At 38.1% G+C, this 72,089-nt stretch overlaps 1 protein-coding gene across 1 annotated transcript; it reads left to right on the top strand.

Moving 5' to 3' along the window:
- Positions 1–53,477: 53,477 nt before the first annotated feature.
- LOC113312175 lies at positions 53,478–57,362 on the top strand. Its single transcript, XM_026560927.1, has 6 exons — positions 53,478–54,044; positions 54,170–54,365; positions 54,495–54,632; positions 54,767–55,746; positions 55,878–56,376; positions 56,716–57,362. Exons 1-6 carry the CDS (start codon positions 53,478–53,480, stop codon positions 57,360–57,362), a joined length of 3,027 nt encoding a protein of 1,008 aa, XP_026416712.1.
- Positions 57,363–72,089: the final 14,727 nt, after the last annotated feature.

The raw sequence follows: 72,089 nt of genomic DNA, 5'->3' as shown, positions 1-72,089 counted from the left end.
ATGCCTTGGCCGATCGGGTGTGGAGATAGATGGGCCCACGGTGATCATGTTGATGCGCACCGGACCTGCCTAGTCTATTCCTGGACCCTTCATAAACGCTCGTGATGTTCAAACCCTAAGTTGGGTTTCACCGGCCGTGCGTCATGCCTTGTTTGGGCGCACGAACTGGAATGACCAACTATAGTTGGTCCTGACCGATTGGTCATGTGTGTAGGCGGGCCCACGGTGATTGTGTTGACATGCTCTGTGCCCTTTGAATCTACATCTACACCCTCCATCTATGCCTGCGAAGATGGATGGTTGAGACTGCTTTGCGACACATGTAATGTGCCGCAGACCCTAAATTAGGATTTCACGTCCGCGCTGCTTTGGCTGGACGATTTGGCAAGCCATGCTACCCTTTTTGGGAGGCCGACCATGCGGGGCCCACATTGGGTCGGTGGTGAATACTCCAATACCTGCCTGAGGGTTATGGATTTGATCTAAGCCATCCAATCATGCTGGTGAAGTTGGATGGTCGTGATCGTTTCTGAGACTGATATGGACAGTCCAGATGCTCAATCGGGCTAGTATAACACTCCGAGAGTTATAGCCTGTACGGGTATTTCGTACATGCTTCATTATTAATGCTTGGAGATTCGTGTTGCTCTGCTGAGAGCAACACTCAGTCGTCATGCCGCACCAATGATAAGAGTGGAGTAGTACAGGAAATACAAGGCTGGTCATACATTAATAATGTTATAAATTCACAAGGTATATGGGATTGTTGCTACATGCTCCATTTTAGGTGAATTAGTAAAGTGGAGAAGTATTCATCACTTATCAGTGGCTCTATCCTTTGCAGGATGTCAGCGCATAATTTTGGCTTTTACAATTTTATCCCTGAACTAAAATCCACCATCAACAAATGGCTATTCCAAACTCTAGTTGTTCTTCCTAAAATTACAAGAATAAAATTCTCATAAGAAGATTTACTAGACAAAATAAAATCAAAAAGCTAAAGAACAAGGACAGACTCTCAAACCATCAAAACCGAACACGAACTAAAATCACATAGACGTTTTGGAATCCTCAAGAGCCTTAAGGTCTTTGAGCTTGTGATTGGAAGCATCTACTGCTTCTTCAGAGAAGATATCCTCATTGAGAAGATCTTTAACATGTGTCTTTATGAGACCAAGGTCAGAAGTAAACTTTTTCAACTCAGTTCTTAACACATCAAGACTCTTGAAAGTATCAACGAGCTGCAGTTTTGCTTCCTCAAAATATTTAAGAAAATCATGAACCACTTCAGCAGAAACCATATCCTCATTCTCAACATCCTGATGTGTATAAGCATAGTAACATGAGGCATTAAGATGATCATCTTCTACTAGGGTTCTTTTCTTTCTTCCCTTGGACTCGAAACCAATACCTTTGTCAAGAAACCCTTTTGCAAAACCGCTAGAGTTAGAAGAAGACATTCTTGAATGACCACAAAAAAATCCCAGAGTATGCGTACGAGACTCAAGGGTTTTGGTATTTAAATGGTTTCTTAGGGAAGGCAACTTTTAGGGTTTCTAAAAATTGATTCGTGAGAGTAACATGGGTACTCCTACGATCAATCTTGACCCAACAACAAAGGTACGCAACGGGTCGTAATTTTACGACAAGACAGAATTTCTGTTATGTGAAAAATATCACAAATTTTTGTCTCAATAAATTTTATATCTCAGTAGAAAAAAAATATTAGAGCACCAAAGTAGCAGGCAACATAGTTGCAAAGAAAAAATTTCGTCGAAAAAAAGAAGGCAAAACGAAAAACCTCATTAGACATAGCCAATACTTTACGTAAAGTTGTCTGCAGAAAATAATTGAGTCATAAGCGATAAGAAGATAACTCAACTAAACAGAAAACAATTTAGACAGAAGTATACCCGATTATTAACACAGCTTACCTAACGGGATTTTTATGAGTAACTTCTCAACCCTTGTGATTAATTAGCACAAGAATGAGCTTTCAGCTCATTAGATGAACGAAGTTCATGGTTGAGTTTCTTTTTCCTTTCAATTCTAGGAAAAAAACTCTTTTGATGTGAAAAATTATCATAAAACTTATTGTCATCAAAATATGAGACATAGTTCGAGTTCTTACCAGAAGAATTTTGACTTGAGGAGGTTGACAACCTGTTGACAATTTCTTTATTGCCTTCAATTATCTCCTTCAGGTTATTTATCATATCATTATTTTTTCTCCTTTCTCCTGGTATTTTGTTCAAATCAAAGGTAATGTTATCTCTAGAGGAAACGACTTGATCTTTCCTTAAACGATGAGGGAAGTGAATTCGTGTAACCGTCAGTCATTACGCTTCCATGATGAAGGTAATGAATTGTTTACACCGTTACTTTTCACTACCACTAATTGTCCTACTTCATGACACTTTCTTGTAACAGGCGCATTGCACGCCGCACGTTGTAAACCGCCAGACCAATACCCTGATGAGTATCCCCCAGTTTGTGACATGTTTGATATCTCGAGTGTTTTCATGGAAAATGTGTAGCAGGTTGCTATGTGTGGCAAGTCAAAGTCAAGAGACTTTGCCATAGGAAAATAGCATGTGATGCTATTAGGCTTGCCTTGGTCGGCCGCATAAAACTTGCCACAAGTCCGTCAGTTTGGTGGCGAACTTAAATGGCTGAGATTATATCTCATGAGGAAGGGTAGCCGTTGATTATGGACACATCTTTGTTGTGTAGCAAAGTGGCGCCATTAGCATAGTGGTGCCTGGCGTAGCCGTAGCGGGTTGCCGGGGGCTTGCCGCAAGTCCGTAAGTTCAGTGGCGAACTTGGATGGCTGAGATTGCATCTCATGAGGAAGAGTGGCCATTGATTATGGCCGCATCTTGTTGTATATCCAAGTGACGCCATTGGCATAGTAGCGCCTGGTGGAGCCATGGCATGGCGGCATGCTAGTGGCATGCCAGTGGCGTATCCATGGCATAGTGGAATGCCAATGGCGTAGCCGCGGCATAGAGGCATGCTAGTAGCCATGGCATCGCAGCATGCTAGTAGCCGTGGCATGGCGGCATGGTGGTGGCGTTGTAGCATGGCCAAAGCTAAGATTTGGCTTCGTGGCCAAATTAAGGCTTGGCAGCATGGCCAAGGCTAGGATTCGGCGCCGTGGTAAAATTAGGGCTTGGCGGCGTGGCCAAGGCTAGGATTTGGCGTCGTGGTAAGAATTAGGGCTTGGCGGCGTGACCAAGGCTAGGATTTTGCGACGTGGTAAGAATTAGGGCTTGATGACGTGGCCAAGGCTAGGATTTGGCGCCATGGTAAGAATTAGGGCTTGGCGGTGTGGCCAAGGCTAGGATTTGGCGTCGTGGTAAGAATTAGGGCTTGGCGGCGTGGCCAAGGATAAGATTTGGCGCCGTGGTAAGAATTAGGGCTTGGAGGCGTGGTAAGAATTAGGGCTTGGCGGCATGGCCAGGGCTAGGATTTGGCGTCGTGGTAAGAATTAGGGCTTGGCGGTGTGGACAAGGCTAGAATTTGGCGCCGTGGTAAGAATTAGGGTTTGGCGGCATGGCCAAGGCTAAAGTGCATGCTACCGCGGCAGAGTGGCATGTTGGCATGCCGATCAATATGTTTTTGGTAAGGCGTGTTTGGATTGCCAGTATGGTGGCGCGGCAAGGTGCGTTTGGCCTTTAATGTATGGTGGCAATTTCAGAGTGACTTGATTGGTCAAGGAAAGGGGCCGACCAAACATAAGGCGCGGATACACTTCTGGTGAAAGTGTGGCGGCTTTAGAGCGACGTGATTGGTCGATTAAAAGAGTGCCGGCCAAGCATGGGCGTGGCTACACTTCTGGTGAGAGTGTGACGGCTTTAGAGCGACCTGAGTGGTCGATAGGAAGTGGGGCCGACAAGTATGGGCTCAACCACAACGTATGTGCGCGTGGCTAATTTGAGGCGACACGATTGGTCGAGAGAAATAGGGTCTGTTTAGGAAGGGGCGTGGCCAATGGCAAGTGGCGCCAGTTGGCCTAAGGCATGGCCACGCCTCCCTTTGCTGCTGCGGCTCCCTGTTTTCTGATTCTGAGCAAGGTTTTGCACCTGCTAATCCATGGCGGATTAATTACCTAGTTTGCCTAGGTTTAATTTCGACGAGCAAGGTATGATATACTGCGCGATGCACAAAACCCTAACTTATGCAAGTTAGTCAGGGCAATTGATTGAATTATATGTGTTGACACAGAGTTCTTTTAAGTTCATTGTCAAAGAGCAGCATGATTTTTCTGATTGAATACCTTATGCAAAGACCTTATCCTTGATATTTGGAAATTCGTGCTACTCTGTTGTGAGTGAACACAAATTTTCATGCCATATCAACATTAAGGGTTCATCCGGAGAACATAGCATGGAAGGAATTCAAAGGAACTTATATTAAGTGAATATAGGCGAGGCGCCGAAATTTACAGAACATCTGGGATGGTTGCTACATTCGCCAGTCTGGATAAATTTCATGTAAGTATATTGAACGTCTTAATAAATATGTCGGTGGAGAGGTTATCACTCACGGTACCGTTTCCTTACAGAGTTACGTCACATCAGATGCAAGGTTTTACGATTTCAACCCTAAGCTAAAAACCACCATAAAGAGATGGTGACAAATAAGAGTAAAATCGAAAGGACAAGACGTGAAGAGATTGTCGAGGAAATTCAACTAACCTTTAGAGGAAGGCATGAGGAATCCATGATCCCTGTATTGGTGGTTTTGCATAAATTCGGTTTGGCCATGGGGTATTGGCATCAGCGCTGCAGCTTTGGCTATTGATCGGCAGAGGTGACATTGCAACTTGGTCCGTGGAACGGGCGATGGTTGGCTATAAAAGGTAGATGACGCTGTTGGCTTTGAATGATGGATGAATGATGGACGATGCTGCTTGCTTGGCTACATCCATGGAATGATGCTGCTGGCTAGATCCGCGGAGCAGCGCTGTTGGCTAGGTTCGTGGAGCGGTGCTATTGGCTAGGTCCGTGAATAGGTGGATGGCACTTGGCTGGCTTGATCACGGAGAAGCAGAGATGGCACGGCTGGATCCTGATTCGTGGAACGGTGGATAGCGCTGCTTTGAACGACCAAGATAGCGCTTCCTTGGCTGGTGGAGATGGCGCTGCTTTGAACGGCTAAGATGGCGCTAGCTAGGTCATGGAATGGTGGAAACTGGCTTCAATACATGATATGGTGGAAACTGGCTTCAGTCCATGAAATGGTGGAAACTGGCTTTAGTACATGGAATGGTGGAAACTGGCTTCAGTCCATGGAATGGTGGAAACTGGCTTCAGTCCATGGAATGGTGAAACTACGATGCTGGAACTTTGGCTACCAAACGGTGATGATAGCGCTGGAACTTTGGCTATCAAGCGGTGATGATAGCACTGGAACTTTGGCTTCAAATGGTGATGGTGGCGCTGATGGCTTCAGTCCGTGGAACAGTGGAAATGGCACTTGGAAGGCTTGCTGGATGGATCACGGAATGCTGGAGCGCTGGCGCTAACTTAACCATAGATTGATGGAGTCATGGAGAGTTGGATTGACCACGGAGTGCTGGAGCCATGGAGAGTTGGCTTGACCAACGAGTGCTGGATCCATGAAGCTAGGTTGAGCGACTGGTGTTCCTCGTGCTGGCGCGCTGCTGGTTCAGTCATGGAGCGGATATATTGGCACACTACTTGTTCGACTATGGAGCATGAGTGTGGTGCGCCTAGTCATTTATTCCCGTTCATGGAGCAATAAGGAATCCTTATTCTGTTCAAACTCTAGAAACTGCGTTCGTATGAAAAGGGGTATCGACCCTCTTCTGTTTCTGTTGTTCGTCCGGCTCCGTGCTTTCATCTGCAGCATCTGGCTCCTCTTCGTCATTTGTCTGCGGTGGTAGAGCGAGCATTAATGGCAACCAAGCAATCTTCAATAGTTATAATCAACGGCAGGGCAAGCCAGTAGAACTAAAAGGTAGGTGCTCTCGCATGTATCCACCCAACAATACCATCGAACTTCTCCAGAATGTGTAATAAGGCTCTGACTCCAGAAGAATGAGTATCTAATCTCTCCAATGGATTTCAAAATTTACCAAACTCCATTGCAATCTTGGGATAAATGGATGAAATATATGCTCGGCAATGATCATGTCAGGGCTAATCTTTGAGATTGTGGTTGCGTTGTTGGTCCTTCCTTGATTTTAGGTTATTTGGTGCCTGGACTTTCTGATTGTGATGATGATATGATGTGGATGCTTGCATGATCTAAATATTCTAGAGCCATTGGGTGAAGTAGACAAGCTGAGAGCGTTCCGTTGCCGATGTGTTGCTATCAAGTCTTTAAGGACTTCGTTCCAAGCGACATCCTTTGAACCATCTTCTGAATCTTGGACAATTGCATGGAACGGGATGCGGTGAGCAGTCCCCATTTATATTTCTATTAGATCTGATGGCGTGGCCGGATATGTGAATGTGTCTCTGTGGCGTACTTTTGGGGTCTTTGATGCGCGTGTACGGCTTCATGTTGAGAAATTCTTGCGGCTCGTAAAACTTCGACAGTGATGATGTTGAAATCGGAAATAATCTGGTTGAGGGCTGTGAAGGCATCCCATTTTGGTAGTCCCCATGTGTAATTATCCTGAACCTATTTTCTCGTGGAAGATGTGCTTCTGCTGCATTCACTGTTAAGGTGGTGACTGCGTTTAAGCTTCTAAACATGAAGGAGGCTTCATTCCCCAAATATAGCCTACTTTAATTGCATCGCTTGAATCCACGCCTATGGTATTTGATATAATATTATCATACTCTCCTGGATGTGATGCTGTGATGCTTGGAATATCACATGGACAAAACATTCTGGATAACGAAGAGGTAGAAGTGAGGCAGTTATGTCGTTAATCGTGGCTCCCTCTGTCTCTTCAAGAAAAATGTTTCAACCGCGTCTCTGGAGTTATCTCATGAATGCTTGATTGTTGTTGTGGATGGACCGTGATGAGCAGTCCCCAGTCGCACTTCTCTTTGGTTACTGAAGTTGTTTTCTCTGAGTAGGCTTGGGATCCGCCGCGGCCTCGTAAAGTGTTGCAGACGCCTTCTAGATAGAGAGGTGATGATTCTCACGCTACACCTTTGAAGGGTGGATGACCTTGTCGTGGCTATGATTTTTGGTTGGCCGTGTCTTCTGAGCTTTGACAGTGAAGGGATCCCGTGTAGAGCCTCAGTCCCCAAGTGTGGTTTACGTGTTTCTATCTTTGTAGTGGTTGTTGCTATGGTAAAGCTCTGACAAACGAGAAGCAACAGTTCTTGGAAGCAGATGTGATCGGAAGAGACTACATCGTCGTGGGAACCAAAATAAGTTGGCTGAAATTGCATGGGCGTCCATGGAAGCAAAGGGATTGGATGGATGCGTAAGCGAGTAAACTGCCCACGACCACGAGGTTTAGTGGGATGGATCAAAAAGTGGCCACAACTACGAACCTTGGCTGGCTGTGATCACGATCCTTGACAGGGAGGAGTGTCGACTTCTGGACAAAATGTTGAAGCAGCGCGGCTCTTGGAGAGAAACGTTGAAGTGGCTTCTGGATCGAAACATTGAAGAGGAGCGGATTCTGGAGGTGAGATGTTGAAGCGGCTCTTGGAGCGAAACGTTGAAGCGGAGCGGCTTCTGGAGAGAACGTTGAAGCGGCTCCTGGAGCGAAACGTTGAAGCGGAGCGGCTTCTGGAGAGAACGTTGAAGCGGCTCCTGGAGCGAAACGTTGAAGTGGAACAGCTTCTGGAGCGAAACGTTGAAGATGAACAGCTTCTGGAGCAAAACGTTGAAGAGGAGCGGCTTCTGGAGGTGAGACGTCGAAGCGGCTCCTGGAGCGAAACGTTGAAGCGGAGCGGCTTCTGGAGAGAACGTTGAAGCGGAACGGCTTCTGAGCGAAAAGTAGAAGCGACACATGGAGCAAAGTTTGAAGTGCCAACGCAATATCTCGGCGCTGCACCTTGGTATAGATGGGGAAAAACGAGTTGCTGGTTTTTACGGAATTGAGGAGACGACCGTGCGGAGGAAACTCCTTGAACCGAGCGAACTGTTAAACCTCACAAAAATGCACTGCAAGAAGGGAGTGCTTTGAATTCGAGAGATCAATCTGTAGTACTCCGGCCTAAACCAAGACAATGGCCGTTCCAGAGTAAATTCGGTCACAAGAGAGGATGGGACGATCTGTAGGAGGGAAGCTGAAAAATGTGTGAGATCAATGGTAATCAAAGATTGTAGGTGTGTCGTGTATTCTGAAAATAAGATAAGTTCTGAATGATTGAATTTTGCTCTGTTGGGAGTAATTGCTCAGACGTTGAGTTGTTGATCTCGTGTTGTCTGTTTGACGTAAGATTGTCTTGTTTTCAATCATGATTCAAAGACTTATTTATATTGATAGAATTGTATACACCATGATCCCATGAAGTGTGACAGTTGATGGAATCAAAGAGTGGAGAAATAGAAATCGTGTAAAAACCAGTTGCTCAACGTGCGGAGACTTGGTCGATTTTCCATCCACTACTTTGTTAACTCCTTCAACTGATTGCACGACTTGCTCACATTCTCATCGTGTGTATGAACACATGTTCCGTAGACCGCCAGACCAAAACCCTAGTTAGTATCCCCCATGTGACATGATTGATGTCTCGTGATTAATTAGTCAGTTGCTGACTCCATGACTTCATGGGACGATGAGTCCTTGTACTGTTGAGTCGAACATGATTTGAAAATGTTCTGAGACTCATGAATTGAACATGTTTGTTGAGACAGAGGTATAATGTATGAATAAACGTTGATAGTTAACGTGAGCAAATATTGCTCATCTGAGCGAATGTTTCTCATTTGACGAATTAGTGGTAGCATGACCAAATAAAATATTAATTTAAATACTGGCAACTGAACCAAGTATGATTAATAAAATGTTGACCATGGGATCATTGTAAAATTATTATCATTTGAACATGGAATTACGAACCTTGGACTCAAAACCCTAATTCGATTAATTGATGATCAATTTATGGTTTATTGAAAATTAACCATGGAATGATGGAGGGACCGACTACATGGGATCATGGGTCGACCATGTAGCGCCCAGATGTTCAAGTGAGCGAATACCAAGGTCTCTTGAAGACTTGTTGATTTGTTGATGAAAGGATGATTAAATGTCGGTTTAATCATTTATTAAAATAATGCTCGTCTGAGCCTTAGGTGATAAAACCTAATTAATTATGAAGAGATGAAGGACCGACCAAGGGGTCATGAAACCGGCCCTGGGTGGTCATGGGATCGACTGACGATCATTTATGGAAATTCCAAGTTGTTGGAAGAGTTTGAACCTAATATGAACAAATTAGGTCAAATAGTGAAAAAACATGGGACCGACCTCTTGCAAGCCAAAGAGCCAACCTTGGTCGGTCAAGGTAATATGCTCGCGTCACCAAAGTGTTCGTGTCTCAGTCCTGAGAATTTTGATATTTTCTGATGTGCGTTTGAGCAATCATTTGGGAAAATATGAAGAAATCAGGGATTTTTTGCTGAAACTGAGGAAACTTCATGAGATGAAGGAAAATAATAATAAAATGAAGGAATCATGAAATGTGGGACCGGATATGGCCAAGGAATGTCCGGCCGGATAATAAGCCCGTCCCATAGCATTTTTCCTAATTTTATTATATTTTTCATGATTTTATGAAAATACCATGAAATCAAGGAGTTTGTTGAAACTAAGGAGTTTCGTTGAGATCAAGGAGTTTCCTTGAAGTGAAGGAGTTTCCATGAGATGAGGGGAACAAATAATAATAAAATAAGGGTGTGTGACCGGCTTGGGAATGGTCGGCCGGCTAGGGCCTAGTCCCGTGAGTTTTCCCTAATTTTATGTATTATTTCCATGATTTGAAGGAAATATCATGAAATCAAGGAATTCCATGGGACCAAGGAAACATAAAAATAATAATAATAAAATAAGGGGCGTGTGGGACCGGCTAGGGCATGACAGGCCGGCTGGGGCCCGGTCCCACGAGTTTCCCTAATTTTTATTATTTTTCATGGTTTGAAGGAAATACCATGAAATTAAGGAGTTTTCATGAGATTAGGGAAATAATAATAAAATAATGAGGAATCATGAGGTGTGGGACCGGACAGGATCAAGGCATAGCCGGTTGGCTAGTAAACATGGTCCCATGATATTTTTCCCAATTTTATATTATTTCCTTGATGCGAAGGAAACACCATGAAACTGAGGAATTTCCTTAAAACGAAGGACATTTGTTCAAATGAAAGGATTTTCATAAGATCAAGGAGAATAATAAAATATAAAACTGGGCGTGGGACTGGTCACGGTACGACCGGCCGGCTGGTGGGCCCAGTCCCCAGCGCCTTGGTTAATATTTTATTATTTATTATTTTCTTTCCTGTTTTGCATAGGTTCATCGTCTCGTCGTATTTTGAAATACTCATTCATGTGTTCAGGTGCTCATTATTGTTGAATACACTTGCTCAATTTTGGTCGGGGCTTATTCGATAGTGCTTAGATTCCCGTGTGTTGAATATTTATTACTAACCCATGGAGTTCTGCTGAGAAGAACCATAAATTGAAGTAACGAAATATTATGAAAACATTGAATATTTTTCAGGGATTCAGTTAACGAATCTAATGATTTAAAAATAATTAATTGATGGCTCTATACCATTACGATCGTCTAGGAGCATTAATTATTCAGGAATCGAGTGATATGAGCTTCTTGAAGCGTCATATATCTTTTATATAGTCAGGGAACACATTGTTACATACTGAAGACGTTATTGATCTATACTAGCAGGAAAGCTGTCTAGGAGCCGTCTAATCTTGCAATTCTATATAAAAGTGATCACTGAAATTCCTCAGTATTCATGAGATATGTCGTTTCCTCAGTTGAGAGAATACACATCTACATATACTCTGAGAGACAGTATTCTCAGTCAGAGATTCTCGTGGCGTGAGCTTTCACGCTTTCGATAAGAGACATGAGCCTCAATACTCGTCTGATTGCTGAATCAGGAACATATACAGTTATGGGTTTACGATTTTATCCCTTGTCGAAAATCCACCATCTACACTTGGAGAAATAAAAAGTCTCACACACATGCTCTGTTATAGATTACATGGTTTTGTGAATAGAGTCCCCAGAAAGCATTGATGCATAACTCCATCAATTGATGCTCGGTCACATTTGGTTTATGACAATCTAACGCCCGAATCCTGAATCCCTTGACTAATCGTTTGGATGTTCATTTTTTCGCTCCTTTTGAGTTGTGGCCATGTCTGTCTGAGCCTTAGCAAAAAATTCTTGTATTTCCATCAAATCAGCAATGGTAATAAAGGATCGGATCCCCCAGTCTCTCGTCCTGATGGTGGAGTAGCAGCGGCTCTGGTGACTATTGGAGGTGTCACACTTGAAGAAACGTTGGGGGTGGCGACAGTGGCTCTGGCTCTGTTGACTGGAGGTGTAACGCATGAAAGAACGTTTTTCGCGCCACTGGTGTTGGAAGGTGGCATATTAATGCCACTGGAAGAAATGTTAATACCAAGAGTAATCTCAATGCTAGTGTTTTCAGGGTTTGTTGCTGATCCGGACCTGAGTTCTACCATCTTGAGATCAGGATTGAAAAAATGAAATTGGAAATTAGAAATTGGTATTGCAACCGAGAGATTAATCTCCTACTGTGGTCGCCAATTGTTTGTCGGTGAAAACCGTTTCTGCTGATTTTGGTAATTTCGGGTGTGTGGATGAGAAACGAATCTAAATCCTAAACAATGCACTGCACGGGAGTACTTTTGATTCGAGAGATCAATCTGTACAATCCTGGCCTAAATCAAGAAATGGACGTTCCAGGCTTGCTTCGGTCACAAAGTGAAGGAGAAGGGTTGGTCTTAGGGAGGGAAGCGAAGAGAGTGTTGAGACCAGAATCGTTGATTCTGAAGGTGTGGTTGTTTATGACTTGTATCTGAAAGTAGAACTGGCTAGCAGAATGGAAATCTACCAGGTGATTTCTAGATACTGTATTGTTGCCGACCAATAACCATGTCTTTTGGTGTAAATAGGTGAAGCCTATTTATACAAGTCATATTGAAACGTACCCTGGTCTCGTAGGAAGTGGAAACGATTGAGTGGTGGTAGAATAGAGTAATGTGTAACTGTCAGACGTTATGCTTCCATGATGAGGGAATTGAATTCGTGTAACCGTCAGTCATTACGCTTCCATGATGAAGGTAATGAATTGTTTACACCGTTACTTTTCATCACCACTAATTGTCACACTTCATGACACTTTCTTGTAACGGGCGCATTGCACGCCACACGTTGTAAACCGCAATACCAATACCCTGATGAGTATCCCCCAGTTTGTGACATGTTTGATGTCTCGAGTGTTTTCGTGGGAAACGTGTAGCAGGTTGCTATGTGTGGCAAGACAAAGTCAAGAGACTTTTCCATAGGAAAATAACATGTGATGCTATTAGGCTTGCCTTGGTCGGCCGCCTAAAACTTGCCACAAGTCCGTCAGTTTGCTGGCGAACTTGAATAGCTGAGATTACATCTCATGAGGAAGGGTAGCCGTTGATTATGGCCACATCTTTGTTATGTAACAAAGTGACGCCATTAGCATAGTGGCGTCGGCGTCGGCGTAGCCGTAGCGTAGCGGGTGGCCAAGGGCTTGCTGCAAGTCCGTCAGTTCAGTGGCGAACTTGGATGGCTGAGATTGCATCTCATGAGGAAGAGTGGGCATTGATTATGGATGCATCTTGTTGTATAGCGAAGTGACGCCATTGGCATATAGCGCCTGGTGGATCCATGACATGCCAAGGGCGTAGCCATGGCATAGCGGCATGCTAGTAGCCGTGGCATAGCGGCATACTAGTATCCGTGGCATGGCGGCATGCCGGTGGCGTTGTGGCATGGCCACACCTGTGGCGTTGTAGCATGGCCAAAACTAAGATTAGGCTCCGTGGCCAAAATTAAGGCTTGGCGGTGTGGCCAAGGATAGGATTCGGCGCCGTGGTAAAATTAGGGCTTCACGGCGTGGCCAAGGCTAGGATTTGGCGTCGTGGTAAGAATTAGGGATTGACGGCGTGGCCAAAGCTAGGATTTGGCTTCGTGGTAAGAATTAGGGCTTGGCGGCGTGGCCAAGGCTAGGATTTGGCGCCGTGGTAATAATTAGGGCTTGGCGGCGTGGCCAAGGCTAGGATTTGGCGCCATGGTAAGAATTAGGTCTTGGCGGCGTGGCCAAGGCTAGGATTTGGCGTCGTCGTAAGAATTAGGGCTTGGCGGCGTGGCCAAGGCTAGGATTCGGCGCTGTGGTAAGAATAAGGGCTTGGCGGCGTGTCCAAGGCTAGGATTTGGCGTCGTGGTAAGAATTAGGGCTTGGCGGCGTGTACAAGGCTAGGATTTGGCGCCGTTGTAAGAATTAGGGATTTGCGGCATGGCCAAGGCTAAAGTGGCATGGTACCACGACAGAGTGGCATGTTGGCATGCCGATCAATATGTTGTTGTGGTAAGGCGCGTTTGGCTTGCCAGTATCGTGGCGCGGCAGGGTGCGTTTGGCCTTTAATGTGCCGTGGAAAGTTCAGAGTGACTTGATTGGCCAAGGAAAGGGGCCGGCCAAACATAAGGTGCGGCTACACTTCTGGTGAAAGTGTGGCGGCTTTAGAGCGACCTGATTGGTCGATTAAAAGAGGGCCGGCAGAGCATGGGCATGGCTACACTTCTGGTGAGAGTGTGGCGGCTTTAGAGCGACCTGATTGGTCGATGGGAAGTGGGTCCGGCATGTATGGGCCTAGCCACAACTTATGTGGACGTGGCTAATTTGAGGCGACACGATTGGTCGAGAGAAATAGGGCCGGTTTAGGAAGAGGCGTGGCCAATGGAAAGTGGCTCCAGTTGGCCTAAGGCATGGCCACGCCTCCCTTTGTTGCTGCGGTTCCCTGTTTTCTGATTCTGAGCAAGGTTTTGCACCTGCTAATCCATGGCGGATTAATTACCTAGTTTTCCTAGGTTTAATTTCGACGGAAAGGTCTGATATACTGTGTGAGGCGCAAAACCCTAACTTCTGCAAGTTAGTCAGGGGAATTGATTGAATTCTATGTGTTGACATAGAGTTCTTTTAAGTTCATTGCCAGAGAGCAACATGCTTTTTCTGATTGAATACCTTATGCAAAGACCTTATCCTTGATATTTGGAAATTCGTGCTACTCTGTTGCGAGTGATCACAAATTGTCATGCCATATCAACATTAAGGGTTCATCCGGAGAACATAGCATCGAAGGCATTCAAAGGAACTTATATTAAGTGAATATAGGCGAGGCGCCGAAATTTACATAACATCTGGGATGGTTGCTACATTCGCCAGTCTGGATAAATTTCATGTAAGTATATTGAACGGCTCAATAAATATGACGGTGGAGAGATTAGCACTCACGGCACCGTTTCCTTACAGAGTGACGTCACATCTGATGCAAGGTTTTACGATATCAACCCTAAGCTAAAAACCACCATCAACACCTACTACAAACTAACTTCGGTCTGGATTGTAGTTGAACCCCAATCAATCTCACACTGATCCAAGGTACAGTTGCGCTCCTACGTCTTTGATCCCAGCATGATACTACGCACTCGATTCCCTTAGCTGATCTCACCCACAACTAAGAGTTGCTACGACCCAAAGTCGAAGACTTTAATAAAAAAATCTGTATCACACAGAAAAGTCTACGGTAATAGATAAATCTGTATCCTATAGAAATACCTACGAATTTCTGTTCTGTCTTTTGATAAATCAAGGTGAACATGAACCAATTGATAAATCAGACTTATATTCCCGAAGAACAGCTTCGTATTATCAATCACCTCACAATAATCTAAATCGTATGATGGAGAAACTAGATATTGTGGAATCACAAACGATGAGACGAAGATGTTTGTGACTACTTTTATATCTTTCCTAACGGAGAAATCAATCTCAAGTCAATCCTTATGATTGTACTTAGTACGATAGAAACAACAAGATCAGATCACACAACTATAAGAAAGTAGTATCGGGCTGGCTTCACAATCCCAATGAAGTCTTCAAGTCGTTAACCTACAGGGTCTCGGTAGAAATGATGTAGTTTTGAAAGTGATAGTAAAGTTCGTTCAACTCGGATTGTGTAAAGGTTTGTTTTAAGATCTAAGAATAAAAATACTAAAAATATATTCACAAGGTTGTCATGAATATTGAGAGGTACTGAGACTCAGGATTCCACCAAATTCCATTCATGCGACTCAAATAATAATTCCAATCAATTATAGTTCAAATAATAAAAATATGGACTCTTGTTCTTTGCCAAAAATATATTTTTGAAAAGCAATGACTGTAAATCAAAAGCACGATGTATCAAAAATACATAGACCAAGCATACACCATCAAACGAAATCACACCCATTCAATAAGAATCATAAATCGATTAAAAATCAATGCAAATAGTCATAAAAGAATTATTAGAATTACCACATGCGTGAAATAGGGCTTCCTCCGTCGTCCCAATGATGGGGTTTAGCTCCTCATATTAATCACTTGCTCAAAATACATGTTTATAGCCCAATAGTTGATTAAAAGAATGAAAAAGTAATAAGCAGACAGTTTGCAACGTTTATAAGCGTTACAGACTGACTGTTTCTGTTACAAGTGGAACTGTTACAGAACGATAAAAGCTTAGTGCTGTAGAAAGACGACAGTTTTCTGCGACAGTTAGGTGAGGGTCGATGTTCCTCGTGTTCTTCCTTCTACACCAGCAGAAACGAATGTCTGTAACTATGATTTTTGTCTCCTGTGGTTCTCTAAATTACCCCAATCTCTCGACATCCCTTCTACATGACCCAAACAATCTATTTATACACCACATGACGATTAAATCTCTCCCAAATCGCTTCGAAATCTCTTCTTTCCTTCCTTGGCAGTCACGACAATAATTCCTTCCAGAAATTGTTTTACGCGTTTCTGAGCTCTCCCACTTATATCAAACTCTTCCTTAGATAGAATATGTACCTTTGGAAATAATTTCTTGCCTTTAATCTCTCTGAATATCCAAAAACAAACCCAACAGGACCGTGTTTCCTTATTCACCTCTGTTTCCCTTTTCCGGCCATTCCAGCCCAATTCGATCGATCCAATTGCTTCTAGTAAACTTGTCTAGCCATGAGAAGTCCATCCCAATCAATTTCCGGTGTTGAATCTCTTTAAAACTTCCCAAAGCTTCACGTCCAAAATCTGCAGACGTGAAGTTTCTTTTCCCGCCAAATCTTTTTGATTCAAATCGTGAAGAAGGTGGGTGTCCCCCTATCCTGTGTTGTTCTCCCTTTAGCAGTTGTCTGGAAATAGGTCACCCCTTAGTAATTAGGTTACCCCTTATCCAAAATGAGAGTCCGTATAGTAATTTTCTCCCACGAGCACAAAAACCGCTTTTCGAGCCAATTTCGCCGCAAAAGCTTATTTCTCCAAAATACCTTCAGGGACATAAAAAGCATAATAAATATAAAATCGAGCACTAATAATATATACAATTGAGATTATATAAGACACAAAAATGTGCCTATAAAATACCCCCAAACTTATTATTTGCTAGTCCTCGAGCAAATTAAATAGAAAATAAAATCCTAACTCACTGTCGCAGGCATCGTCGATTGCATTTAGCGTATGTAATAAGCCTTTAAACCCATAGGTGTCCCTAGTGGCCGAGTTATAGTCTCGGGAGGGCTTACTAGAGATATACCCACAAAACCTTTACTCCAGACCTTAGCTATCTACGCAGAACCTTGGAAGGCACTAAAGAATCTCCTTGGTTGGCATACTTATTAACTACATGAAGAAGTACCCTGATGCGAAATTCCAATTGTTGTACACGAGTTTGCACTCAAGCATACTAAAATTCATATAAAGTGACAGAGCTTTACTCAAATAGTTGCACTATGGACATCAATATCCGGAGTCAAAACTAATCACATGGATAGATCAAGAAGATGGATATAGAAAACATAGATGGTTTTGATGTTTACTAAGTGAACGACGTTTCCCATAACTGTCTGAAGGCCTCCGCCAAAATGAACCTATCCTAATGGATTGAGATATTAGTCTGACTAATATCAACACACTGGCATATACAAGGGAACCAGTGGTCGATAACCTGACTCTAGGTCAACACAACTGGCATATACAAGGGTACCAGTGGTCGACTTTATTGAATTTATTCCTTTTGGTCAAATGGTCTGGTCTCAATATTTTTATTTATTTTTTTTTTCATCTTTTTTTTCATCTTTTTTTTTCTTTTTCAACTTTTTTTTTTCTCTTTCATGGTATCTCAATCACTCTAATTCACCCTAGCATTGGTAACAACTTGAGTCGTGGGCCCCACCTATCACTTAGAGAAACATAGTTTAAAAACAAAATAAAATAAAAATATAAGTGAAAAGGACTCAACGAGATATGGTGAAACTATCATGTTATTTCTAACACCTGAGCTCTGTGCTTTTATGAATAGACTCTTTAGATGTTTCCATCTAATCAGATTGGTTCCTCAACTCCTACAACCAAAATGCTTCCATCCACTTAGATTAGTTAGTGCAATCCTCAATAAGCATAAATTTCTAGGTTCTGGAGTTTATTTATTCATACTGCAACTAAAAAGTTTATCCCATACCCCCAAACTTAAATCTAACGTTGTCCTCAATGTTCTAAAGATAAATTAAAAGCACGAATAAGGAGAAACTGTTACCATTTGAAGCAAAAGAGATAAGGAAAGATATTACCGTGTCGCATGAATGTTGGGTTACCTCCCAAGAAGTGCTAAGTTTAAAGTCTTCAGCCAGACTAAGAAAGGATTAGTCACCTCATAGAATCATACAGTAATAGCCGAAATTTTTGTGGGTCATCAAAACCAAATAGAGCTATCACAAATAAAAGGAATCTGCAACCTGTCAAGAAAATAAACAAATAAAGCACACCCTTGTCTAGTTTCCTGTTTAAGACAACTACATCTAGCTGTGGTTTAGGTTCACGTTCTATAACTGGGTCCAAATAAAATATTTTCATGGGTTGGAATTCCTCAAAGCTAAGATCCGGTTCAGGTATTAGAGTCTGGAGAAACTCAAGTAAAAATTTTAAATCACATAATAATAACCTGAATAATTGAGGATCCTTAAAGTCAATCAGTTTTGACTCACACAATCGACCACGATGAAACTGGTGGTCAATCTTAAGCAAATGTATCGACCCTAATCTCTTAAAGTAATTAGGTTTAGTCTCAAAACTAAATAATTGACATATCTGAAATTTATACGTTCCCACAATTGGTTGAAAAATATTTGGTGGGAAAACAAAGTCGATCTTGGTATCATAGCCTGGTCTAACCTCATCAACCAGAGGATGGGTGTTTAACAACTGAACTTCCTTATGGACATCACTAGGTTCAGGAAAACGTGTGTGAAGATAATCTTGTAAAATGGTTGAGGCACATGGAGAATGATAATCACCCCCAAACTTGGAGTTTTGGGTGTCTCTAGATAGACTAGCTACAATTTCCCTAATTTCTAGATCATCAGAATCATGAAAATGGTCAATTGCTTCTTCTAGGTTATACTCAGGTGATGCATCCTCACACATGTTTAAATGCTCTACGAGTTCACTTTCTTTTTCTAAGACTAATGTTTCTAAATCGCTAGACTCTAAAACAATATTCTCAGAAAAAACTCGTTCCTCCAAACCATTATCGGCTTCGTAATCAAAAGGAAATACTACATCGTCTAAAACGGGGTTATCTCTAGTCAAATCCTCGTCCTTTTGAATAGGTGAATAATCATTAAAATTATCGGGATCTGAACCAGAAATAACACTATCATCATAAAGTTCATTTGGAGTAACAAATTCCTGATCACTATGCCTACATATTTCAAATTCTTCCTCAACATTATCCTCGTCATAATCATCATAATAGCATGAAAATGGTTGAACCTCATCTAAAAAAGTAGTGTTACCAATTCTAACCTCGGCATCTTGATTATGCAAATAACTATCCTCATTTTCAAGGGTACTATTGGAAACACTATATTGGAAATTAAGACTATCTTGAGCAGTTCTGTTTTGGGCCTCTAACAACATTTTCTGAGTCGACTCACATGACTTCCTTATGGTATCGTGTATAGAAGGTTCACTCATGGGTGCATTTTGTTTATTCATTTCTAACACAAACCTATTTGTATTCTCAGTTAATTGTTTGAGAGACTCTTCTAGAGGAAGAACAGGTTCAGAAGGATCATAATAGGGACTAGTTTTCAACATTTTCATTATATTGTCCAAAGACGAGGAACTAGTACTATAATAATCCTTATTTTCTTGCTCGTATGACCGGTGTGTGTGTGTATAGTAATTGGGCTCACCATAGTATGAGCCGTAACCTTGAAAAGGTTGACATTCCCAATCACTATTCACACTATGGTTAAAATTGTAACGTCCATTTTGAAACTCAGTCGGATATTCATTGTATTGGCTATTGTGATACCAGTTCGACATTCTATTGCAGGGGTGTGAGTTATCACACAAAATAAAACCCACTGACAGGGGATTCGTGGGTGGATAGAGTCTTACCTCCCGTACCAGACGGGCGATGAACCGTTGAAGTCGACTCAGGACACCGACTCCGATGTCAGTGTACGAACCCGAGGGTCCGAGACAGTATCGTAACTGTCGTCCTTCCCTGCAAACAGTTGATATTTAATTTTGACCCTTCCTTAGGGTTTAAAAATAATGTCCAAGAATGTCCAAAAAGTCCAAAAATAAAAATGTCCAAAAAGGAAAAGAAAAATTACAAAAATAATACCCTATTTAGAGTTTCTAAAAATAAAACAAAATAACTATATACAAAATCTTCCTATTCACTCCTTTCGGATTCCTCTTTTCTTTCCTTCTTTGGCGATGCTTTCCTTTTATAGCACTTTTTCTTTCCTTGTAGCTTCGCTCGAAATCTGAAAAGAATCAAAAAATACCAAAGGCGTAAAAGAGAACAAAAATTCTAAAAGAAATAAAATAAATCTAAAACCTAAAATCTAATACAAATCCGCGTCGGCGGCGCCAAAAATTGATGTAGTTTTGAAAGTGGTAGTAAAGTTCGTTCAACTCGGATTTTGTAAAGGTTTGTTTTAAGAACTAAGAATAAAAATACTAAAACTATATTTACAAGGTTGTCACGAATATCGAGAGGTACTGAGACTCAGGATTCCACCAAATTCCATTCATGCGACTCAAATAATCTTTCCAATCAATTATAGTTCAAATAATAAAAATATGGACTCTTGTTCTTTGCCAAAAATAGATTTTTGAAAAGCAATGACTGTAAATCAAAAGCATGATGTATCAAAAATACATAGACCAAGCATACACCATCAAACGAAATCACACCCATTCAATAAAAATCATAAATCGATTAAAAATCAATGCAAATAGTCATAAAAGAATTATTAGAATTACCACATGCGTGAAATAGGGCTTCCTCCGTCGTCCCAATGATGGGGTTTAGCTCCTCATATTAATCACTTACTCAACATACATGTTTATAGCCCAAAAGTTGATTAAAAGAATGAAAAAGTAATAAGCAGACAATTTGCAACGTTTATAAGCGTTAGAGACTGATTGTTTCTGTTACAAGCGGAACTATTACAGAACGATAGAAGCTTAGTGCTGTAGAAAGACGACAGTTTTCTGCGACAGTTAGGTGAGGGTCGATGTTCCTCGTGTTCTTCCTTCTACACCAGCAGAAACGAATGTCTGTAACTCTGATTTTCGTTTCCTGTGGTTCTCTAAATTACCCCAAACTCTCGACACCCCTTCTACATGACCCAAACAATCTATTTATACACCACATGACGATTAAATCTCTCCCAAATCGCTTCGAAATCTCTTCTTTCCTTCCTTGGCAGTCACGGCAATAATTCCTTCCAGAAATTGTTTTACGCGTTTCTGAGATTTCCCACTTATATCAAACTCTTCCTTAGATATAATATGTACCTTTGGAAAGAATTTCTTGCCTTTAATCTCTCTGAATATCCAAAAACAAACCCAACAGGACCGTGTTTCCTTATTCACCTTTGTTTCCCTTTTCCGGCCATTCCAGCCCAATTAGATCGATCCAATTGCTTCTAGTAAACTTGTCTAGCCATGAGAAGTCCATCCCAATCAATTTACGGTGTTGAATCTCTTTAAAATTGCCCAAAGCTTCACGTCCAAAATCTGCAGACGTGAAGTTTCTTTTCCCGCCAAATCTTTTTGATTCAAATCGTGAAGAAGGTGGGTGTCCCCTTATCCTGTGCTGTTCTCCCTTTAGAAGTTGTCTGGAAATAGGTCACCCCTTAGTAATTAGGTTACCCCTTATCCAAAATGAGAGTCCGTATAGTAATTTTCTCCCACGAGCACAAAAACCGCTTTTCGAGCCAATTTCGCCGCAAAAGCTTATTTCTCCAAAATACCTACAGGGACATAAAAAGCCATAATAAATATAAAATCGAGCACTAATAATATATACAATTGAGATTATATAAGACATAAAAATGTGCCTATCAAGAAACCTAAGGTTAAAGGAGAATCGACTCTAGCTAATACAACTAGTATCACACAGGAGGTGTGGGGATTAGGTTTCCCAGTTGCTAGAGTCTCCCTTATATAGTCTTTCAAATCAGGGTTTGCAATCAATGTTAGCTTAGTAACAAAGCATTCAATATTCACCGTTACTGTTAGAGCATTGCTCGGTCGAACTCGCATGCTTTGCTATCTCAAGCATGTTTGTCAATATTAGTGATCAAAACTATAAGTCTTGATTACTAGCCTATTAGAGCTAAGGTCTTGGATTAGGATAGAAAGTGTAGTTGAGCTCAAGACTCCATGGAAATCATCATACAAGACGAAGGACTACTCAAGAAACTGGTGGATCTTCATCGACTAAAAGGTATGTGGAGAATTGAACTTATCTGTCATTCAAAAATCTATTTACTCTATCTCCTACTCTTGATACAAAAGTCGTTTGATATATAGACTTTCATTATACACATTTTCTACTTCGAGCCGAGTTTATTCGCCTATCTATTTCTCGAAATGTGTGTTGGTAAGCTTTCACTTTAGCCGAATTCATCTTTACCAAGTGACAAAAGTCATGTTATGTTTCAATCACCTTGAAAATTGCTCTGACGAAAAATGGTCTGTGAATAACGGCTACATAACGTTCTCTGAGAATGTTTTAATGATTGAAATGAGAGTTTAGATTACATAACCATTGGTAGGATATAATCATTGTTGTGGAAACACATATATGTATAAGTCCTTATTCCTTGAACCAAAGTTTGCGAACTTTGTTGATCAAGAGAAATGGAAGTGGTGTGATCCAAGGCCGCGAACTTGCGGAACTTCTCGGCCCGAGATTTTCTGCTGGAGTTTGTGTACTCCTTCCATGAGCTTAAGTCTGCGAACCCAGTCCGCGAACTTGAGCAGGTTATATCTAAAGTCGGTTTTTCTTGAACTAATGTTTAAATAAACTAAGGAATGCTTTTGCAAACCGTAGCTATAAAGTTCATGAACCGATTCGAGTGAATCAAACCGATTTTGCTTCAATTGTGTCTTGTGTAGTTACATAAGATTTCCTTGCAATTGAACAACTCTCTAACTAGTTCATTTGAGTCATTTGAACTAGTTATGGTGAAGAAGAATAAGGTTGATATGAGAGTAATCATATGGCTAACCTTTTGGTTGACTTGTTGAACCAACAAATGTTAATGTTTGGTTACGGTTCATAAAACCAAAATTGGACATTCATTTGTGTGTGAAAAGCTAAGTTTTCGATCTAACGGTTGAGAAATATTAGCTTGAATCTAATCAGGTTTTCATCTAACGGTGAATATTGAATGCTTTGTGACTAAGCTAACATTGATTGCAAACCCTGATTTGAAAGTGTATATAAGGGAGAACTATAGCAACTGGGAAACCTAATCCCCACACATTCTGTGTGATACTAGTTGTGCTAAGCTAGAGTCGATTCTCCTTTAACCTTTGGTTTTTCTTCTAAACCAGGTTAACGACTTAAAGACTTCATTGGGATTGTGAAGCCAGAACGATACTACTTTTCTTGTAGTTGTGTGATCTGATCTTGCTGTTTCTATCATTTTGAATACAATTGTAATAATTGGCTTGAGATTTATATCTCCGATAGGCAAGATAGAAAATTAATCACAAACACTTCGTCTCATCGTTTGTGATTCCATAATATCTTTTTTCGCTGCATCAATTAAGATTATTGTTAGGTGATTGATAATACTAGGTTGTTCTTCGGGAATATAAGTCCGGTTTATCAATTGGTTCCTGTTCACCTTGATTTATCAAAAGACGGAACAAAACTCGTAGGTATATTCGTGGGAGACGGATTTATCTATTACCATAGACTTTTCTGCGTGATACAGATTTGTTTATTAAAGTCTTCGACTTTGGGTCGTAACAACTCTTAGTTGTGAGTGAGATCAGCTAAGGGAATCAAGTACGTAGCATACTGCTGGGATCAGAGGCGGAGGAGCATAACTGTACCTTGGATCAGTGTGAGATTGATTTGGATTCAACTACAGTCCAGACCGAAGTTAGTTTGGAGTAGGCTAGTGTCTGTAGCGGCTTAATACAGTGTGTGTTCAATCTGGACTAGGTCCCGGGGTTTTTCTGCATTTGATGAAAAAGCGGGGGTCTAACAACACCATCCAATATTTCGTTTAGCAATCTGTATGGACTAACTCCGAAATACTTTGCTAGAGAATCGACTAGACAGTCAGACTCAATCTAGATAAAAGTATATCAAGGAGTTAATATCTCTCTCTTGATTTGATTTTTACTCAAGCTAAAGTCAATAGCGAGTCTTTATCAAATACAAGGAATAACTTGGACGATACCAAAGACCAATGTCCAAGGATCAATAAGTATCAATCAACAACCAAAGGTTGGATTTCCAATTGTATTATTTCAATTATATAAAATATAATGCGGAAAAGAAATAACACAGACACCGGAAGTTTTGTTAACGAGGAAACCGCAAATGCAGAAAAACCCCGGGACCTAGTCCAGATTGAACAACGTAGAAATAAAGCAATTCTCACTTTTCTCGTTTGTCAATTTAGGGCGACAGGTCGTACAATCAAGAGAAGTGACATGATTGCTAGAAAACTGATGGTCATTTCTTGACATGTATTCGCGATCGAAAATCCTAAGTTTTCCGAAAAATGTGTTTCGCGAAAGAGTATTAAGGTTATTTCCCTCAACGATGGCATGTATTTTGGATTCGTATCTGGATGGCAGCGATCTGAGGATTTTCATCACAATTTCCTTTTCAGGAATGGTCTTACCCAATGCACATGATGCATTAACAATTTCAGACAATTTGTGATAAAGATTGTCAAACGATTCTTGTTCTGCCATATAAAGGTATTCCCGTTCGGAATTAAGGTTTTGAAGTCTAGCTTCCTTTACACTGGGGTTACCTTCAAATACGCTTTCCAAAGTATCACAAGCTTCTTTAGATATGGTGCATGAGGACACATGATGTCGAAGATTTGGGGTAATAGCATGCAAGATGACGTTCAGCCCGTCGGAGTTTTGCCTTGCAGCAATTAACTCGGTAGCATCATACATAGAAAAATCTTTAGGTACAATACATCTCTTTACATAACAACGGGAGTTTCATAGCCATTCAAAACATAGATCCATGATTGGAAGTCACACGACTGAAGAAATGTGCGCATAACAACTTTCCACCATAGGTAGTTTGAGCAATCGAAGACTGGTGGTACGTTTACAGAGATATCACCTTTGTCCATAGAGTCAGATCGCTACAAGCACGGACTTCTTAGGTCTTAAACGTGTTGGCCTGCTCTGATACCAATTGAAAAAGCGGGAGTCTAACAACACCACCCAATATTTCGCTTAGCAATATGTATGGACTAACTCCGAAATACTTTGCTAGAGAATCAACTAGACAATCAGACTCAATCTAGATAAAAGTATCTCAAGGAATTAATATCTCTCTCTTGATTTGATTTTTACTCAAGCTAAAGTCAATAGCGAGTCTTTATCAAATACAAGGAATAACTTGGACGGTACCAAAGACCAATGTCCAAGGATCAATCAATATCAATCAACAACCAAAGGTTGGATTTCCAATTGATGACCACGAACGCACAACCTATATTATTTCAATTATATAAAATATAATACGGAAAAGAAATAACACAGACACCAGAAGTTTTGTTAACGAGGAAACCGCAAATGCAGAAAAACCCCGGGACCTAGTCCAGATTGAATACACACAGTATTAAGCCGCTACAGACACTAGCCTACTCCAAGCTAACTTCGGACTGGACTATAGTTGAACCCCAATCAGTCTCCCACCGATCCAAGGTACAGTTGTACTCCTACGCCTCTGATCCCTGCAGGATACTGCGCACTTGATTCCCTTAGATGATCTCACCCACAACCAAGAGTTGCTACCAACCCAAAATCGCAGACTTGATAATAAACAAATCTGTCTCACACAGAAAAGTCTATCAAAGGATAAATCTGTCTCCCACAGATAAACCCTAGGTTTTGTTCCGTCTTAAGATATGAAATCAAGGTGAACATGAACCAATTGATAATCCGGTCTTATATTCCCGAAGAACAGCCTAGATTAATCAATCACCTCTCTACAATCCTTCCTGACTACACAGGCGGTTTGTCGAGGAATCACAAACAGTGAGACGAAGATGTTTGTGACTTCTTTATCTTGCCTATCGTAGAACTCTCACGATCTCAAGTCAATCAAAGATTGTACTCGTACGATAGAAGATGCAAGATCAGATCACACAACTACGATAAAAATAGTATGGGTCTGGCTTCATAATCCCAATGAAGTCTTTAAGTCGTTAACCTGGTTTTAGAGAAGAAAACCAAAGGTTAAAGGAGAATCGACTCTAGCGAGCGCACTAGTATCACACAGGCGTGTGGGGATTAGTTTTGCAAAATGTGATCGATGTCGTAGGCGTCAAAAATAATTACACTTTCTTACTAATCAAAATATATTATGAAGCAAGGGAAAGAAAGGATCGTTCCCACAGAGAGGACTAGGTTGTCAATATGTTATGGTTTCCTATATAAAACAATTGGGGTTTTCTGATTTTTATATAAACTAAAAGTAAAATAAAAGCAAACAAAACAATAAAGCACGTAAATCAAGGATGAGAAAATATTGGATAAAGGTTTCATCTTCATTAGCAAACAAGTTTTGAATGTATGATTAGAATTCGTATTTAATCTCGTTATCATCAAAAGCCAACGAATACCTTATTGCAAGAATACTCCGTAAATTTCATAAGTCATCAACACACACATTAGAGCCGCGTATGTGAATTCTACCTAATGAATAAGCTAACGCCTTGCGCTAATTAAGTTCAATTCCTAGAGCATTAAGTTTAAGAAATAGGTTAGTCAATGCAATTGTCATACATTGCGCATGACAATTCGGACAAAGATCAATTTCTACATATGATTACAAGAGTGTATCACTACAAACCGTGATCATATCATGCTACTCATATTCAAGGTTATCGCTCGATGATGAACCCTAAATTAGCTATAGATATGGATGTGAGTTCAATCAATTCTAGACTTAACTAAACAAACATTCAATCATATTGCAATGCATCAATCATGCAATTATTATACGCAGTAGAAATCAAACTATAATATTGAGAGAAAACTAATTCATAAAAATCATAACTTGGTTGCAAAATCCAACTACATCTTCAACCAATAAAAATAAATCAACTACTTGGGTTTTTGGAAATCATCACAAAGAGTTTAGAAAAATCTATCATGTGAAACCCTAGAAAGCAAGTAGAAGTCTCCCTAATGGAGATATCTAGGTTTAAAGAAAGATCTTTCTATTTATATGTTTCTTCAATTCCCAAAAGGATACTCTTTCCAAAAGTAGGTCAAGTCTTCTCAAAACCCATCTCCACGTGGCCCAAAAGTGAGAAAAACCCATGTAGAAATTATACCAAAAATATGTCACCGGAAAACTGGGTTCACCGCCGCCGACAAAGTGGTCGGAATAGTAGTTCAGGTGACCGGAGAAGTCCGCCCGCTTGCTCCAAATGAACGCTCATTTCTTTCTTTCGAGTTCCTCCACCAACAGCAGTCGTCTCTTACTCATATCCACTTCTTCTCTACAAATATAGAAGCAAATAATGAGAAATAATCCGCCACCAACAGCAGTTGCACATGAGATGACACTTTTGCGCCGTTTCTTCTTTTTTTGTTCCAAATGACTCCAAAGTACCTAAATACTCAAAAACAAACATAAGATACATAATTTACAAGAAAACTTAGCAAAGAAAGCATAAATAATAGATAAATATTTAGGTGTTTTAGACACCTATCAAATTCCCCCACACTTTGCTAGTCCTCGAGCAAATCAAACAATAGTAATTCTGAATCATACATACAACTCCTTCTCGTCGAGGCTACGGTTACTCTTAGCATGAATAAGAGGCCTTTAAACCCCTAGGTGTCCCTAGTGGACGAGTTATAGTCTCGTGAAGGTTTACAAGAGGTGTACCTACAAAACCTTTATTCCCAAAATCCAGCTACCTGTGAGAAATTTATGACACTAAACATTTTTTATTCGATGGCATACAATCAATGATTACAAGAGGAAGTACCCACTTTCGAATCCAATTCATTCACAAATTAGTAATATAGCTTTATCAGAAAGTTGAACACAACCACAATACTCGGAACCTAAACAACCATAATCACATGAAAACATTAAGAAGATGGATATAGAAAGTAGATGGTGGCGAACTGTTGACTAAGGTGAACGGTGTTTCCCATATCTGTCTGAAGGTCACTGCCAAAATAATCCTAAAAATCCTATTGGATTAAGCTACGTGTCCGAATACTAATATCAACACAGCTGGCATATACAAGGGAACCAACGGTCGACAAACTTAATTCTAGATCAATTCACTTGCATATACAAGGGAACCAGTGATCGATTTTATTCAACACAATAATAATATTTTTTTTCTTTCTTTTCTTTTTTTTTTCAATTTTTTTTCATTGACATCATGATTGGATCTTGTGGACCCAAGCGCATGTTTCTTGTCAGCAGATTACATGATAGTTCCCTTGGATCCTGCACTCCACGCTTGCTTAGGCGACGGAGACAGGGAGAACACACACATATTGCTTTATCCAAGTGTCATATTTATTCCTTTTGGTCAATTGGTCGGTTTTTTTTTTAGTAACTCAATCACTCTATTTCATCCTAGCAGTGATAACAATTCGATGTTCGTGCCCCACCAATTCACTTAGAGAAACAATAGATAAATATGGAAAAATAAAAATAGAACGTGATATGGTGACGACTCCGAGATATGGTGACAACTAACATGTTGTTTATTTCTATATTTTGTTCATTTTCACATGAATAGACTCTACTAATGGGTTCCTCCACTCCTACAACCACGATGTTTCCATTAGTGTAAGGCACAAATTGCTAGACTTAGGAGTTTATTATCTTTTTTTTTTCTATTTTTTTTTTATAAACACAAGGAAAAACTAACAAGGCTAAAAACTCTATATGAGAACACTTCCCCACACTTAAACTTTACATTGTCCTCAATGTAAATTGAATCGTCCAAAGAAAGTCAAGGTGGGAAATCTTATAACATGATATATATACACAATAAGAAAATAAAATTCATAATAAAAACTTATACTCCAACTCATAGCTATTTCTGAACAATAAAGGATAAACACTAAACAAGCTATTTAGTTGGCATCTAATCCTACCTCAGCCAATATATATACCTTATCATCAAGAAAAAATTCCATCTACTTAGAAAGGCTAGTGTTTATTCTAAATTGTTCAAACATCTCTAAAAATTGGAGTTTTGATATGTAAATATCCAAAATAAGAAAATAAAGATAAAAGACTTGAGAAATAAAAAGATAGAGATAGATACACAAAACCAGTGGGTTGCCTCCCATTTAGCGCTTGGTTTAAAGTCGTCAGCCCGACTTGCAAGACGGATTCTCCATACACCAATAATCGGAAAAGTTGGGGATCCACCCATAGCACCTGTTTTGCAAACACTAGCTTCACACAAATATTAGTAATATAAAGCATAAGTGAAGCTATCAACCAATAAAAGTTTCCCCCACACTTATTCTTGTCCACACTTGGAAGTGTATAAATAATATAGAAGTCGGGTACTTCCACGGTTTCTTGTTCCAAAACCTGCATAGTTTGAGAATCAAGTATCTCTAATGGCGGAAATCGAGAAACAAAGACATTTAACAATATTCTCGAAGCACATACATTCAAACCAATAAGAGGTAAAGGAGAAGAATCAATATGCAAAGGGTTAGACAAACCTCGCACAATCTCTTGTAGCATGGAATCCTCTTCATCCTTGAAAAACTCAAATGAACTATTCACCTCTTGCATATCATGGTCCTCTGTCAAACCTTGCAACCATTCTTCGTCCGTTTATGCCTTAACCAAAATCTCAGCATCAACACATTCATTACAATTCTTTGCAAGCTCAATTGGGTCTTCCACAATATTGGTCATAACGGTCACATTCTCAACACACTCCTCGTTGTTTAAGGCACATACTCTACTGCAGATTCAAGTCTCACCATAAGGAAATTTTTTAGAACACTCATTGCATCATCCTCAAGCACTACCTTTTGAATAGGTTCTTGATCGTTATAAAGATCAATGCTCGAGTAAGCTACACTAGTGTCATCATATTCCTTTTCATCTTCACCTTGATCGCAAAAAGACTCCATTGTACACTCCTCGGAAATGTCACCATAAATTGGTTCAAGCGATGTACTTTCATAGTCATCGTCACTATCATAGGTAACATAAGATTGGCTACCACTTCCCAAAGATTGGTCTTTCACAGAATTGTGCATGTCCTATTTGTATTCTTCAATGCCTTGTCTTAAAATGGAAACACCTTTTTGAAGCTCTTGGAGTGATCCATCCAAATTTTGAAAAAAGTGTTCCATTTGTTGGAAAAGCTCGTTCGACAAGGAAAAAGTAGAATCACTTACTTCAGTATTGTTAGGTCAATTATCTTCCCTTTGAATTGGTGAATGATCATAACTACGATAAAAAATTGGGCCAAACGTACTATGAGCATATTCGGTCGATGAAATTGGTTCCACTCTTGGTTGTCTACAAACTGACTCCATGCTGACCATAAATTGTTGCATCTCATCTACCAAACTCGAAGAAATATGAATAGGAGTACAACTATTCTCCCCTCCTTGTGGCTTATATACCTACCGTAAGAAGGTTGGTATGTATGAGAATAACTCAAAGGGTACGTGGAATATTGACCATAACCAAAGGATTGATTTTGGTTGTATTCCCCGCAAGGGTGATAGTTGTCATCATTTTGTTGAGGTTGATAACACACCCATTGTTCCAATATGCTCCGTCCATAGTAATTGGTACTTGAAAAAGGAGTTCTCAAAACAAGGTTAAAAACTAGAGAATAAAAACAAAAATAAAATAAAAAACAAGACTAAAAACAAAAATAAGAAACCAAAAACAAATGACAACCGCTGCCTCCCCGGCAGCGGCGACAAAATTTGATCGCTGTCGTAGGCGTCAAAAGAAATTACACTTTCTTACTACTCAAAATATATTATGAAGCAAGGGCAAGAAAGGATCGTTCCCACAGAGAGGACTAGGTTGTCAATATGTTATGGTTTCCTATATAAAACAATGGGGGTTTTCTGATTTTTATATAAACTAAAAGTAAAATAAAAGTAAACAAAACAATAAAGCACGCAAATCAAGGATGAGAAAATATTGGATAAAGGTTTCATCTTCATTAGCAAACAAGTTTTGAATGTATGATTAGAATTCGTATTTAATCTCGTTATCATCAAAAGCCAAAGAATACCTTATTGCAAGAATACTTCGTAAATTTCCTAAGTCATCAACACACACATTAGAGCCACGTATGTGAATTCTACCTAAAGAATAACCTAACGCCTTGCGGTAATTAAGTTAAATTCCTAGGAGCATTAAGTTTAAGAAATAGGCTAGTCAATGCAATTATCATACATTGCGCATGAAAATTCGGACAAAGGTCAATTTCTACATATGATTACAAGAGTGTATCACTACAAACCGTAATCATATCATGCTACTCATATTCAAGGTTATCGCTTGATGATGAACCCTAAATTAGCTATAGATATGGATGTGAGTTCAATCAATTCTATACTTAACTAAACAAACATTCAATCATATTGCAATATATCAATCATGCAATTATTATACGCAGTAGAAATCAAACGATAATATTGAGAGAAAACTAATTCATAAAAATCATAACTTGGTTGCAAAATCCAACTACATCTTCAACCAGTAAAAATAAATCAACTACTTGGGTTTTTGGAAATCATCACAAAAAGTTTAGAAAAATCTATCATGTGAAACCCTAAAAAGCAAGTAGAAGTCTCCCTAATGGAGATATCTAGGTTTAGAGAAAGATCTTTCTATTTATATGTTTCTTCAATTCCCAAAAGGATACTCTTTCCAAAAGTAGGTCAAGTCTTCTCAAAACCCATCTCCACGTGTCCCAAAAGTGAGAAAAACCCATGTCGAAATTATACCAAAAATATGTCGCCGGAAAACTGGGTTCATTGCCGCCGGCAAAGTGGTCGGAATAGTAGTTCATGTGACCGGCGAAGTCCGCCCGCTTGCTCCAGATGATCGCTCCTTTCCTTCTTTCGAGTTCCTCCACCAACAGCAGTCGTCTCTTACTTCTCATATCCACTTCTTCTCTACAAATATAGAAGCAAATAATGAGAAATAATCCGCCACCAACAGCAGTTGCACATGAGATGACACTTTTGCGATGTTTCTTCTTCTTTTGTTCCAAATGACTCCAAAGTACCTAAATACTCAAAAACAAACATAAGATACATAATTTACAAGAAAACTTAGCAAAGAAAGCATAAATAATAGATAAATATTAAGGTGTTTTAGACACCTATCACAATGCTAGATGTCTCCTTTATATAGTCTTCAAATCAGGGTTTTGCCTTAGTTACAAAGCAATCCATATTCACCGTTAGATGAAAACCTGATTTAGATTCAAGCTAATATTTCTCAACCGTTAGATTGAAAACTTAGCTTGTCACACACACTTGGGTAAACGTTTACTGGGTTTGTGAAAACCATGCCCAAACGTGTACGTGTATGCTGGTTCAACATAGTAACCCAAAAGGTTAACCATATGAGCATTTCATATTAACCTTGTTCTTTTTCACCGTAACTAGTTCAATAGACTCAAATGAACTAGTTAGAGAGTTGTTAAATTGCTATGAGATCTTATGTAACTACACAAGACACAATTGAAACAAAGATGATTCGATTCGATTGAATCGGCTCATGAACTTTATAGCCACGGTTTGCATAAAGCATTCCTTAGTAATTTAAGTTTCATGTTCAGAGCACATCTTTAGATCATAACCTCTTAATCTCACAAACAATTTCGCGGACTTAAGACAACCGGTGGAGTTTTCCAAACTCAGCAGAAAATCTCGGGAAAGAGACTTTCCCCAGTTCGCGGACTTACACGCAAACGAGTTTTTGGAAAATCCCAGCAGAAATTCTCGGTACAAGAACTTCCGTCAGTTCGCGGACTGAGTTCGCCTACTTGGCAAAGCCAATTCCTCCGCTTTCTCTCAATCAACAAAGTTCGAAAACTTCGGATTAAGGAATACATGGTTATGTAATCTAAACTCTTATTCCAATCATTGAGACATTCTCAGAGGACGTTATATAGTCGTTATTCACAGACCGTTTCGCGTCAGAGCAATTCTCAAAGTAATTGAAACTTTTCATGACTTTCGTCACTGGGTGAAGATAAACTTGATCAAAGCGAAACGCTTTACCAACAAATGATTTCGAGATATAGATAGGCGAGATATACTCGGCTCGCAATATCAAATGTGTATGATCCAGTTTATATAGCATACGACTTTTGTCTCATAAGAAGTAGGAGATAGAAGAGATAGACTTTTGAGTGATAGATAAGTTCAAGTCTCCACATACCTTTTTGTTGATGAAGTTCCATGGTTCCTTGAGTAGATCTTCGTCGTTGTATGATGAATCGTCATGAAGTCCTTGAGCTCAACTACACTTTTCTATCCTAGTCCGAGACTTAGCTATGTAGGCTAGAAATCAAGACTCATAGTTTTGATCACTAACATTGACAAACATGCTTTATATAGCAACGCATGCAAGGTCGACCGAGCTATGCTCTAACAATCTCCCCCTTTGTCAATTTTAGTGACAAAACTGTAGGATCAGAATCTCGCACAGAAGAATATGCTTGTAAAATTATTAACAACACATCGCGAAGACATCGCAGGATGATTTCAGAAACAACATAACAGATGACATCAACTTAAACATGAGAAAAATGTGATGATCTTGAGAAAATTAGGAATGTTGCGAATGTTACATTTGTAAGCTTGCGAAAATACCGCAAGCCAGATCCGAAATTAGGGGAAATGTTAGTTGTACATTAGCTGTCATCCACTATGTAAACACCTATATAAAGAGAAAGGCAAGAGATAGATAATCAGAAAGAGAGACACACTTTAGGAGAGGATACATTCTGTAGAGAGAGAAAGTAGAATTGGTTGTATTATTATTATCTCCTTCTTCTTCCTCCTTCAAGAACCTAGAGCTCCAAATACTCATTAATGGAGTCTCCATGTAATCAAGATGTAATTAAAAATAATCATAGTAAAACCTAACCCCGTGGATGTAGATCAAATTGATCAAACCACGTAAACCTTGTGTCTCTTTACAATTTTAGCATTCTTATCATCATTTTTATGTTTAGATCTACAAATTATTACAAGGGGTGTGTTGTAGGATTTCCTACAACTACATTTTGGCGCTAGAAACAGGGAGGAGTAAAGGATTTATCCCTCCTGTAGCTTGTTGGTTCAATAAATTTCCATGAAGATTAACTATTGTTCATATTTTTCTAGATCTACAAAGTTTAGGTTCAAAAACGGAAATTTTATGGAAGAAATCACACTTTCAGGGAGTAAACATCATCAACAATTCAAAGACATGAAAAGAGTGAGAGAAAAAATTAGTTGTTGTGGTGAAATTTAAGGAAAAAATGGAAGTTTCAGTGGAAGATTTTCATGTTCAGGAGAAGAAACAAGGGAAAGACGAAGATAAGATAAGAGGCAGGCGTTGTAATTTCTATCACAAACAGAAAATTCGCACAGATGGTTCAAGGCTGAGCGAACCACAAATAGGTCGCGGGTTCGAATTCGCAAAGACGCATATTTTTCATTTTCTTCTCATTTGCATGGAAGAATAAAAGAATAAGGAAAAAATTTATGCGTTAATTTCGCAGAGAGGTCCTTGCACAATTGGTCCAGAGAGCAGTATGTGTGTTCGTGGTCGCAAGTTCGAATTGCCTGCGAACATAGTTTTCTTCTTTTTTACAGAGAGCGAAGAAATGAATAATTTCGCAATATTGTTTCATTATTTCGTAAAAAAGAGGCAGCACAATTGGTCATCTGCGAAGTTAATGAGTTCATGGTCGTGTGATCAAGTCCCAACACATGCATATTTTTTCGCACAAATATTTCTTTGATTATTTCGCACAGAAGAGAGTTGATGATAATTTCGCAGAGATATTTCGCAAAGAAGAAGCTTGCACAGTTGGTCAGGAGGCATGAATGCAAGCAGCAGGTCGCGGGATCAATTCTTGCTTCTCGCATGTTTATTTTTGTTACGCAAAATTTATACAGAATTGTCTCTCACACAGTTGGAATTTGATTACTTCGCAAGAACTTTGGTTATTTCGCAAGAGAGGGTTAGCATAGTTGGTATGGTGCGAGAATATGCAAGTTGCAGGTCGCGGGTTCAATTCTTGCCTCTCGCATCTATTTTTGCTAAGCGACATTTATACTTCATGCAACGTATTTTTCGCGCGAGATTGACAACAACAGTGAATCACATAAAAGCTAAGTACCACTTTCCATGAACATTTTACTTTTACAGAAAATAAAAGATTTTTGATTTGATTTACAAAAGGCGATATAATCGCAGAATTACAGAAATTTCAGAATTACAAAGATTCCACAATTACAAAAGAAACCGAGAAAAATCTCGCACAGATCAATTTATATATTTCTCTTGAAAATTTGCTTTGTTTCAAATGAGAATGATATCTAACATGGAGATTAGTAGGAGGCAAAATAAGACCTTCCATCAACAGGCTAATAAGACCTTCCATCAACAGGCTGCATAAGACCTCATTAGGATCATTTCCATGAAAGATGTTTATCGGATGAGACGAAACAAGTTATACAAAGGAAATCAAAACAAAGAAAAACGATTTGAACTTGCAATTAAATGAAAATTTTTGATAAAAGAAATGTTGAATACTAATCTAAATTCTTATTTGCATTACAGCATTGCATGAGGCAGAGAACGTGGAGTATAATTTCGCAATACTTCTTATTCGCAATCAAGGACGGATACTTCTTATACTTCTCAAAGGATACTTCATACTTCTTATATTTCGAGGATTGAGTACTTCGTATACTTCTTCAAGGATACTTCATACTTCTTATACTTCAAGGGTTAATACTTCTTATTTACTTCGCAATGCTCCGGAACTTCACAAAAGAATAGAGGCAAGTACGTACTTTTCAAGTCCGATATTCTTTCGCTCGTTTCTCCAACAAATACAACAAGGTGGATTTTTTCTTAAAGATCGCTTTTCAAGCAATATTCAAGAAAAAAGAGGCAAGATGTAGGATCAGAATCTCGCACAGAAGAATATGCTTGCGAAATTATTAACAACACATCGCGAAGACATTGCAGGATGATTTCAGAAACGACATAACAGATGACATCAACTTAAACATGAGAAAAGTGTGATGATCTTGCGAAAATTAGGAATGTTGCGAATGTTACATTTGTAAGCTTGCGAAAATACCGCAAGCCATATCCGAAATTTGGGGAAATGTTAGATGTACATTAGCTGTCATCCACTATGTAAACACCTATATAAAGAGAAAGGAAAGAGATAGATAATCAGAAAGAGAGACACACTTTAGGAGAGGATACATTCTGTAGAGAGAGAAAGTAGAATTGGTTGTATTATTATTATCTCCTTCTTCTTCCTCCTTCAAGAACCTAGAGCTCCAAATACTCATTAATGGAGTCTCCATGTAATCAAGATGTAATTACAAATAATCATAGTAAAACCTAACCCCGTGGATGTAGATCAAATTGATCGAACCACGTAAACCTTGTGTCTCTTTACAATTTTAGCATTCTTATCATCATTTTTATGTTTAGATCTACAAATTATTACAAGGGGTGTGTTGTAGGATTTCCTGCAACTACAAAAACTATTAATACATATGGAATACAAAAAAGGTAAAATTTAGTGGCTCCTATTCCATAGTCTAATCTTCAACGTTCCCTGAAATCTTCGTCCTTCCAAGTACTCCAATGATCCCAAAGGTTGTAAGTTTAGCATCACCGTTGTTGAAAATCCGTAGCTATAACAATGAGAGAAATCGATATTCTCGATCATTATTATACAGTGTCATAGTATTATTATGTAACATCAAAGTACAATTGTATCATGACTTTAACAATAATACTATGGTGATATGTATCACCCCCCCTAGTCAATACTCCATCTCGATTATGGAAACCACTCCCCCTTACACAATGATCCAAAAACTATATGTATTTGTAGTGTGAACTACAATATTTCTCCCCCTTTTTGTCAATAAAATTGGCAAAGGTACAAGAATGAGATCATAATAAAATTTCCACAAGAGACATTTCATAGACTAAAAGAAAAATACATACCAACTTAATTTAGATGCAATCATAAAGCCGAAGCTAAATGCATTCATCAAGGAGTTTTAAGATACAAGATAACCCCTATAAAATTCCACAACCGCACACCCCGCAAGATATTACCATTAAGCACAAGTTCAAAAGAACTCTCCTCCATTTGATGTCATTCCCGAAAGAACAACAAGAGCGACCTTAATTTCGAAAGAAAAGAAGGATTTTTAAATTGGACACCAAAAACCATAGAAATGATTTTTTATATCCAAAACTCAACCAAACTAATCACAAGAAAACCCATGATTAATTTAATTGGAATACGCAACTAAATCAAACCACAAAAGTGGTCAACTTAATTGAAGGTGCTCAACAAAAGTAAACTTACGGAGCTACGACTAAGATAATCATATGGAGACGACTAACTCACATACTCAACATAAGGAAAAACCTTACGGAATATACGACTATATTAACCAATAGAATATGATTTGTATAGCCGTTCATATACTCAACACAAGAACTTGTGGAATATATGAAAACTCAACTAGACTAATTACAAGAGAACTTATCATTAATCTAATTGGAATACAAACAACAAAACTAATCACAAAAGTAATCAATTTAATTGTCAAAGGTTTTGCTCGACAAAAGAAGACTTTCGAAGCAAATAACTAAATAACCAACCAAGATGATTAATTTAGTTCATAATGCTCAACATATAGCATCTTATGGAACAACCAATAAAGCCAATAATAATAATCGACTTAGTTGTACCGTTGTCAACATAAGACACACAATGGAGCCTTCACGGTAAAACATAACAAAATGGATCAATACCGTGGATAACATATAAGGATCTATTCTATTTTCCATCATAACGACATAATAGACTTTATCCTTGTAAAACAAAAGATTTTATCCTATTTTCCATCAAATACATGACTGCATAGGCATAACTTTTGTAATTATCAAAAGTCCATTCGTCCTTTCATCAATACGAATATCACTTTGTGAACGACTTTACTTTTGACACAATATGGGACCTTCAAGTTCACAAACGCAAACAATACATATCCCATAATCAAATTGCAATATCACAAAATCATAACGATCAACACTGCAATAACATCATCCTCCAAATATTTTTTGAATTTAAAAACCAATAAACCTAAAAAATAACATAAGAAGATGAAAACAAAAATAGCTATGTGTAGTCACAATCATCGCTACTCAAAGCACTAGTTATTCTTCCAACTAAATCAAAAGAAGACTTACTAGGTATCTACACTTCTTAAAAATCATTTCACTTACCTTGAATATTCTTCTCGTATTCCCTATATTCTTCAAGCTCATCTTCGATTAGGTCAATCCTTGATTCAAGACTATCCATTTTCTCCTCAAGTCTTTTGGAAGAAACTTCAAGTTCATTTTTCAGAGCACGAACTTGTTCTAAGACGAGATTCACGGTTTAAGAGAGCTTATCAAACTGAGAGACAAAAGGGTTCTCATCAGAAGAAAAGACATGTTTGTCATAGCACATCTCATTGTCAGAAGAATCGAAATGAATCTTCTTCGAAGGAAATAGAACCGTCCATACATCACTTTCTTTACTTGAAAGACTAGAGGAGGACATGATAGAGAAGATGAAATGAGAGTGATGAAGAGGTAGAGCTTTAAAAAGAAATACAGGTGTAGAATTCCCAGAAACACCCTTTTTAACAAACCCTAACAGAAGTTGGTTATCCAAAAAGCTGAAGCGTTCACGAATAAGACCTGGTAAAAGCACAAACAGAAAATAACAAGATTATATTACAGTCCTCTTGTATATCATGATTCTTGTATAAGAGGAAGAGAACACAAGAATCATTTTTCAACAAAATTACTAAGCATAAGGCCTCCAATCCAAGGTTGGACTGGGATAATCTTTGCAAAGAGAGAAACCATCCATTCCACTAGGTTTCTGCTTATTCAAAGGAGAGTTATGAAGAACTTTCCTATCCATTGCAATCACAGTTTTAAAAAACTTGACTGCAGATCTTTGCAAATCCTGCACCGTTTTTGAAAACACCTTTTGATGATAGGTAGATTTCCTTTTCTTTTTCAGCATACAACGGTTAGCCAGGCAGGACTATTTTTGATTTATCCTGCCAAGATGATCCTTAGATAAATTCAAATGAACAGAGAGATTTGTTAGATCCTTTTCTGAGAAATTCCTGAAGTTCAAAACAAAGTCATGAGAGGTTTGTTGACCCAACTCATGAGACACAGACGGACATGTCATGAATGAATCATGAGAATGATTTTCAGCAAAAAGACTGTGAGAGCAATCAAAGATTTCCTCAGGACAATAATCAAGAGTATTCATCCATGCTTTAGTTATCTCTCTTACCTCTGTTTCTGGATCTTTCGAAGTGACTTGAACACTTTTATAGCACGTAAGACCAGTTTCCTTAGTACGGATTTTCTGGATATTCTTATCCTTTACATTGACTAACGGAGTTTCTTTTTGAGACTTTTTTTTGCTACGTCTGAATATTTTCTTAAGTTTCTGTATAAACAGAGACAACGTAGAAATAAAGAAATTCTCACTTTTCTCGTTTGTCAATTTAGGGCGACAGGTCGTACAATCAGGAGAAGTGACATGATTGCTAGACAATTGATGGTCATTTCTTGACATGTATTCGCGATCGAAAATCCTAAGTTTTCCGACAAGTGTGTTTCGCGAAAGAGTATTATGGTTATTTCCCTCAACGATGGCATGTCTTTTGGATTCGTATCTGGATGGCAGCGATCGGAGGATTTTCATCACAATTTCCTTTTCAGGAATGGTCTTACCCAATGCACATGATGCATTAACAATTTCAGACAGTTTGTGATAAAAATTATCAAACGATTCTTCTCCTGCCATATAAAGGTCTTCCCATTCGGAATTAAGGTTTTGAAGCCTAGCTTCCTTTTCACTGGGGTTACCTTCAAATACGCTTTCCAAAGTATCCCAAGCTTCTTTAGATATGGTGCATGAGGCCACATGATGTCGAAGATTTGGGGTAATAGCATGCAAGATGGCGTTCAGCCCGTCGGAGTTTTGCCTTGCAGCAATTAACTCGGTAGCATCATATATAGAAAAATATTTAGGTACAAATGCATCTCTTTCCATAACAACGGGAGTTTCATAGCCTTTCACAACATAGATCCATGATTGGAAGTCATGCGACTGAAGAAATGTGCGCATAACAACTTTCCACCATAGGTAGTTTGAGCAATCGAAGACTGGTGGTACGTTTACAGATATAACACCTTTGTCCATAGAGTCAGATCGCTACAAACACGGACTTGTTAGGTCTTAAACGTTTTTGCCTGCTCTGATACCAATTGAAAAAGCGGGGGTCTAACAACACCACCCAATATTTCGCTTAACAATCTGTATGGACTAACTCCGAAATACTTTGCTAGAGAATCAACTAGACAATCAGACTCAATATAGATAAAAGTATCTCAAGGAATTAATATCTCTCTCTTGATTTGATTTTTACTCAAGATAAAATCAATAGCGAGTCTTAATCAAATACAATTAATAACTTGGACGGTACCAAAGACCAATGTCCAAGGATCAATCAATATCAATCAACAACCAAAGGTTAGATTTCCAATTGGTGATCACGAACGCACAACCTGTATTATTTCAATTATATAAAATATAATACGGAAAAGAAATAACACAGACACCAGAAGTTTTGTTAACGAGGAAACCGCAAATGCATAAAAACCCCGGGACCTAGTCCAGATTAAATACACGCTTTTTTAAGCCGCTACAGACACTAGCCTACTCCAAGCTAACTTCGGACTGGACTATAGTTGAACCCAAATCAGTCTCCCACCGATCCAAGGTACAGTTGTACTCCTACGTCTCTGATACAGCAGGATACTGCGCACTTGATTCCCTTAGATGATCTCACCCACAACCAAGAGTTGCTGCAACCCAAAATCGCAGACTTGATAATAAACAAATCTGTTTCACACAGAAAAGTCTATCAAAGGATAAATCTGTCTTCCACAGATAAACCCTAGGTTTTGTTCCGTCTTAAGATATGAAATCAAGGTGAACAGGAACCAATTGATAATCCGATCTTATATTCCCGAAGAACAGCCTAGATTAATCAATCACCTCTCTACAATCCTTCCTGACTACACAGGCGGTTTGTCGAGGAATCACAAACAGTGAGACGAAGATGTTTGTGACTTCTTTATCTTGCCTATCGGATAACTCTGACGATCTCAATCCAATCAAAGATTGTACTCGTACGATAGAAGATGAAAGATCATATCACACAACTAAGATAAAAGTAGTATCGGTCTGGCTTCACAATCCCAATGAAGTCTTTAAGTCGTTAACATGGTTTTAGAGAAGAAAACCAAAGGTTAAAGGAGAATCGACTCTAGCGAGCGCACTAGTATCACACAGACGTGTGGGGATTAGTTTTGCACAATGGTAGATGTCTCCTTTATATAGTCTTCAAATCAGGGTTTTGCCTTAGTTACAAAGCAATCCATATTCACCGTTAGATGAAAACATGATTTAGATTCAAGCTAATATTTCTCAACCGTTAGATCGAAAACTTAGCTTGTCACACACATTTGGGTAAACTTTTACTGGGTTTGTGAAAACCATGCCCAAATGTGTACGTGTATGTTGGTTCAACATAATAACCCAAAAGGTTGACCATATGAGCATTTCATATTAACCTTGTTCTTCTTCAACATAACTAGTTCAATTGACTCAAATGAACTAGTTAGAAAGTTGTTCAATTGCTATGAGATCTTATGTAACTACAGAAGACACAATTGAAACAAAGATGATTCGATTCGATTGAATCGGCTCATGAACTTTATAGCCACGGTTGCATAAAGCATTCCTTAGTAATTTAGGTTTCATGTTCAGAGCATATCTTTAGATCATAACCTCTTAAGCTCACAAACAAGTTCGCGGACTTAAGACAACCGGTGGAGTTTTCAAACTCAACAGAAAATCTCGGCAAAGAGACTTCCCCAGTTCGCGGACTAGGTTCGCGGACTGAGTTTGCGGACTTATACGCAAACAAGTTTTTGGAAAATCCCAGCAGAAATTCTCGGTACAATAACTTTCGTCAGTTCGCGGACTGAGTTCGCGGACTTGACAAAGCCAATTCCTCCGGTTTCTCTCAATCAACAAAGTTCGAAAACTTCGGATTAAGGAATACTTGGTTATGTAATCTAAACTCTCATTCCAATCTCATTCTCAGAGGACGTTATATAGCCGTTATTCACAGACCGTTTCGCGTCAGAGCAATTCTCAAAGTAATTGAAACTTTTCATGACTTTCGTCACTAGGTGAAGATAAACTTGATCAAAGCGAAATGCTTTACCAACACATGATTTCGAGATATAGATAGGCGAGATATACTCGGCTCGAAATATCAAATGTGTATGATCCAGTCTATATAGCATACTACTTTTGTCTGATAAGAAGTAGAAGATAGAAGAGATAGACTTTTGAGTGATAGATAAGTTCAAGTCTCCACATACCTTTTTGTTGATGAAGTTCCACTGTTCCTTGAGTAGATCTTCGTCGTTGTATGATGAATCGCCATGAAGTCCTTGAGATCTACTACCCTTTTCTATCCTAGTCCGAGATTTAGCTATGTAGGCTAGAAATCAAGACTCATAGTTTTGATCACTAACATTGATAAACATGCTTGATATAGCAACACATGCGAGATCGACCGAGCTATGCTCTAACATTTGCGGTTTCCTTGTTAACAAAATTCTGGTGTCTGTGTGATTTCTTTTCCGCATCATATTTTGTTATATAATTGAAGTATCACAGGTTGTGCGTTGTTCAATCAATTAGAATATCCGACCTTTTGGTTGTTGATTTAAATTGATTGACACTTGTATATTGTTCTTTGGTACCATCCAAGTTATCTCTCTAGTATTTGATAAAGACTCGCAGATTTCTATTTGCTTGAGTATATATCAAATCGAGAGATTGAGATATAAACTCTTTGATATACTTTTTATCTAGATTGAGTTTGACTGTCTAGTTGGTTCTCTAGAAAGTATACTGAAGTTTGTCCATACAGATTGCTAAGCGAAATATTGGGTGTGGTTGTTTTACCCCCCACGTTTTCAATTGGTATCAGAGCAGGCAAACACATTAAAGACCTTACAAGTCTGTGTTTGTAGCGATCTGATTATGGACGAGTCTATCTCTAATAACGTACCAGTTCATAAATTACCAGATGATTCTAAAAGCTTGGATTCACCTGAGAGAACTGTCACATCTAAGTCAATATCTAAACATTCTCTTGATGTAAAAACTGTTGATTGGGAAACTCTCCTAGAAGAACAGTTGGATGAACTTTCTGATGAAGGTGATTCAGATATTGATAGAGATGTTGATGAGGAAGTCTCAGAGTATGTTAAGTTTTTGGATTCGTGGAATATGAAGAAGATTACGACTTCTCATGTCTCACCTCTTCTGACTCCTCTCTGTCGAGAAAACAAGAAATTGAGAAGATGCTACGCATGTGTTTATTTTTCGAATCGTTCTAACGAATCGATCCTCAAGGATTCTGAGGAAAACCTACGTATGAAGTCACTTGAATGTGATAATATTTATCAAAAGTACTTTTTGTTGGAAGAGAAACTTGCGGAATCTGAAGCAAGGTTTAACTCTCAACAAATTAGTTTTGATGACAGAGAAAGTGCTTGTCTCGCTCGAGAAAAATGGCTTGAGGCTGATTTAGCTACTGCTCTTGATAAAATTAAGATGTTGGAAGATGACTTCAAAAAGTTCAATACTAGTTCAAGCAAATTAACCACTATGCTAGGAACAAGTAAAAATCATCGTGATACACGAGGATTGGGCTATAAGGGAATAGATGCTCCAAGTTTTAGCAAAGAGGTAAAATTTGTCAAGGCTAGTGATTCTTCTCAACAAAAGGTTTCAACTGATGGAAAAAGTGAAATACCTTCACCGGTAGTTAAGGTTCGAAAGAGCAAAGTATATCAACCTCCAAAGTCAGCACATACAGATCGAGGTAAGAACATTCCTTATGTTTGCCACTATTGCGGAAATAAAGGTCACCTGGAAAGGAGATGTCGTTTCCGTATAAGGAATGAGAAAATTCATGATTTTCTTGTTTGGGAATCACAAGAAGTTGTGAAACCAAGATCATACGTTAAGACTAATCCTCTTAACGTTACAGGTTGTATCTGTCCGACCTTTAGGCAAAGGAATCAGTGTTTTGATAAGCCTAGATTTGCCTATAAACGTCATACGAATCCTTTTCACAATCGTAATGGTTATCAAAAGGATAACTTCGTAAATATGAAGACAAGATCTGATGCTCCCAATTGGAGAAAGACTAACTTGCAAAAGAATAGTCAATCCAATTCTCTTCCGGAAAATCTTGAAGAGAGTAATGCGAAGAAGGTTTCGGTCGTTCCTAAACGCACTCAAAAGTGGATACCAAAGAAAGTCAATGATGTTTTGAGTGTGAAAAGGAATGATCTCCCAGAAAGTTCCATGACTATGGAGAAAGCAGTATCCATGATGATGGAACTTAAAGAGTTCTTTGGGAAGATGGATTTGGATGCGAAAGGTTCTAAAAGCGATCTCTTTCATGATAATCCAAAAGTCACTTGTGGTGAGCATGACATTGTTCACCTCAACACAACTTGAGTGTTTTGTAAGTGTATCCTCACCAAGGAATTCCATGTTATGTATACGGTGAGGGAAGCACGAAAATTGGGGCGCACAAATTATGTTTGGTAAGGTTGTAGAATCCAATTGAATTCATCTAAAAAGGTATGTCTATAAACTTGAGCAAGATTTGTGCTTTTATTTGCTTAGAGAACTTATAATGATTCACATACCTTTGTTATCGTTCTTTTCTACCTAACTTGATCTGTGTTTAAGGTTCTTAAATGTTTAGGTTTAAAATAATAGTTCGGGATGTTTGGACTTCATGGTACACATACCAAATATGCATACCATCATTTAAAATCAAAATCCAAGGGTTTAAGTTTGCATACCCAGTTTGCAAACTGCTCCAAGCCATGAAAATCGTTTGCAAACCCGTATGCATACTTGCCTGTAGACGTCGATATTCGGTAAACTTGTTTTGGCCGTAATGTCTTCGTCCGAACTCGGAATGACCTCATTCTTTTTGAATTATCTTTCTCTTTGATTTCTCTTCAAAATGGAGATGATAATTTATGAATTTGGATGAGTTAAGATTGGTATTGTCCTGTCTCTTGTTTTTGAGTGTTTTGCTCCGTTTCGTTACACTTGTTCCACTTCTCTTGGACTTGGGCACTTGTATTATTGGAGTACTACTCTTCTATGCTCATTGTAGCTTTTACAAGAATGTTGTTGGTAAATCACAAAGAAGTAAGTTCAAGAATGGGCAGTAGTATGCATTACTATGGGATTCTTGAATGTTCCAATCATCTTATGTGAACTGTAGTGCATGGTCGTTAATGACTTTGTATGTTCTTCTTTGTTAAGAAAATCTTTATATACGCCTTTTGTAGCTATTCCTGGTGTAAATCCGAGCGAAAAAGATTGATTCTACCCTCTAAGGACAAATCATCTTATATGTGCATTACGAGTTTGTCTTGATGCCTAGGAAACTTCTTATGAGAATTTATTCTTGTTTTTGAGAAGGATTACTAGAGTTTGGAATAGCAATTATTGTGATTACACATTACTATGTCCAACGGTTTCATCTTCATGTTTTTAGATTTATTGGCTTAAATTCTAAACATGTTTGGAAGATGATTTTTGCAGTATTAATCTTTATGGTTTTATATATCGCAATATTGTTATGGGATATGTGTGTTTACGTCCGTGAACTATGATTGTCCCATACCATGTCAAAAGTAAAATATTTCGTATGTCGATATGCATATATTGATAAAAGAATGAATAGACTTTTGACAAATACAAAAGTTAAGCCTATTATGTCAATTATTGATGGAAGATAGGTTAAAATCTTTTTTTTGCAAGGATTATGTCTACTGAATGTCGTTATGCGAATAGTGATGGAAAATAGAATGAATCCTTGTGTATTCCGCAGTAATTGATCTTCACTGATCCATATTTTATGTAATACTGTGTGGCTCCGTAATGTGTCTTATGTTGAGCACGAAACAACCAAGTTGATTATTTTTATGATTAGCCTTGTTGGTGTTCCGTAAGGTACTTTATGTTGAGCATTTTGAACTAAATTAATTATCTTGTTTGGTTATTTAGTTATGACTCCATAAGTCTTCTTATGTTTGAGCTTTCATGAATGGGTTGATTGTTTAACTTAGTCATTGCTCCATAGCCTCTCTTATGTGAGTATGATCAATTAAATTGATTACTTTTATGGTTAATTTGGTTGTGTATTTCGATTAGATTAATTATGGGTTTACTTGTGATTAATCTAATTGAGCCCTCTTAAATCTCCATAAGTTTACTTGTGTTGAGCATTTTTTGGTTAAATTAATCATGAACTTCTTGTGGTTAATTTAATATTTTGGATTCAAATTCATACTTGTATGTGATTTTTATGTCCAAAGAAATCCTTCTTTTCTCTTTCGAAATTAAGGTCGCTCTTGTTGTTCCCTTGGGAATGACATTTTATGGGGGAGAGTTCTTTTTGAACTTGCGCTTAATTGCCAAATCTTTGTGGGGAGTGCGGCTGTGGAATATTATAGGGGTTATCTTGTATCTTTAAACTCCTTGATGAATGCATTTAGCTTCGACTTTATGATTGCATCTAAATAAGATGATGTGCGTTCTTTCTTTTGTTCATGAAATGTCTCTTTCAGAAATTTCATTAGGATCCCGTTCTTGTATCTTTGCCACTTTTATTGACAAAAAGGGGGAGAATTAATATGTAGTTCACACTACAAATACATATGGTTTTCGGATCATTATGTAAGGGGGAGTGGTTTCCATGTGAGATGGAGTATTGACTAAGGGGGAGTGATACATATCACCATAGTATTGTTGTTGAAGTTGTGATACAATTGAACTTTGACGTTGTGTAATGATACTATGACACTGTATAACAATGATTGAGAACTATTGTTTTCTTGTTGTTATAGCTATGTATTTTCAACAACGATGATGCTAAACTTACAACCTTTAGGATCATTGGAGTACTTGGAAGTAACGAAGATTTCGAGTAATGTTGAAGATTAGGCATGTGGAATAGGAGCTACAAAAGTTAATTTATTTATTTTTTGTATTCCATATGTATGCTTTGCTATCTCAAGCATCTTTGTCAATATTAATGATCAAAACTATAAGTCTTCATTACTAGCCTATTAGAGCTAAGGTCTTGGATTAGGATAGAAAGTGTAGTTGAGCTCAAGACTCCATGGCAATCATCATACAAGACGAAGGACTACTCAAGGAACTGGTGGATCTTCGTCGACTAAAAGGTATGTGGAGACTTTAACTTATCTGTCACTCAAAAGTCTATTTACTCTATCTCCTACTCTTGAGACAAAAGTCGTTTTGATATATAGACTTTCATTATACACATTTGCTATTTCGAGCCGAGTTTATCTCGCCTATCTATTTCTCAAAATGTGTGTTGGTAAGCTCTCGCTTTAGCCGAATTCATCTTTACCAAGTGACGAAAGTCATGTTATGTTTCAATCACCTTGAAAATTGCTCTGACGAAAAATGGTATGTGAATAACGGCTATATAACATTCTCTGAGAATGTTTCAATGATTGAAATGAGAGTTTAAATTACATAACCATTGGTAGGATATAAGCATTGTTGTGGAAACACATATATGTATAAGTCCTTATTGAACCAAAGTTTGTGAACTTTGTTGATCAAGAGAAATGGAAGTGGCGTGATCCAAGTCCGTGAACTCAGTGCGCGAACTCAGTCCGTGAACTTGCGGAACTTCTCGGCCCGAGATTTTCTGCTGGAGTTTGTGTACTCCTTCCATGAGCATAATTTCGCAAACTTGAGCAGGTTATATCTAAAGTCGGTTGTTCTTGAACTAATGTTTAAATAAACTAAGGAATGCTTTTGCAAACCGTGACTATAAAGTTCATGAACCGATTCGAGTGAATCAAACCGATTTTGCTTCAATTGTGTCTTGTGTAGTTACATAAGATTTCCTTGCAATTGAACAACTCTCTAACTAGTTCATTTGAGTCATTTGAACTAGTTATGGTGAAGAAGAATAAGGTTGATATGAGAGTAATCATATGGCTAACCTTTTGGTTGACTTGTTGAACCAACAAAAGTTAATGTTTGGGTACGGTTCATAAACCCAAAATTGGACATTTCATTTGTGTGTGACAAGCTAAGTTTTCGATCTAACGGTTGAGAAATATTAGCTTGAATCTAATAAGGTTTTCATCTAACGGTGAATATTGAATGCTTTGTTACTAAGCTAACATTGATTGCAAACCCTGATTTGAGAGTGTATATAAGGGAGAACTCTAGCAACTGGGAAACCTAATCCCCACACATTCTGTATGATACTAGTTGTGCTAAGCTAGAGTCGATTCTCCTTTAACCTTTGGTTTCTTCTTCTAAACCAGGTTAACGACTTAAAGACTTAATTGGGATTGTGAATCCAGACCGATACTACTTTTCTTGTAGTTGTGTGATCTGATCTTGCTGTTTCTATCGTTTTGAGTACAATTGTAATAATTGGCTTGAGATTTATATCTCTGATAGGCAAGATAGAAAAGTAATCACAAACACTTCGTCTCATCGTTTGTGATTCCACAATATCTTTTTTCGCTGCGTCGATTAAGATTATTGTGAGGTGATTGATAATACTAGGTTGTTCTTCGGGAATATAAGCAATTGGTTCTTGTTCACCTTGATTTATCAAAAGACGGAACAAAACTCGTAGGTATATTCGCGGGAGACAGATTTATCTATTACCGTAGACTTTTCTGCGTGATACAGATTTGTTTATTAAAGTCTTCGACTTTGGATCGTAGCAACTCTTAGTTGTGGGTGAGATCAGCTAAGGGAATCAAATACGTAGCATCCTGGTGGGATCAGAGGCGTAGGAGAATAATTGTACCTTGGATCAGTGTGAAATTGATTGGGGTTCAACTACAGTCCAGACTGAAGTTAGTTTGGAGTAGGCTAGTGTCTGTAGCGGCTTAATACAGTGTGTGTTCAATCTGGACTAGGTCCCGGGGTTTTTATGCATTTTCGCTTTCCTCGTTAACAAAATTCTGGTGTCTGTGTTATTTCTTTTCCGCATTATATTTTGTTATATAACTAAAATATCACAGGTTGTGCGTTGTTCAATCAATTAGAATATCCGATCTTTTGGTTGTTGATTTAAATTTATCGACACTTGGATATTGGTCTTTGGTACCATCCAAGTTATCTCTCTAGTATTTGATAAAGACTCGCAGATTTCTATTTGCTTGAGTATATATCAAATCGAGAGATTGAGATATAAACTCTTTGATATACTTTTTATCTAGATTGAGTCTGACTGTCTAGTTGATTCTCTAGAAAGTATATTGGAGTTTGTCAATACAGATTGCTAAGCGAAATATTGAGTGTGGTTGTTGTACCCCCACTTTTTCAGTTAGATGAAAACCTGATTAGATTCAAGCTAATATCTTTCAACCGTTAGATCGAAACTTAGCTTGTTACACATAAATGAAATGCACGTGTTTATCTAGGTTTATGTAACCGTACCCAAACATGTACATCTAGTTGGTTCAACGGTAGTTAACCAAATGCTTAGTCATATGAGCACTTTCATATCAACCATATTCTTCTTTACCACAACTAGTTCAAATGACTCAAATAAACTAGTTAGAGAGTTGTTCAATTGCTTAGATCTTTATAATAAACACAATTGAAACAAAAATGATTTGATTCACTCGAATCGATTCATGAACTTTATAGCCACGGTTTGCAAACTTGCATTCCTTAGTTTATAAGTTCACGAATAATCGTTTTTAGAAATAACCAACTTAAGTACTTGGACTGGTATGCGGACTGGGTTCGCAGACTCTGTTCCGTTTTCCTGATCAACAAAGTACGCATACTTTGGTTCAAGGAATAAGGACTTATACATGTATGAGTTATCACACATATATCCAACAATGGTTATATAATCTAAACTCTCATTTCAATCATTGAAAAATTCTTAGAGGACGTTATATAGTTGTTGTTCACAAACCATTTTTCGTCAAAGCCATTTTCAAGTGATTGAAACTTAACATGACTTTCGTCACTAGTAGAGATGAACTTGGTCAAAGCGAAAGCTTGCGAACACATATTTCGAGAAATAGATAAGCGAGATAAACTCGGCTCGAAATAGCAAATGTGTATAATCAAAGTCTATAAAGCAAAAAGACTTTTGTATCAAGATAGGAGATAGAGTAGATAAACTTTTGAGTGATAGATAAGTTCAAGTATCCACATATCTTTTAGTCGATGAAGTTCCACCAGTTCCTTGAGTAGTTCTTCGTCTTTGTATGATGATCGCCATGGAGTCTTGAGCTCAACTACACTTTCTATCCTTGTCTGAGACTTAGCTAATAGTAGACTAGAAATCAAGACTTATAGTTTTGATCACTAACATTGACAAACATGCTTTAGATAGCAACGCATGCGAGTTCGATCGAGCAGTGCTCTAACAATACCAATGAAGCCTCCAGTTGAAGCCTTCAGGAGTTACTTAGATTCCTTCTATTTATCTTCTCCACCATCAACCAAGTTGAAAGCTCCGTAGGCACTCGTGGGCAGGGCACTGCTTCCCTCTTTTCAATTCCTTTAAAGAATAAAACAGAAGTTATTGGATAGTTGAAGTGGTATCAGTGGTACAAACACCAGGATGATGACATGACCTTATCTTTCCGCCCGGACTCGTGTCAATGCATGCCACCACCAGCTACTATCATCCCCAACCGCCGATGGTGTTAATCTTGCTCTCTCCTAAAGTACCAGAAGTGTACATGTCGTCGACATCATGGAAGCCTAATGAGTCTTATACAATTCAGTCTACATCAAGGAAGCTTCCGAGTTTACCACTAGTTACTTAGGTTACCTCAGATATCATCTTGTGCCGATGCTATCAGTCGATGCACAACCCACCGCTGCTAGCTTTAAGGAACGAGACTAGCTCCACCACTATGTGAGGACTGTCATGTTCGTGCCTATTACTGCAAAGGAAACAAGTAAAACTACCTGCTTTTGGAATATCGTCTTGGCAGATGTGAAGCAACTTCCTGAAGAGGATGCAATATCGTAAATTTGAAGGTTCCACACACAAGTAAGTCTTGTTAAACAACTCTCTTTACAACCGGCTATTCTTCATCCCATCAAGACCTAGGGACTTGATCCGTCTATCAATCCAACTGTGAATAGGCGATGTGAATGGAAGGCTGGTCCCTTTCAGTATTTTATCAAATGTTTACAAACCATCCGAAAACAAAATTTTTATAAGTTCAAAATTCTCGCAAAACAATTACGTACTTGTTCGAAACCAGAAAATCAAACCATAAAAGAACATCTCTTGTCTTTCAAAACACCTAGGAGAAAAGTTCTAGGAAGAGAATAAAGACATTCAAGGGAAATCATCTAGCATCAACTCATTCCTCTTAGAAAAAGTATACTTCATATCTTGGAGAGCAACCTGATTCACCTTCAAACTCATGAGACAACCTCTCAACCTCTGTTTTTTTATGATTAATTAAGTCCATGGAAGGGGTTGCACCTATATTTCAATTCGCAACTTTTGGCATCAGAAATCCCTTGACAGAACCAGGAGGCATTGAACCCGAAATCCACACACATGTCCTGACTATACTCCCAATTTGCGATTACCTCTTCAGAAGAAGCATGCCTGGTCACACTGCACGTCTCATCGTTGAAGATAGAGCCTCCTCCACACGCTTTGCCAGAAAAACATAACTTTTGGATTTCTTAGTTGTGGCGATGTGTCCATGCTTCTTTCATATTCGAGTGTACAACTCGGCATACTTAGTTGACATGCTGAATCCTCCAACTAGTACATGGCCTGCAAGAGGAGCATCAAACGGAGTGTCGAAGATAACTCTTGAATGACCAACTATTTACTTTTCAGTATCAAGAGAATTGCCACTCGAAATATCCACATCGACTGCCACGGTAGTGACACCTTCACTTTCTCTGGAAGGCGCGGTGGCATCTCCTCAACTACCACCATCTCTGCATTATCTCTTGGTTCGTCCTCAGCCTACAACATCATCCCAAATGGCGAAGGTTTAAGTGTTTATCTTCATATTGAAATAATTAATGGTCCAAGTAAGCCAAAGATGAGAGAACGTGTGAAAGAATTTACTTGCCTATCTGCCGACTTGCTCGGGGAGTTGAACTTGTTATCATTATGCTCCAGAGTGATACCTTCATCTTTACTGGATCCTGAGTCTATTCGGCTACCATTCTCGTTTCTCGAAAGTGAGTGTTGCCGATTGTTTTCCTTTCTTCCGAAGGTTTCTTGGATATGATGTTACTCAGGTTACCTGCAGCTAACGCGAGTCTGGAAAAGGCGTTCATCCTCTCAGAGAACTAGAATGACGGAAGGAGTCGAATGATATTAGTTCAAAGTTATCCAGATAATTCAGACGGTCAAATGAAAAACGTGTACATATCTGTACGTTCAAAGAATTAAAGATCACTGTAGTTTTTTGGGTGCCGCCTGCAAGCCTCTTTGACCTAGTCTCTCTCTCCTGGGGACTGATCTCAAGTCTACCTCCATCTTTCCTAGGTTTCACACGATTTTCTTTCTGAAACACCAAGAAAGTCATGCAGATGCTGAAATATATGTTAATGAATTCAAGACGAAAAGATACATGGATCTCTACCTAAGTTGGTTCATCAGAAGCTTCACGTTTACTGGAAGGGAGTGGTTTCAACCTGGGTGGTTCTCCAAACTCTCGGAAGAAGGCTTTCCACGTGATACTGTTACGACTACCTGCACGAATTGGTGAAGATCAAGAAGCTCATTGCGCTAAATTTCTTTATATTCAGGGGTTACCATTGGTCTTCTACTGGAGAGCAAGAATGGAATGTTTTTCTCTTCCGTGTGAGCACTCGTATCCAATACATGCTTCTTAATCAGATAGTTATTAGGTGTTTAACAAAAGCAACCCGTAAGAGAGAGAGCGTCTACGACTCGGTGAATCGGCGATCGACTCAGGTCAAAATTTTCTCTTTCTTTTCATTTTCTGCGTGAATCAAATCATAAAATTCGGGTGAATTTCTTTAAATTTCAAATGATTGGTGCTAAGAATATGATAGTAAATGATTGATAGTATGTCGGAAACATCAATTAATCGATCAAAAACATTTTTTTTCTGAATCGAAAAATTTTAGTTCTAAATCTAGTTTTATTTCCGGGGAAAAAAAATGAGACATACCACTGAGGATAACCCTAAATGTTTTATTTCTGATGATGATATTGAGGAGAGTTTGAATGAATGGAAATACAGTTTAATCGGAAGATTGGATTTCATTAAATTGAAAATTCAAACAACATATTCTATTTTAAGGAAGCAATGGAAAACAAGAGGTTCAATTCAGTTAATACCCTTGGGTAAAGGTTTTTTTGTTATTAAACTTGATAATGAAGAGGATAAACAACATATTTGGAGTGGTGATTGGAAGGTTGAAGACCAGAGTTTGAAATTAAGAGTCTGGGAACCTAAATTTAAGCCAGAGGAACAAAAATCAACTTCTGCTTTTGTGTGGGTTCAATTTCCAAGACTCGGTATGGAATACTGGAAAGAAAAGATCATTCTAAACATGGGAAATTCTTTAGGTCGTTCGATTAAAGTGGATGAAACAACTCTTAAGAGAGAAATAGGTTATTATGCAAGTGTTCTGGTTGAAATGGATGTGTCAAAATTTATTCCTAACAAGATAAGGGTTGAATCAAAGTATGGTAGTTTTGAACAAAGAGTACATATTCCAAAGGTACCTAAGTTTTGTATTCACTGCCAGGTAGTAGGTCACTCTGTAACAGAATGTAGATCAAAGAAAAAAATTCAGATCAGGTAGAGACAGAGCATGTGGTTTAAACTAAGAAAACCTGGAGGAAGGTGAAGAATAAAAACAAAGTTGGTTTTGATATTTGCTTTGGTGAAGAAGAAACATCTCAGAATTCTCAACATACTCATTCACTGGATAGTGAAGATGAGATTATTGATGCCATAATTCCTCCAATTTCACAAGGTGGTGGTGGTGAAACTTTAGCTGGTAGTTTTCAAAATGCAAATGAAGAAGAGGTTAATTCTGGCAAATTCCAAATTCTCCAGAATATTGCTGAGGAAATTTTAAACTCTCCAAATGCATTTCCTGTTTTATCTGCATCAAAGATTTTGTAAGTGACTTCAACTGCACATTCTATCAATAAAATTATTACAGTGATACCTCCTCTGGTGAAAACTGGCTCAAATGTAGAAAATAATCAAGTAAAGCAGAAGGCAGGTACTAATGTGACAACCAGAAAACAAGCTGCAAGTTTAGTATCAACTTTCAGTAAAAATGGGAACCTGAGAAGAGGTAATTCTTCTCAATCTCAACCTTCTAAATGAGGATCATATTTTGGAATGTCATAGGCCTGAGAAGAGTAAAGGCCAAAGACAAACTTAAAAGTTTAGTTCATTCTTTTAGTCCTACAATTTTAATTCTTGCAGAGCCAAAAATAAGATATTCTACAGATTTCATCAAAAAATTGAAGTTATCTGGAATGTACTATGAAGTAATACATAATTCCACTGATGAGAATAAAGGTAATATATGGATTCTTTGTAGTGCTTCAATAAAACCTCCAACAATAATTTCATGCACACGACAAGAAATAACAATTGCAGTTGGTGATACTTTAATAACTGGAGTTCATGTTGCATCTTTAACTGTAGATAGAAGAGAACTGTGTAATAATATGGAAGAAATAAATTCTTTAAATAAACCATGGCTTGTAATTGGGGACTTTAATGTTGTAACTTGCCAGGATGAAAAGGTAGGTGGTCTAAAACCTTTAAGAATCTCAATGTTGGAGTTTAATAACTGCTTAAATAGATGTGTTCTAATTCAATCACCAAAAACTGGATTAGAGTTCTCTTGGTGTAATAACATAGTTGGAAGAAAAAGAATTGTTTGCAATCTTGACAGGGTTGTATTTAATGACAAATGGTTGGAATTATATCCAAGTTTGGGTCACAAAGTTGGTGCAAGGGGCATTTCTGATCTTGGTGTTTTGTATGGTGCTAATGCTGACATTCCAAAGCCAGAGAATGTTCTTTTCAGAGCATTAAAGGTATCGAAAAACCATCCTTCTTTTAAACAAGCAATCATTGATTCTTGGAGTTCAGAAATTTTTGGAAATCCTGGTTTTATATTCATGAGTAAACTAAAAAGACTCAAAAAACATATTCAAATATGGAACTTGAATTCTTTTGGAGATGTTACAAAAAAACTGAAACAAGTAGAGGAAGATGTTTTGAAAGCAACTCTTTTGTCTGACAGAAATCCTTTGGACTTACATCTTCTCAATAATGTTATTGCAACAAAAGGAAAACAGGAGTTATTATTAGATCAACAAAAAGAAATCATTCAGCAAAAATCAAGAGTGAAATGGTTAAAAGAAGGAGCTGCAAATACAAGATTTTTTCATGTTAATCTCAAGATAAGGCAAGCTCAAAATGCATAGTGAAATTAGAAAAACTGGAAGGTGGTATTACTTCTAACCAAGAAGAGATAGCTAACATTTTAGTCAAGCATTTTGAAGACAAATTTACATATCAGGAAGTAACTTTTGCTACAAACATTTTTAATGATATTCCTATTGTGGTGAACGAAGATGAAAATTCTCTCCTTGAAGCTATTCCAAAAGCAGATGAAATAAGAGAAGCAGTTTTTGAATTAAATCCAGATAGTGCTCCTGGTCCAGATGGCTTTGCTGGATGGTCCTATAGAGAAGTATGGGAGATAATTGGGAAAGATTTTATAAATGCAATCCAGTTTTGGTGGAGTAGAAGATTCATTCCTAATGGTCTAAATGCAAATTTCTTATTACTCCTCCCAAAAGTTAAAAATGTTAAAAGAGCAAACCAATTTAGGCCAATTGGATTGATGAATTTCAGTTTTAAAGTAATCACAAAAATAATTACAAAAAGGCTAACTGAAATTATCAAGAAAGTGGTATCTCCTCAACAGGGTGCTTTCATTAAGGGGAGAAATATTCAAGAGAAGATTGCATTGGCCTCTGAATTAGTAAATGACATGGAATACAAGAGAAGAGCTGGTAACATGGGTTTGAAACTAGACATCACTCGAGCCTATGATTCTCTGAGTTGAGAATTTTTGTTTCAAGTAATGCAAAAGTTTATTTTCTCAAGAAATGTTACTAACTGGTTACATGCTCTTCTAAAATCATCTAAGATATCTGTTTTATTAAATCGAGGTCTTGTGGGTTATTTCCAAGTTAGTAGAGGGTTGAGATAAGGTGATCCACTGTCTCCACTCCTTTTTATTATAACTGGAGATCTCTTAAGCAGAACATTAACAAGAATAGTGTAGGATAATCAAATTCAACCAATGATTACAAGAAAGAGTGTCCATCCTTCTCATATATTTTTTGCAGATGATATCTTTATATTCGGCAATGCTGATAAGAGAAATGTGAGAAAACTATTGAAGGTTTTACAAGACTATCAAGCTGCTTCTGGTCAAGTGATTAGCTTAGAAAAAAGCAAATGCTTTATTGGTGGTACAAGTGAAGCAAGAAAACTTGAAATTCCAAAAGTTTGTAATATGCCACTCTCAAAATTCCCTGACAAGTATTTGGGAGTCATGCTGGAACCAAGAAGAATAAAATCCATTCATTTATGGAGCATAGTAGAGATGATGCAAGAAAATTTGGCTGGATGGAAAGGAAGATTACTTTCATTCCAAGAAAGATTAATTTTAGTAAAATTTTTATTATGTAGTCTTTCCATATATACAATGGCAGTGTATAAATGGCCTAAAACAATAATCAAGGAATGTGAAAGTATCATCAGAAACTTTGTCTGGACTGGTGATCCTTCCACAAGAAAAGTGATTACATTAAAATGGGGTTCAGTTTGTTCTCCCATGGATGAAGGTGGACTAGGTCTGAGAAGATTGGAAATACTTAATAAACCCCTGTTAATGAAGTTATATTGGAAAATTCTAAATGGAGAAGATGAAATGTCAAGATATTTTCAAGCAGAGTATCAAGACAAAAATAGTGATTGGATTCAGTATTAAAAAAAATCCTATGTATGGCCAGGTATGCAATGGGTAGCAAATGATGTGCTCAATAATTCTAGATGGATAGTGGGGAATGGAGATAAAATATCAATTTGGAAAGAAAAATGGATAAAAGATAAAACTCCATTAGAGTTGTTCCATGAAAATCCTTTTTTGATCCAATTTCCAGATATGAAAGTCTCTGACATTCTACTAGAGGTGAATGGGTAGTTCCAACAGAAATGCTGGAGATGTTTGATGTAAGTGAACTTCCAGTTGCTGATAAACAAGAAGATAGAAGAATTTGGAGTACTACCATAACTGGAGAATTAACAGTTGCTTCAACAGTGGAGACTATCAGGAGAAAAAAATCCAAAACTTCAGTGGATAAAATAGGTATGGAATCAATCAATTCATCCATCAATCTCTAGTAATGTGTGGAAACTGAAAAGAAATATATGCTCCACTGATGAAAATTAGTCTTGCATCTAGATGTCCATTTTGTAGAAATTCTGAAAAAAATTTAGAACATATACTGTGGAACTGTAATCACAGTGAGATTTTGTGGAAATGGCTAGGTGATATTAACTGTTTTAAAAATACAAGATCATTTGAGGAGATATTTAAATTTTCCAAGCAAAAGAGCCCTGCAGTTAAAGAAATATGGATGAATTCTGCTTTCATTACATTGAGAGAACTCTGGTTTTTGAGAAATAAATGTGTATATGAAAATGAAAGCTTCAATGTAAAAATACTCAAGACTAGAATTCTTAATCTTACTGCTGAGAGTGAAGTAAGAATGAAAGGCAAAATGTGGAATTCAGCATATGACTTGCAGATTCTGAAACTTTTTAACATGAGCTATAGAAGAACGGTTTCAACAAGAATCCAAGAAATTTATTTTCTTCTTCCAGTGAATAGTCAGATTTTACTTTGTTGTGATGGTGCTTCAAAAGGAAACCCATGTAATTCAGGGTATGGCTTTATTGGAAGAAACTCAGAGGGTGAATGTATAGTTGTTATGGCAGGAGGACTAGGAGTGGCAACAAACTACTAGGCAGAAGTTATGGCCTTACTGTGTGCTGGGGAATGGGCTATCAAAAATGGTAAATTGGAGGTCATTTTCAGAATAGATTCAAAAGCAGTAATTACAGCTTTTTCATCAGGTCATATACCATGGTTTGCAATCACAAGATGGAGTAAAATTAAGGAAATGTTGTAGTTCTTGAGTTTTGTTCACAGCTACAGAGAAGTGAATTTCTCTGCAGATTCTATGGCTAAAAAAGGAGCAAATATGGCAAGAGGAGAAACTATTATTTTCACAAGAATACCACCATTTTTACACAATATGGAAGTTGAAAATCCACCTTACTATAGGTTTTGCTAAATAAGCCTTCTGTATATCTCCAACAATGGAGTAGTTTTGTTTTAGTTTCTTTATTGTTTCTTTCTTTTTGAAGAAATTTTGTATTTTTGTAACCTCTTTTTGAAATTAATAAAATTTATATTGTTGAGCAAAAAAAAAATCCAATACATGCTTCAAGTAATCTACAGAGGGTTTTGGAGGACGATGAAAAGGGATCCTCTGATCAAAAACCATATGACGGGCATCCTTATCAATATTATATGATTCCATGATGAAATATCCCAAGAACAGTAAGACGGACTTACCTACCGTGTCCGCGATGGCCAGCTTTGGTGAAAGTGGTCATTTTGATCGGCAGAAGACAAGAAGGAGCAAAGCTCCTTTTTATACCTGACAGTCCAAGTTCGGGGAGGAGAAGGACTTTCCCTTTTATTCGCACGCACAAACCTGGAGATACCCGACCGTGCCTGGTGCCATAGATGATTGTGCCTCCTTCCTTACTTGTGACCAAACGGCGTCAATATGCTAGACTAGAAGGATTATCATTATTCATCTCTAAGCCGGCGCTTCATTGGTCATGGACCAAGCTGATTGTTCGCTTCCTGGTAACATCTACCCATTTTGTCTTATGCATTTTATTTTTGTCTGTCACCATTTAGTGCTTATTCTGCGACAATGTCATTGTTACGTGCTAAGCAAGGAACTTAATGTTGATGGTGGTTTTTATCTTAGGGAGAAAATCGTAAAATTATTACTAATGCTTCGGTATTTAAATTCTATGCTTTGATGTATCTTCATTTCTTAAGGAATTTAAGAGATATATCAGAAACCTGGGGAGAGATTATGCCTCTCTTCTTGCATACATGTAGCTATGTTTATGAGTTTCGCCTGACTGGACTCAAAATGTATGTATATGTATAACAATATTCACTATGTAATATAGTACCCACATATGTAAAATTATCATAACAGTACTGGTGCATGTTGCAAGAACCCAAGGTGTTCTAATACATATGTTCTGTAAAATTATCAGAACATATGTAAAACTCAAGCTCCTAGATGAACTGCTCACTAGTATAGAGCCAGTTGAGTATTTATTTAATTCCATGTTCTTAGATGAACTCTTAAAACTGACTTGACGTTCATGTTCATTCTTAGCTGAGTAACATGGATTCATGTCTAAATTAAATATGCATGAAAGGCACTGCAAGTCATGCCAACAAGAGTAGGTGTGCTATATGTAAGGGTATCCAAAAAATTAATAATTTTGTTAACGTGAAAAATTCATCTAATTTAATCAATTTTACCGGTACACAAAATTTAATTATTTGACCTAATTTTGCGTCAACTTGCAAAATTTGATTTTTTTTTTGCCCTAAAAATGGAGCGTGTAGGACATCTTAATTCCTATTGGTCGAAACTAAACCTAGGCAAGCTAGGATTTAATAAAACATGCGGCCGGTGGGATAAAACCCTAACAGGAGTTGGAATACCAAATAAAAAAGGAGCCATGAACGACCAGGTCAGTCATGGAATGGGCTTGACCATGCCACTTGGCCGGAAAATTGACCCACCTCGAGCCTTTAACGCCCGAACGGCCTTGCTCCATGTTGGCCTCCTTGCGCCCCTCTTTCTTATCGTCCAATCACATCGTTTCTAGCCTACAAGATCCGCTTTAAATTGTTATCCAAAGGAGGATGGTCGAACTGCTTAATTTCTTAAGAAATAAATCTTAGCCGCCCAAGTCAGTTGCAGAATGATCACGACCATCCAACTTGGACGACTGAATTAACTAGCCTAATCCCTTACAGGCTCGGTAAACAAGGTGTCGTCGTGACTACCAGTCACCCACCTATTGCTTCGACCAATCACATTGCTCCTAGCCTACAAGCTTCGCTCTAAATAGTTGACCAAAGTAGGCTAGTCGAGTTGTCTATTTATATTTATATTTAAATCTTGGTCGTCCAAATCAGTCGCAGAACGATCACGACCACAAAACTTGGCCGGTCGATTTAACAAGCTTAGCTCCTTCCTGGCATGACCGAGCAAGCTCTATGGTTATTACATGTCGCCCTTATACTATCTCAAACAATCATAGCACTCCTAGCCTACATGCTTTGCTCTAAATCGTCGACCAAAGTTGGCTAGTCGATCTGCCTACAAGAGTCTTAATTAGGTCAACGACGACCAATAACTGCCGCAATGCATCTCAGTCGTCCAACTTGGCTGGATAATTTGGCCGCTAGATTAAAATTTAGGCGAATAATGAGGTGTCGTGATTGCCACCTTCCATTTTTCTTCTTAACCGACCAATCACGTCGTTCGTAGCCTCCGTGTGGAGCCACCAATGGCCAGCCAAAGAAGGGTGGTCACACCAGTTTTTTAACTATGAAATCCGCGAATAATTCAGGCAGGTTGTATACATCGATGCTTTATATGCATCGAATGTTTTGAGTTGCTTGTTTGAAAACGATGCTTCACATGCATCGCTTACAAACGATATTTTTAGGGCATCGATTATATAATCTAATTATTTAACCTAAAGCACCGTGTGTTATTTCTTGAGTACTAGTCACAGCAAGTTCCACTCCTACGACTTGACTTGATACTTATGACCACCTGCTGCCTAACTTGCGCGTAATTGGTCGAAATATTTCCCTACATGTAGGTTTTACACATAAGACCCACGATAGATGTTAGTTGAAGGAATAGTCACGTATTTATTCTTCCACTCTTCATGACCACTTCTCTCATGTCATGATGGTAGGCCCTCTCAGCAGTCGTGATACGACCTTCTCCGTGTCATATGGACCTTACCATGCTGGTAGGCCTAGTTGTGCAAGTAGGCTTTAGCCTTATAGGAACGCCTTAGTCATGCAAATCACGACTAATATCCACTCTCTACCAAAAATACTCGAGACATCAAACATGTCACAATTGGGGGATGTTCATCAGGGTATTGGTCTGGCGGTTTACAACATGCAGTGTGCAATACACCAATTACTAGAAAGTGTCGGGAAAGGAGGACAGTTGACAAGAGTAGAAGAGTAATTGACGTGAAACTGTCCAGTCTTGCCTCCATGATAGGGACACGGTTTCATCACTTTCATACGATCTCCACCTTCTTACTCCTCCACAACTTCCACTTCCTATGAGATCAGGGTGTTAGACTATGACTTGATATAAATAGATTTTTAATGTATTCAATCAAAAATCAACACAAGTATCCAGAAAAACACAGAGAACACACAACTTACATTTCACAAGCAAATTCCATCTTCTGAGATATGTCATACACAGTCACATCTTATAGAGCATGTCTCTCTAATCTCAACACCTTGTTTGCTTTCCTCCCTAAGATCAACCCTTCTCCTTCATTTTATGACCGAAGCAAGACTGGAACGACCATTTTTTGGTTTAGGCCAGAATTGTACAGATTGATCTCTCGAATCTAAAGTACTCCTGCGAAGTACATTTGTTTAGGGTCTAGACTTTCTCATCAACCTACCCACTTTTACTCTTTTCTTCAGAATCAGTTTTTACCCTACTACAACAAGAAGACTCTTGCTCTCAAAAAACAAATAAAAGAAGGATGGCGTTGTCTAGCTTGGCCGTAAGTGAGTGTACTCGGAAGCTCACTAAATATTGAATTAATTAAGACGATCAAATTACATAAATTAAGAGTCTTTGTAAGCGATGCTTCACATGCATCGCTTACAAACGATATTTTTAGGGCATCGATTATATAATCTAATTATTTAACCTAAAGCACCGTGTGTTATTTCTTGAGTACTAGTCACAGCAAGTTCCACTCCTACGACTTGACTTGATACTTATGACCACCTGCTGCCTAACTTGCGCGTAATTGGTCGAAATATTTCCCTACATGTAGGTTTTACACATAAGACCCACGATAGATGTTAGTTGAAGGAATAGTCACGTATTTATTCTTCCACTCTTCATGACCACTTCTCTCATGTCATGATGGTAGGCCCTCTCAGCAGTCGTGATACGACCTTCTCCGTGTCATATGGACCTTACCATGCTGGTAGGCCTAGTTGTGCAAGTAGGCTTTAGCCTTATAGGAACGCCTTAGTCATGCAAATCACGACTAATATCCACTCTCTACCAAAAATACTCGAGACATCAAACATGTCACAATTGGGGGATGTTCATCAGGGTATTGGTCTGGCGGTTTACAACATGCAGTGTGCAATACACCAATTACTAGAAAGTGTCGGGAAAGGAGGACAGTTGACAAGAGTAGAAGAGTAATTGACGTGAAACTGTCCAGTCTTGCCTCCATGATAGGGACACGGTTTCATCACTTTCATACGATCTCCACCTTCTTACTCCTCCACAACTTCCACTTCCTATGAGATCAGGGTGTTAGACTATGACTTGATATAAATAGATTTTTAATGTATTCAATCAAAAATCAACACAAGTATCCAGAAAAACACAGAGAACACACAACTTACATTTCACAAGCAAATTCCATCTTCTGAGATATGTCATACACAGTCACATCTTATAGAGCATGTCTCTCTAATCTCAACACCTTGTTTGCTTTCCTCCCTAAGATCAACCCTTCTCCTTCATTTTATGACCGAAGCAAGACTGGAACGACCATTTTTTGGTTTAGGCCAGAATTATACAGATTGATCTCTCGAATCTAAAGTACTCCTGTGAAGTACATTTGTTTAGGGTCTAGACTTTCTCATCAACCTACCCACTTTTACTCTTTTCTTCAGAATCAGTTTTTACCCTACTACAACAAGAAGACTCTTGCTCTCAAAAAACAAATAAAAGAAGGATGGCGTTGTCTAGCTTGGCCGTAAGAGAGTGTACTCGGAAGCTCACTAAATATTGAATTAATTAAGACGATCAAATTACATAAATTAAGAGTCTTTTTAAATGCACAAGATCAAAATAAAAATCAACTTACAATAACTGCAAAGTTGAACCATGTAAGTATAGAGATGCAACGTTTATCGAAGGCATAAAATTAATTTTTTAGTCCCAAAGTCAAGCTGCATTTGAAGATTCATTGGCGTGTAGTTAGACGGAAAGGGTGCATGAATATTACTTGTGAGGATTTAAAAGTTCTAAATTTTCAAAGTTCTAGCACAAAGAGTAAAGCATGCATGTTGAGTGCAATGAGAGCCATTAGATGAGGATCAACTAATGCTTTATTGTAATAATTTTAAGAAATGCTCAGTGTGAGTGACTTGGTGCTTCTTCCATTGTCTTCGGATTAAAAGCAACACAAGACATAAATTGAGGTTATTATTGCTGGCACTAAATGGGGAACAACTTGGTTGGTTGGTAACATATCAATAAACACAAGCAACAAGCAAGAGAGAAAAGGTTTCTTGACTTTCGGCGGGCGATTTTGACCAAAAGTCAAGATTGTTGTTCTTCATTTTTTTGGTATTCTTCATTATATTCTTTTCTCGCTATTGTTGTTTCTGTTCTTTTCAAGTTTTCTTGTTTGATTTCATTGTTTATCAGGCTTTTCATCCTCTATCTTCTTCCCAGAGGGTAGAGGGTCTTGTTAGGGGATATTTAATGAGTTCCTCTTCTGAAACCAAATTTAATAGTGTGTTATGGTTTTATACCATAAACCAAATAATATGGCTGAAATTATATTTTTAGTGACAGTTTTTAGATGCGGAAACAATGATCTATGTTGTCTGAAAGCGTGGATATAGGGAAATTTTGGGAATAAAATGTCTACAAAGTTTACTTGGACTAGGAATTTGGAGAAGTGTTTTCCAAGTTCAGGGATTCCAAATTAAAGCATGAGACTGTTATTAGGAGTTTTCGAAGATTTGGGGAGCAAGGATCTAACTTCTATATAAGAAGGGATTATATTGTGAAGCGATATTAACCTTTTGACAAGAGGTGAGAGGGTCAAAACCATTGTGCGATACAATGATGGGAGGCAGGGCAAAGTCTATTTAAGTGAATATACTTGTAGTGGGAGCAGGTATGATAGAAATCTAGGATATCTAGGTTTCATATATGAGAAACTAGAAATCATTATGTTCTTCATGTTCTTGTCTAAAGTCGAGGAAACCAAGGTGATAAAGGTTTATGGATGAGAAAAACAGAGAAAAAGGTAAACTCTTCGTAATATGTCTTTTTGTTTCTAAGTTGTTTATCACTGGTAGGTTACATAACTAGTTGATTATATGAAGTGTATCAATGTAATAACTTTTTATGATAATGAAAGATTTTCGGCGTGGTTTTGGTCGTGGATATATGAAAAGGTTTTGGTCGTGGATATATGAAAAGGTGAGGGTACCCAAATATACCTCAAGCTAAAACTTTTCCTACCTATAAGTCCTTTCTCCGAAAGTGATTGTCTATGAACTGAATCGAGACAATGAAACTAATCGGTTCACACTTCGTGCAATCGTCTATGGATACGAGATCGAGACAATACAACAACGAAGTATGTTTACTTGATAAAAAGGTTCGGACTTAACCAAACACAATAGGATTACTTATCAAGTAAATAGGAATTAGCGTTTGTGTAATTTACGTTAATTATAATAAAACAACTATAATGCGGAAATATAAAGTAAATGACACAACAAGATTTTGTTAACGAGGAAACCGCAAATGCAGAAAAACTCTGGGACCTTGTCCAGAATTGAATACTCTCAGGATTAAGACGCTACACAAAATTAAACCTAACTTCGTATAGTTGAGACCAAGTAACTAAACCAATAGTTCACCTAGTTACGTCTGTATTCCCGCGCCTCCAACTTATGAATAAATCACGTACTTGGAACAATTCCTTTGGTTCATATTCCAAACAGTAAAGGAACAACAAATTTGTTTGGTATCAACTTTATTCAACCAAGTTCTGTGAGTCGGACAAAGGCTCTTTTGTTTATCTTAACATAAACTCCTTCAGGTTCTTAGATCTATCTTATGTTCAATCACCAAAGGTAATTGTTAAGATTTTGCAATCAATACTTTTAATCACAAATAATTGTATTGATGCCGATCTACACAACTAATCAATCCAATCTACCACAAGGATAAACCGATTATAGTTGGATCCTCTTATACCAAAACAAGTATTGTGCACGCCAAAGATTATGAACCCCAAATCAGAAATCTTCAATATCTTCTTTGTCTTCAAATCTTCTTAGATCTTCAATAAACACCTGCACACAACAACTTGAATCTCTTTTGATCAATCACGCATAGAACGGAGTCTGTTAACAATGGATTATCACAAGATCGTCTTTAGCACTAACAACAGTCTAAAGATCCCTGTCGAAACTTTGATCTAGTTTGAGTGAATCTTATATCAGAAGAGAATATTCTTAAGCATAAACAAACTAGGTGCAATCAAAGTTCAACCACCATTAGTCAATCAAATCAACCGAAAACACAAGATAAACCGTAATTATCTAGTTTCCCACCAACGGTACTCGTAGAGCTTCTCAATCCCAAAGAAGACTTTAAACTGAGCGATCGTAAGATATTTCGCTTAGTTAGGTTACTCTTCTCTCCGAATAGGCGGCTACACTAGCAACAACATAACTGAGGAAGTTTGCTGTCACGAAGGATTAGTTTGCTAGAAATGCAAACTTCAAGTATTTATAGACAAGGAAGTTTGGACACCAAGGAATTTCCAAAACCGAAAATATTCTCAAAGATGTTCAATATATTCCAAATTCGGTTTTCATAATTCCTGGAAATGCTCTTTCCAAAATAATGACCGAAAATCTCTTTGGAAAATCTCAACTAGTAAATGCACATTACTAATTCTCTTTTTCCTAAAATAAAATTAACAACCTTAATTAAAAGATTCTTAACTTATTTATATTTCGATCCTGGGATTTTCTTCCTGTAGCTATTAAGGAATAACTGTGAACAATAAAAGTTAAACATTATTGTACGTGTTCAAAGTATGCCGACATCCTTACTTTGTAAGTCCTCTTTCATACTTACAACGTTGAAACCGATTTGCCACACTTCCAAACAAGTTTAGAATTGGTTCATCTGACTTTCAAGAACTATGTGATTGATTAAGAAACACTCAATCACAAATCATGGGTTTAACTGTTCTACCAAAACAAGTTTCGGTTCTACCTCCATGTGAGTATTGTGCATAGTCACACTAGCTTTCCAAAATTCGATTGACTAGGTACTAGGATCGGTTCCCCACATATATACGGTATCTAACTCATATGTGTTGCACATGTCCATAGGATCGGTTCCTCTTTGCTTAAAAATGTGTTGCACATGTCCATAGGATTGGTTCCCCTTTCTGCTACCAACTTGCTGCACCTCATACAAGGATCGATTCCCCTTTATGATGTGTTGCACCTCTTCATACGATCGGTTCCCCTTTACCCAGATTCGGTTCAACAAAACACAAAATCGATCATACCATCTCAGGTGATTACTTAAGATCGGTTTCACTAATAAAAGTCATACCAATACATAAGTCAGGCCTTTGTGAATAGTTTTACCAAGAACACAAACAAGTCGTGAGCGGTTATACCAAATCACACACATTGGATGTTCACAAGATATGCAATGAATAACAATCCCAATAACGCCTAGCGACTTCCTTTTCGATTCATAAACAAGTTTATGAACTTACTTCCTTAAAACACATGGAAAACATTGTTTCCTATGATGGAATCCTCACCTCATACCCATGCATAATCACAATAGCATTTAAACGATTATGTCGATGTCCTATCTACAAAGTTTAATGGTTAAGCAATAAACTTCATATTGTACTCCTTAATACTATGTCTATCTAGAGTGCCCATGCTTCGCAGTTTCGTTTTCAATATGCACGACTTGAAAGATATTTTAGGGAATGAAATAGTTCAAGTCAAATATCACTAACCTCAAGTGGAAGGATGATGTTGTCGTTGTAGCTTCTTACTTCTTCACTTCTTCAAGTCTTCGCGGTACTTGTAATGTCTCATATCCTAATACTTTCAAGCTAACCTATACGAAGTTGACTCTAATACATAATCAAGCGACTCTTAAAATGAGTTTTGATTCACTAAAATATGACAACCAAACTTGACATACCAACGCTTGGTGGGTTCAACCGAGCTATGCTCTAACAATGTAGTCTACAAAGGGTATGCAAACTTCGTAATTTTTGTGTCGTGTGTGATTGTATATTATCGTATATGTTATATTAATGTTAGTATTATCAATCATGCTAATATAAAGATGTTAGTAAAGGATTCGATATAAGTTATGTAAAGTAGGATTTTTATGGAATTTACTTTTATAGAAGCATTCCGATTTGGGATGAACGTACCATTGGTTTCCCGACAAGTAGTGCAGTGAAGGTGGATAAATATGGCAGTGATTCGAAAATTTGAACAAGAGATTATAAAGAAGATAAAGTTTTGGTTCATAGCGGAAGGATAAATAGTTTGTGAAGATGATGATTCGATCAAGGTCGAACAAAGATTGAGGCACATTAAGAAAGATTCGACAACTTTGCTTGATGTGACTATGATTTGCGTTGAAGGTGTTTTCTTTACGATAGGAGATCGTGCACAGGTTCAATTGGTGTCTGCAAATATTTCCAATAGAATGTTTTAAATAATGGTGGTGTTATGTGACAAGTGTTCATACACAACATATAAAGGTTGTATCATAGTCTACATGGAGGATGGATAAAGATTATTGGTTGTGGGAGTTTGTAAAATCCTTTTGGAATTGTTTGATGACTTATTACAAATAATATCAAGTATTATGCATTTGTCGAAGAAGAGTATTATATAAAGGTGGAATAACGAGTGATCATCGCGGGGAAGTAGTTTGATGTAAGTCGATGCAGAAACCTACATAAATTTTATGAAGAAGGTTTTTGTAGTGATGCTAGAATATCGAGATAGTTATTCTGGTGGTGCAAGTGCAAAGAAGAAAGTTAACTTAGGTGGCAGTTCAATCTCAAAGTACAAGACAACTTTGATTCGTTCTAGTGACGATGTTCGAGAAGATGGCCTTGTATAAGGTGGTATACATACATTCATGCTTTGTGGAGTGATGACGATGTTTTTTTTTCACGTCACAAAAGGTAGTGATTGTAGAGTTTTGCTCCGTAAACAAAATAATATGGCTGAAATTGGACCTTTATTAACAGTTTTGGAAGCAGCAACAACGATCTATGTTGTCAAAAATCGTGGTTAAAGGGTGGTTTAGGGAATACAGTGTGTACAAGGTTTATTGGGATTATGAAATTTTTATGACGGTTCATAGGAGTATTTTCCAAGTCCAGTGTTTCCTAATTAAGGCATGAGACTATTATTAGGAGTTTTCTAAGACTTGGGGAGCAAGGATGTAACTACTTTTTAAGAGGACTTATATGGTAAAGGGAAATTAACCTCTTGACAAGAGGTTAGAGGGACATAAACATTGTGTCCTACAATTGGTAGGTGATGGACGATGGGGAAAATTCCATGTGATAAGAGAGACTTGGGTATGGGAGAATTCTAGGATTTTTAAGGTTCATATATGAGAAGCTAGAATTTGTTACGTTCTTCATGCTCTTGTGTGAAGTCGAAACCATGGTGATGGAAGTTTATGGAAGAACAAGAACAAAGAAAAAGGTAAACTCTTCGTAATATGCGTTGTTGATTCTAATTCGTTTATCGCTAGTGGGTTAAATAACTAGTTGATTATATGAAGTGCGCCGACGTAGTAACTTGTTATGATAATAAAAGATTCTCGAGGTGGTTTTGATACTCTCATCGAAGAATATGTGAACCACGTAATCTTTTGTGTCAAATGTAACTATTTATTATCTTGTACGTTATATTTGTGCTAGTATTATTAATCATGCTAATCAAAAAAGTAAGTAAAAGATTCGAGCTAAGTTATCTAAAGTAGAATGTTTCATGAAATTTGCTTTTCTGACAACATGCCGGTTTGGGATGAATATACCCTCAGTTTCCCAACATAGTGGTCGGTTTGGCTGCAATACCGAAAGTTTTTTATATTTAAAACCCTCCTTTTCGTGAAAGCCTTTGGCAGCAAGCATTATCCTTATATCAGTTTCTCTTTTATCCTGAGCACCACTTACATCCAATAGTTTTTTGAGAAGAGCAGGGTGGAGCTAGGAACCAAGTGTTTGCTTTGATGAGAGTATCAAATTCACAATGCATTAGAGAGTTCCAGTTCAGATCTTTGTTTGCTTGTGTCAAACAAGTTGGCACTGAAGATGTGATGTCATATAAACTTCGACAGTGGATATCTGGTAGATGATTGAGGTTTATGTTTGAATAAACCATTTTGTGCTCTAGTGGCCATTTTATGAGTAGGTGGAGAAACGGTAGCCGCGGTAAGAAAACTGAAACGAACGGAGGAGATGTAGGTGAGATAGATGCAGAAGAAGGATTAGATGGAACATGTTTGCGAGTAGAAGAAGAAGAAGAATCAAAAGATGTTGCATCTAAAAGAATAGTGGAAAATAGTTCAAAAATAAAATAAAATACAGTTATTATACATCTCCTCCGATACTCATAGTCTATAATAATAAGTAATATTAATTATTGTTATTATTATTTTGAAGTATGTATTCTTTTAGAAAAACTAGAGCGTTATTATACGTGGGTATCTGATACTCACAGAGTCGTTTAGTATAATTCGATTAACAAAATATGGGATTTCCCTGTCCCAAATTTTTGTTGAGTGGTTTCCTGCTTGGTTTCCATCCGCCGCATAGTTTGCTAGGCCATCCGCCGCTTGGTTTTCTTCTCTGTAGTTGTGCTGAATCGTGCATGATGGTATTTGGTTCATTCCCCTATTTTATTTTGGCGATCATTCCTGATTAATACCATGGTGGTTCAACAAGCAATTTTATAAAGCACATGAGATTTTTCGAATCCGTTTCAAAAAGAACTTTTGCTCATTGTCGTTCTGTTGCGGTTCTGGATGCCATTAGAGTTGCCCATGTTTTTGTTGTTAAAGCAGTTGTTATTCCCATAACCTGCACAAGATCCATTATTGTCTTCGCTTCTGAATCTCTGCATATGAAACCTGCTCTAGTAAAACCAGATTTGCATGTAGCAGCTCTATCTTTGTTGTTTTTGATCGAGTCTTTTTCTAGTCTGGTCCGGCCTACTAGGATAATTGTTGTTGTTATGTGGTTATTTGACTTGTCGTGGGGTCTCCAGGAAGGATGGGGGAAGGTTTGCTTTCCCCATTCAAACTCTTATTGTTGTCTTAAGGTTTTCATTAAGATTTTATCAGGAGTCGTACTTGTTTGTCGGAATATGACATCATTTATAGCATTCCATAGAGACCAAAAGAGAAAAAAATATGCCGAGATGGAAGATGTTGAGGCATTTCCTTGCAGCATTTGTAAAATATTTATTTGTGATTACGATGGTTCTTGAGATGTGGTTGCTAGCAAGGGTGATTGAGCAATGAAAAAGGATAGAGTTCTAAGCTGTGATTATAGTTGGACAATGAAGGAGGATGTGTTCGGCTATTTATGGTTCGACATTGCATCAAGGGAAAAAAGGCTAGGGTTAGTGAGATTGATGCGGTGTAAGATAGAGAAGGCCACAAGGAAAGTTGTACTTTTTGTGGGAAAGGTAATGTCCATCGGAATTTGGTGACTGGGCGAGGGTTAAGGTTATGTTGGTTGGTATCCTGGGTCAGACATTTGTATTCTGATGCAGTGGTGTATTTTCCAAACTTTGAATATGTCCAGATGATCCTATCTAGGGGTTGTCCAAAGGCAGGTGGATATTTATGATTCGTTGAGCTGCTTGGGAAAGTAAGTTGTTTAGCAAAGCTTGCCTCCAGGTATGAGAGATTGGGTCGATAAGATCATCTATTGTTTGAAGAGTGTAGCGTTGAGTAGGATTTAGATTTCCAACCTGTGGAATCCAATTTTCCTGTATAAGGGTTGTTATTTCATTTCCGATTCGGTGAATATGTGTTGTTGGAGGGTAGGTATGAGGGAAGCCATTTTCTTCCACTAAGGGATGGAATAGGAAGGTATTTCTCGCTAAGTAGGTTGTCGCATATTGAATTTGGTTGATCATGCAGATTCTGTATTATTTTCATAAGCAAAGCTTTATTATGCTCACTACTGTTCCTAATGCCTAGCCCTCCTTCTGACTTTGATTTAGCTAGTTTTTCCTAGCCCAATGGATACAGTTTTTTAACTGAGGAATCATTCCATCATAAACAAATCATGGCGATTTCATCCATCTTTTTGTGCACTCTGGTCGGGAGAAGATGATTTTGCATTAGGTGATTGGTGGTAGGTATCAAGAAGGATTTAATTCACTAATTGAAAAGAAGAGAGTACTCAAATACACCACAATCTTTTTGTTTCAACCTAGTCCTATTACCAA

This window comes from Papaver somniferum, chromosome 9 (genome assembly GCF_003573695.1).
Source record: "Papaver somniferum cultivar HN1 chromosome 9, ASM357369v1, whole genome shotgun sequence".
Classification (NCBI taxonomy): domain Eukaryota; kingdom Viridiplantae; phylum Streptophyta; class Magnoliopsida; order Ranunculales; family Papaveraceae; genus Papaver; species Papaver somniferum.
Note: the sequence above shows the minus strand (reverse complement) of the source record. Positions and strands in the feature narration are given on the sequence as shown.

Bases quoted from the DNA above. Each gene is read 5' to 3' on its own strand.
- LOC113312175 (XM_026560927.1), top strand. From the start codon at position 53,478: ATGAGACATACCACTGAGGATAACCCTAAATGTTTTATTTCTGATGAT. The intron at 54,366-54,494 runs GCAAATTCCAAA...AAATTATTACAG, and splicing joins TGAAGAAGAGGTTAATTCTG to TGATACCTCCTCTGGTGAAA. The intron at 56,377-56,715 runs GTAACATGGGTT...TATTTTTTGCAG, and splicing joins GGAATACAAGAGAAGAGCTG to ATGATATCTTTATATTCGGC.